This window comes from Micromys minutus (assembly GCF_963924665.1).
Source record: "Micromys minutus genome assembly, chromosome: 8".
Classification (NCBI taxonomy): Eukaryota; Metazoa; Chordata; class Mammalia; order Rodentia; family Muridae; genus Micromys; species Micromys minutus.
The window spans coordinates 50,973,633-51,045,721 of record NC_137977.1 but is presented as its reverse complement, the minus strand read 5'-3'; the positions used below and the strand labels follow the sequence as shown (position 1 = coordinate 51,045,721).

General features: G+C 44.8%; 1 protein-coding gene across 1 annotated transcript; it reads right to left on the bottom strand.

Moving 5' to 3' along the window:
• Positions 1-53,986: 53,986 nt before the first annotated feature.
• Positions 53,987-66,445, bottom strand: GRP (gastrin releasing peptide; the record flags this gene model as incomplete). The annotated part of the gene is made up of 3 exons (XM_080920254.1): positions 53,987-54,040; positions 60,381-60,625; positions 66,301-66,445. The coding sequence occupies 3 exons, from the start codon at positions 66,443-66,445 to the stop codon at positions 53,987-53,989; spliced, it is 444 nt and encodes a 147-aa protein (XP_080776380.1).
• Between the last annotated feature and the right edge of the window lie 5,644 nt (positions 66,446-72,089).

Below are 72,089 nucleotides of genomic sequence, written 5' to 3'. Positions count from 1 at the left end.
TCGTGCCCTTAAAGAAAGAATTTGCAAGGGTTGGAGATATGGCTCAGAGGTTAAAAGTACTTCTTTCAGGGGACCTGGGTTTAACTCCAACACACACATGGCAGCTCATGAACATCTGTAACTCCAGTTCCAGGGGATCCTGTGCTCTCTCCTGGCATGAGATATGCATATCCCACGGTCACACACAAAGGCAAAGACATTCATTCACACAAAATAAATAATTAAGAATTGCTGTCTTGGCTGCTGTTAACTGTCTGTAAATCTGCCCATTTAGCAATCATTAGCTGTATGAATCCTTGGGGAGGGGCCAGCCTGGTGAGCCCTGCCCCTCCAGGGCAGACAGATACTTTGTGCAGGTGCCCTGCAGGTAATCACAGCTGCTTCAAGAGGGCAACTGCCATCTCTGCCACGCCCAGAGGACAGCTTCCATACAACAAACAGTGTAAACTGGGACAATGTCTTTGTGTCTGTCCCACTTATGGAATGGGGCCAACTGTGTCTTCCTGACAGGGTTATTGTGACACTTGTTGAGAGACAAATCCCTTGGAGGAATTCGTGTGCATAAGAGGCCATCAGTACATGTGTGTGAGGACTTGTGTGTGCGTGTGTATGCGTATGTGCATATTCATGTGTGTGTAAGTGTGTGCTTATGCATGTGTGTGCCTATTCACGTGTGTGCATGTGTATGTATGCCTATGCATGTATACATATGGATGTGTGTGCATGTATGAACATGTGTGCGCATGAGTGCATGTGTATGCATGAGAGTGTATGTGTGTGCATGTGTGTGTGTGTATTGTGTGAATTAAACCTGCAGACAGGTGCTTTACTATTGAGCAATATTAGAGAAGCCCATCTGATGATATGGCTATTTTTCAAAGACTTCTCTCTGAAATACGGGTGTGTTTGACTCTGTTAGTCCCAGAGAGATAACCTAAGAGAGCATCCACTCTCCTGGGAACTAGTAGTTTAGGAAGGGGTGTTTGTGAAGGAACATATGGGAAGATGAATAGAACAAACAACCTGAGACCCTGGGTTTCCCTATTTCAGTTTCTAAGAAGAGCTCTTTGGCCACATTAGAAACATATATCCTATTGGGTAGATGCTAGCTGAGTAAACGCTTTACGGTTCCTCCTGGGAGATTTAGAGGCACCCTCCTGTGGTCCTTGACTCTAAACATGGCCGATTCATTGGTGTGTAGAAGAGAGGAATCTGGTACCCATCACAAGCTTAAGGTGACAGCAGCTTGGTACAGGAAGTACTGAAACTCCAGGGAGCCTTAAACAGTTGGATCAGTGCTCAAGTTCATGGCTACAGAACTCAGTAGCTCACAGAGACCCGGGCTACAGCGGAAGATGTCTTTCTAAGTTTGAGTGTTGATTCTAGTTTGTGATGGAGAAAGGTTTTCAGTGTCCTGAATGAAAGGCTTCCCTTACTGTCCTTCATTACTGTCCCAAGAGATGCTGTCACCTAGTGCAGCTTTGGCTCAAACAAAGCAGTTAGTATAAAAAGGAAAGCAAGACCCAGTGTGGAATGTTTACAGAATTCATGAGAAAAGCTGTTCTCAGCACTGAGGTGAGACCCAGGTGGAGGCAGGGGTTTGCTGGCTAGGGGCTGTCAATCTAAAAAGAAGACCTTGGAAAGCCCCCAACCCTGGAGATGAAGGTCAGGTCTGCTCTGGCCAGAGGTTGCAAAGAAGTGGGTCTGTAAATTCTTGGTTTTGTTTCTGTTTTCTGCTTTGGGGAATGTGGTTGGCTGCTGCGTAGACCCCAGGACAGTAGAGAAGCATTCATTAGAATGCAGAGCATAGAGAAGGGCAGAGTCAAGATGGTCATGGATCTTCCTGTCCACCCTGTGACCACGCAGGGTGTTAGTCTCTCACCATGCCACACCTGTAGGCTTTTGATGTGGTGCCTACTGCTCAATTTCTCTCCCAAGGAAAGCCTCGTCTGGTCAAAGGTCTTCAGATCCTGAGGTCCAGAGTCAGTGGTAAGACAGAGTTCCCCTAACTTAGCATCCTGGATTCAGAGCTGTGTCCCCATCCAGAACCAAACATATCTTCTTTAGTTTCTGACCTTGGTATCAAGTCCTATCCAGATAGATCAGATCCTGGGACAGTGAGTGGCCGGGTCTCAAATAAGTGTGATAGTGTTGGAGGGACTAGGCTTCAGCCAGAGGCAACAAACCGAGAGCACCCTCCATTTAAAACATATATTTAATAGATGCAGAAATAGAAAACATCAAACAACAAGACCCTCCCTCCATCCCAATTCATCTAGAATCTTTCTAGGGAAGAGAGGGAATGCTAATCTCCCCTCCTAGATGTGTCATGGAAAGTCTCCAGAAACTTCCAGAGCCCCACTGCCCACACCTCTCCTGTGAGCCGAGCACAAGGACCACCTCTAGGCTGCAGACCCTAGAGCTCCCGGGCTCCTGCCCTGAGTGGCAATGCCCCCATTTTCCCTCCCTCAGAGCCTAACTTCACTTCTTGCCCCCCATAGCCCACTTCTCTGGTTCTGTTCTGAGTATCACACCCCCAAGCAGACTCCTAGACTACGAATGGAACCCTATCTCCCCGGAGGTGGGAGAGAAAGATGACCAGTGGAGATGGTATTAATTAAAAGCTCTCAGTGCCTGTCTGTTTAGCTGGTGATGAACCAGCCTGGGAAAGGTGAGCTGTGGTGTGCTTTGTAGCTAATGTCACCCCCTTCACTGGAGCCCATTCTTAAAAATCGGGACTCGGCTTGTTAACTGTACAATAGTGGGTACAATTAATGGCTCATTAGTGATTAATTCCCTAATCAAGCCTTAATTGCTCACTGCAAAACCCCTTTCCTAAAACTGGATTAAATCTTGTGGATACTTGGCTACATATCAGGAAGCCCTGGTTCCATTACCTTAAGCAGAACAGCTTCTATCTTTCTATCTATCTATCTATCTATCTATCTATCTATCTATCTATCTATCTTTCTTTCTTTCTTTCTTTTTCTTTCTTTCTTCCTTCCTTCCTTCCTTCCTTCCTTTCTGCCTCTTTCAGCATAGATCCCCGAGTTTTGGCTTGACTTGGGGGGATGTCTTTTTTTATTCTTCTCTCATACAATATATCCCAACCACAGTTCCCCTCCCCACTCCAATTTCTCCTGTTCCCTTAGACACACTGCTCCTCCATTTCCTGTCAGAAAAGAGCAGACTTTCCAGTGATATCAATCAAACAAGGTTTTAAAAGGTGGGATAACATAAGGCACAAATCCTCACATCAGGGCTGGATGAGGGACCCCAGTATGAGGAAAAGGGTCAGAGACAGCGCCACTCACACTGTTAGGAGTCCCATAAAAACCCCAAGCTAAACAACCACAGTGTGTATGCAGAGGACCTATTGAAGATCCATGGTTGCTGCTTTAGCCTCTGGGAGCCTCTATGAGCCCTGCTTAGTTGATTCTGTGGGCTGTGCTGTTCTGGACTCTTCTGGCTCTTACTATGATTCCTCCCTTTCTTCTGCAGGGTGTCCCAAGCCCCACCTAGTGCTTGGCTGTGGATCTCTGTATCTGCTTCCATCAGCAGCCGAAGGAAACTACTCTGGTGATAACCGGGCTAGGCATTTATGAATATAACAGAATATCATTTGGAATCACGCTGTTGTTGTTTTAGTTGTTTGGTTTTGTTTGGTCAAACATGTTTGGTTCTGCCTTCCATGTGCAGCCCAGGCTGCCTTCAAACTCTCGATCCTCTATCACCATTTCTTCTAGCAAATTCCATGATCATCCACCACTACAAGCAGCTGCAAGACAGTTTCTTAATGACAGGTACATTGGTGGCCCTCAAGCCCAAGGGACAAAAATGATCTGTGATAGGGTCCTGGTTGCCACATCCTGGTTTGTGTGACCTTAAAAAGAAAATTTCAGTACCACTTAAATGCACAGTGTATAAGCGTCTCTCTTGGTCATGCATCTACGATACAGTTGTAAAATATATACCATTTAAAACCAGCTCCCTTCTGTTTCGCACATGTTAGAAGATGTGCTCGAGTTAGCGGGCACTGAATGAACTGCACAGCATGCTCCCTACACAAAGGAGTCTGAGAGAGATTTTTCTCAATTTTAACCATTAACAAGGTTCTAAGGTCTCAATTTTAAGTTAATTATTTTTATTGGCAGGGTTTGCTGTTTTATTTTTATGACCCCGAAGTTTTATACTTGGAGATTTTGCAAGGCACGATAGGCATGTATTGATAAGAGTCTCAATGCTCCATGATGAGGAACATGGGCCTCGGGATGTGAACTAGAATCCAGATGCTCTGATTTAATAAAGCACCCTCACTTGTCCATCTGATCATTCAACAGAGCACCCAGAACAAATGTGTTCAAACCAACACTATTCCCTACAGGTTCCACCCTCCTCTCCGTTCTGTAGGCTTGGGTGGACATGAGAGCCGGTCTGGACACTTTGAGTAAAGTGTGCTCCTCACTTTTGAACACTCATTAGAACCTCTGCCCTCGCAGCTTCTCCCCGCCCTTCTCCTCCCCTCCCTCCTTTTAGCCTCTAGCTCCCCCATCTGGCTAAGCTATGCACAGACATCATGTAGTACTACTTGTTTCTTCAAGATATTCCTGTTCCTTGAAAATAAAATTTCTTTCAATGCAGTCACACACACACACACACACACACACACACACACACACACATCCCAGCAAGGGTAGGGTAGTGAAAGAAGAGTTGTGTGACTAAAATTTATTAATTATATATGTGAAAATGTCAGATAATAAAAGAGAAATTAAAACAAATTATTCTGACCCACAGGCCTAAGCAGAGCCTGGAGCCTATGAGGTTGCTGTGACTTCCTTCATGCCCATCCCTCTGGGTTTCTCCCCACCCAGCCCTCCCTTACTCCAGCAATGACAGGGTACTCTGGAGTTCCCCAAATGACCATGTGCTTTTCTCACCTTGAACTTGAGAGTGACGCTGATTCAACAAGGATGCACGATACAAGTCAGCGTGCAGAAGTCAGCTAGATTTCTCTGGATTTCCAGCAGACAAACCCAATACAGAAATATGGGTACAGTTCCGTCAATAACAGCATTTCCCCCCCAAAAACGACAAGAGATTTAGCAAGTAATTAATAAAGAGTAGTTCACTGTGAAATCATAAATATCAAATACAAATGTATCCTCTCAAAACCTAAAATATCAGTGACAGAAGAATTAAATAAATGGGAATTGGGAAATTTGTGTGTAGGGATCATGGGGAAGGCAGTAGTCACATCTCCACATGGAGATCCAGCCTGGACTTGGACAGAGTCCCAGCTTGTCCCAGTCAACAAGACAGCCCTGAACTGTGCACGTGGGATTCTAAGAACAGCCAGAATAACCCTGGAAAGGAATGCAGGACTTACACTTCCTGATTTAGACACTTACTATGAAACAGTAATGGTGTTGAATGAGTCCAGGGATAGGAATCCAGATCGAGGGCTGGCAACAGGGCTCAGCAGGCTAAGGCCCTTGCCTCCAAACCTGATGATCTGAGTTTGATCCCCAGACACACATGGTAGAAGGAGAGAACATACTACCACAAGTTGTCCTCTGACCTCCACATGCATGTACCCACATAATAACATACAAGAAATGATGACGGAATATAATATGATGAAAGAAATGTAAATCAAGCAAACAGAGTCCAGGGACAAAGCACTCATCAAGAGATGATTTGTGACCAGAACCCAAGCTTATTCAATGAGGAATGATAATATTTTCACCAAATCATCCTGAGGCATATTGCAAGCAGGAGAATGGAGTTGGATTCCTGCCTCACATTGTGTTTTCCATTTCCTGTCACTGAACACATGATATCAACAACTCGGAAAGGAGACGGGATTATTTGGGACCATACTGTTGGAGGTTTCTACCCACCCTCAGTCATCCCGATCAGAACTGAAGCATAGATCCAGGTTGAGGAATGAAGGACACCCAGGAGTACACCATCTTCTCACAGAGCTTGTCTCCAAGACTACAGGCCTTCCTCTGTCTGGATTTAGAAAGGGCCCATCACCTCCCAGTTGCATCACTGGGAACAATCCCGAGCACATAGACCTTCAGGGCATGGTGGGTAACCTTCATTGCTAACTTGGCTGGGTTTGGAGTCTCCTGGAAATGCACTTCTGGCTCTGCCCAAGAGTGTTTGCAAACAGGCTTAGCTGACGTGGGAAGCAGGTGGCTCACACCCATGTCTCTTGATTCTGGACTTCATGAAAAGGGACTGAGCTGAGCACCAGCGTCCACCCTGCTTCCAGACTGCCAGCACAGTGTTCCGACTGCCCCCTGCTCCTGCCTCCACCATAAGTGACTATATTCCCGGACTGTGGGGCTATGTCACCTCCCTCCCTCAGACTGACTGCTGGTGGTGTTTTGTCAGACCCAAGAGAAAGGGGGCTCTTGAGGTTTCACCAACACACAGAACTTTGCTTTGAAATCGAAAGTATCCATAAATGTAACAAAAAACTTTACAAGCTTAGAAGGTTTACAGGGGTAAACCTTCATGACCATGGATTTGGTAGAGTCTTAAGTATTACACCAAATGAGAGAACTACAAAACCAGATGATGAGCTCACCTTCCCCAAAATGTCACATGATAATTAAAAGATGGCATCTACATGTGACTAAACAGTCCCCAGAATGGGAAGAAATCATGAAATATCATACCTGACAAGGGATTTGTTTCAACATTATATATGTAACACCTGATATTCAGTATCAAAATGCCATTTTATAGTGGGTAAAAGATTTACATCAGCCAATAAGCTCATGCAAAAACATATTGTGATGATTCAGAATAGACATCAAAACTCCCCCTGAAGAGAACTTCCCACATATCAGGACAGTCGGAAGCAAAAGACAGGGTATTGATACCGTGGAGGAGTTGGAAAGCATGCATGAGTGTGGGAGAGAAAAATGATTTAGTGCTGACATAAAAAGCAAGCTCCCATTTAAAGAGAATAAAAGATTGCTTATTCTGGAGCCATTATGAGTGACCATGGCTCAGATACACAAGGTTTACAGAACAAAGAAAATCATAAATCACGGCAAGTTCAAAATACATTCTTGGGTATATCAGAAAGGGACATATATTGAAATGGGGGGGGGGATTTCTATAGTCTCAAGATGCTCTTTGACAGCATTTTTAGCCCCAGGGTTGGCAGAAGCTAGTGTTCTAAGTTCATAGCTTCTAAGAGTTTTTAAAACTTACCATCATGAGATATTAGTTCAAAGTTAATTGCTTCTACAGAGTTTAAATCTATTGTCACAAGATGTTAGTTCAGATACCGAGCGGGGCAAGAAAAAGCTGTTCCAGAAGTTAAAACTAGCCCAAGGTAAAGGAATTGGCCTCTTGATCTACAAAAGTCCATCTCCTCTCACAGTACTAAAATTCCCATTGCCCCATCATTCTCTATAGACACAGGAACTCCTCCCACAAGATGGTCTTACACTATCCCCTCCCCGAGTTTGTCTCAAAGACTCAAGGTCTCTGGTCTCAATCTCATAAAGGGTCCTCCCCAGTTCAGAAATTTTAGGTCATACCAGCCACTTTAGAAAATATCCTAGCAGCTCATCAAATGGAGTTATTGTATGACCCAGTTGTTAGTCTCAGAGAGCCAAGGAAGATGAGAAGTGTGCATGTTCACCCTGACATCTGTCTGTTTGGGATAGTTAGCTCAAAGAGAGGAACCCTCTGAACTACCATCATTGGATGAGTCTGTCAGCAAATTGTGGTATGTCCATGTAGTGGAATATTATTTTCCCAGAAAAAAAGCAAAGTTCTGAGCTTTACTGTGAGTGGATCTTGAAACCATTATTCTTAGCAAAAGAGGCAATCACAAAAGACCATTCTGATGTGATGATTATTATGAAGTCCAGAATAGACAAATGTATAGGTAAAGGAAGTAAATACATGGTTACTAGATGTAGGGAACACAGGAACTTGGAGACTTGGGAAGGGTAAGAGATTAAAGAATTTATTCGTGAAGTCGTGAAGAGGTCCAAGGTTTGACTGTGGGCATGGAAGCCTATTTCTGTGGCTCTAAATATACTTTAGAGCATTGGGTAGCAGGGTTTAAACTGGTGACATGCACGGTCTGTGGAAGCCATCACAGTGAAGCTTTTACACTTGGCCTCTGTCTCGATGCCTCCACACCCTCCATGTGCTCACACTGGAAAACTGCCTTGAAATGCATTTCCTGATGATCCCACTGCCCTCCGGGTCTGTGAGAGTCAAGAAGGAAGTACAGTTGCAGCTGACATCCAGGAGTCTTTGTCTGTCCCTTCTAGCAGTGGCCATCTCTCTGTCTACCAGGTTCATCAGCATGGCTAACCCATCACAGTGCCATCGCCTTCTTAGCCTCAGACACTGTGCTCTAAACAGCCTGACCTTCGCCACCGCACCACCCCCACCTCCCCTGCCAAGGCCAGTGTGCACAGGGCATTCACAGCCAATATTCTAGACCAGCCTTTATACAAGACCAGGTACCTGGGAAAGAAAACAACCACCTCAAATGGCTACAGATAACCATTACCCTTTCCAGCCAGGGCCAGCTGTGGGGTGGTATGAGGGTCCTGTGGGGTCACAGGGCCTGAGTGAGACCCCACTCATTCCTCACCAGTGTAGAGCCAGGTCTCCACGAGTGATAACCTTGGACTTTTATTATACTGGCAAAAGATGCCTCTTCAGTATCTATTCACAGTGCTCCTGGCTCTCTGGGTTTACGGAGGCACGCTGGCCTCAGCCCATCACGTGATTCTTGTCCCCTTAAACAGTTAGCAGGTGTGATTACCCACAGGAGACCTGCACAAGGTTAGACCCATTGACTAGCTACCATGGAGTGAGGACAGGCTCACAAATCCCCATCCGAGTTAAGGTTTGCTGGAGTGGGGTCTTCACAAGCAGGGTGGGAGTGAGAGAGGGGACATTTATAGGCAGTTGAAGGTTGCTAGGAGGAAGGGCTCACAAGGCCCCACCCCTCCCAGAATTCACAGACAGTGCTTGCTGGGAGGAAGAGTTTCATGGATTTTGTCTTTAATGCAGCTGTACCAATGTTTCTGTACAGCAGTTTCTGTAAATAATACTGTTGAACTCATTGCCCGTCTTGGAATGGTTTGTTTCTGTCAAATCTTGAGGCAGGGAGTAGACCTTTGTTCACATCCAGGAGAAAAATGTACATAATAGGGCTTCCCTTCCCTGCCCTGTCCCCTCTCTTCCTTGTGCTTTGGGTAATAAGACTTTCAGAACGTTGGAAGAATTCTGTCTACTCCAAGCTTAAGTTTCAACTTGACAACATTCTGGCTGGAGTTTGCATTGTGTGGTACTCATATGGTGGGCCCTCTCCTGCTCTTTACACCGACCTTAGCTGCTCTTTGGTGCTGGTCTATGCTCTCAGCTTCTGATCAGAGATGAGCAGGAACAGTAGAGAGTATTTCATGCTTCTTGGCTGCCCACCCCCACAGAGGCTTTAGGCAGGATGGTCTCTTGGAAGAGACTCTCTTTTCTAGGACTGTAAGAGTAATGTTCCAGAATTTCAACTTAGAAGCAGTAACTTGGCCTAGGCTACCCTCTGATGGTCAGCTTTGGGAACTTCGAGTGAATTTGCACTAACTGATAAGTGAATATTAGCCCCCAAACTTGGAATATCCAAGATATAATTCACAGATCACATGAAGCTTAAGAAGGAAGACCAAAGCATGGGTGTTCTAGTCCTACTTAGAAGGGAGAACAAAATACTCCCAGGAGGAAATATGGAGACAAAGTATGAAGCAGAGACTGAAGGAAAGGCTATCCAGAGATTGTTACACCCCGGGATCCATCCCACATACAGTCACCAAACCCAGTCACTATTGCTGATCCCACAAAGTGCTTGCTGACAGGAGCCTGATACAGCTGTCTCCTGAGAGGCTCTGCCAGAGCCTGACAAAAACAGAGGCGGATGCTCTTAACCAACAATTGGAATAAGAACAGGGTCCCCAATGGAGGAGTTAGAGAAAGTACTGAAGGAGCTGAAGGGGTTTGCAACCCCATAGGAAGAACAATATCAACCAACCAGACACCCTAGAGCTCCCAGGAACTAAACCACCAACCAAAGAATACACATGGAGAAACCCAGGGCTCCAGCAGTATATGTAGCAGAGGATGGCCTTGTCAGGCATCAGTGAGAGGAGAGGCCCTTGGTTCTGTGAAGGCTTGATGTCCCAGTGTAGGGGAATGCCAGGGTGGGGAGGTGGGAAGAAGTTGGGGTGGGTGGGTGGAGGAGCATCCTCACAGAAGCAGAGGGAGGGGGATGGGATAGGAGGTTTCCAGAGGGGATGGGGATAACATTTGAAATGCAAATAAAGAAAACATCCAAAAGAAATTAAAAAATTAAAAAAAAAAAGAAAGACAGAGGGGCTTTAGAAAAAGAGAAAAGTCAGATCCTCATTAGGGCTGCTGACTTCCTCTGGTGCATTGATCTTTCCTTTAGAGAGCTTTATGCTCAGATGCAACCTGGTTGTAAATAATCCTGATTTTAAGGTTGGTGTAAGGGTTCTGGTTTGCCTCCTTTGGATTCGTGGTCAGGATGGTTACCTGGTAATATTTAAAGCGATTTGAATTTTAGTTCCGGGTCATCTGTCATAGGGTCCAGTTGCTAAAGCAAATCCAACAAAAGAGGGCTTACCTGTTGCTTATGCAGACACGTTCATGGTTTTGACACGGCGCTGCAGCTCATACTGAAGCTGCTAAGAATCTGCAGTTGCTGCTTACAGAGAGATACAGAACAGACTTGACAAGGAGTGGCTTGTACTACTCGTGTGTCACACACAGATGCACTGTGACAGAAGTGACATAGATTTACCAGAGGACAGTGCACATGAAAATATTATCAGAGCCTCGGACCAGGACACCGAGGTGCCGATGGGGAATTAGAGCCGTGTGCATTAGTGTCCTGTATTGCTGCTTATGTGTTTTACTAGCACGTCAGAGCACATGAGACAGTGAACACCAGTTCACGTGAGTGTACTAGCACGGTGGCACACATGAAAATGCAAGTTAGGGAGAACAGATGGACTAAACATTAGAGGTGAGATCGTGAAGGCAAAGCCCCACACGTGGATGCTGAAACCACACACAGCTGTGCTAGTCCAGAAATTTACCCGAGCGTAATGCTACAGCGGAACTTACAGATGTATGACTTCAGCTCTCACGGAGGAACTGGACAAGAACACATGACACATTCGCATGTCACTGCACATGAGCGGACTAGTAGAGCAGCACACACAATGTGTTACTAAAGCATCTATTACTGCTGTGCAAACTTCCGTCCATTCACGACAAAGCAGACGCATGCACCCGCACGGCTCTGCATATGTCTTAAGTATAAGAGCAGCGCACACCTCTTAAAGAGTAGAGCAGTGTGCCAGGGGTGGACAGTACACAGGGCAGCTGGAAGTAACGGTCCGGCAGCAGGAGTGGTTGTATTACTAACGCACCTCACACAGAGATGCTGCAGTAGAAGCGATCGTAGATTTACTAGAAAGCAGCACACACGGAAATATTGGCACAGAGGCGCACCCGGACATTGAGTGCAGAAGGAGAGTAATACATTTCGATGCCCTAATATTCGTGTTTTCACATATTCACTAGCACAGCAGAACACAGGAATATCTCAGAACAACAGTCCACCCCAGGGTACCAGTACAGGGACACACACCATAACACAAGTCAAGGAGTGCATATGCCCTCAGTATTGCAGGAGTGATCATTCATGTTCACGGAAAACCACGCATGTAAGTACAACTACATCTCTGCACAGGGGCACAGTTATGAAAAACCACATGAATGTAATCCTACAGCAGGACTCCTGAAAGTACAGCCCCAGCACACACAGGTACACTGGTACACCACTCCCCGCGAATATTGCTATTACTAAAGCATCGCTCATTGCGTCCTTGCAAAACCCAGAGAACCGCTACAGCAGCATAAGCTCCTACTAAGCCGACGCTGCACTTGGAGAGCTCTGCACGTGCCTGCACCAGAACACCGACTCGCAGATTTGTAGGACTGGAGCGGTGACAAGTATAAAGACGGGCACAGGGCAAATGGAAATAACCGTCCAGGAAGAAAGGACTTTGCTCCAGTGCACCACATTACATCTGCAACAGGAGTTACATATATTTACTAGAAGGTGGCACACGTGAGGTTATTATTAGCATTGAATTCCTAGTGCAGAAGGGAAACATCACTCCACATGGATGCACTATTAGTGTGCCCACACACGGCTATTTCTAAAGCACAGCACCATGGCTTCCTTGCAAAAGAATTACTGCATCGTAAACTAATGTGCAATCACAACAGACTAGATAAACATCGCTGCATAGCTCTGACGGACTGGCACCGAAGGGTGCAGCTTCGTAGGACAGCAGTGCACCCGGATGGAAAAGTTCAGAATACGGATGTTAGTCATTGTACAGCAGCAAGAACGTTGTGCTTCAGCTGTGAGATGGCTCAGTGGTTAAGAGCACTGACTGCTCTTCCAGAGGTCCTGAGTTCAAATCCCAGCAACCACATGGTGGCTCACAACCATCTGTAATGGGATCTGATGCCCTCTTCTGGTGTGTCTGAAGACAGCTACAGTGTACTAAATGTATAAATCTGAAAAAACATTGTGCTTCTAGTCCATTCCCCACAGACGTGCTAAAGCAGAAATAACCATAGGATGCAGTGCGCATGAGCATATCATTCTAACAGTCTGCCTGGACACTGAAGCAGTAATGCAGAAATGGTGCAGTGCACACTGTTGGCAGAATATTGGTGTATCCACAAAATTACTCACACATGAACACATGGATGCTACTGACTACATATGTGCTAACTAGTACAGAGGCGCATGTGGAACACAAGTAGGGAAGTACACACAGATTCATGACCACTCCTGTGATGTTGAATCTATGTGCATCAAGCAGCTCACATGGATGTACCAACTTACCTGGATGTGGCACCACACCCACACACAATGCGCTATTACAGAAGCACATATAGATGCTGTGTTACAGCAGGACTCATGAAATTACTATATCATCATTTATTTAAGATAGTGGTTCTCACCTTCCTAATGATGTGAGCCTTTAATACAGATCTTCATGTTGTGGTGACCTCTAACTATAAACTTATCTTGTTGCTACTTCATAACTGTAATTTTGCTACTGTTATGAGTCATAATATAAATATCTAATTTGCAGTATATCTGATATGTAAGCCCCACAGGTTAAGAACCCCCTATTTAAGTGATAGCCAGGACACAAAAGAATAAATTTGTCAATGCACACACATCTGCTACTAAAGTGCTACACAGTAGCATTATTGCAAAAACAGATTTACTATTACTGCAGGGAAACTGATACATGTTAACAACAAGTCCCATGTATGTGTAATGTTCTGCCCATGAATGAACTAGAAGTGCAGCACACTTTTCTTTTTAAAAGAATTCAGTAGAACAATGGGATGGACAGGCACACTGTACAAATGACAGTCATGGTACAGCAGCAAAGACAGGTTTACCTCACATACCACACATGCATGTACTGTGTCAGAAGCGATCAAGTACTTACTAGAAAGCAATGTACGTGAGACTATTGATTAGAGCAGTGTACCTGGATATCGAGGTGCTTGTACAGAAATAGAGCAACTCCAGGAGTGACTGGGCATGATATTGTAACTGGACACACTGATGTATAACTACAGCCACACAGTGACACGCTATTGCAGAATTTCACATACATGTAACACGACAGTAGTACTCGGAAATACAACATCAGAATTCACTTACATGCTAGCTAAGAGCACAGAAGGATGCATGAGTGTGCCAATGCACATGAATAAACCAGCAGAGCATTGCACATGAATCTATTGCTAATGGACTATAGGATGGCTTTACAGAAACAGACAACTACAGCCGCAGTATAAACGGATGTGCATTCACAACGAAGCCGTCAGATGCATTAGCACAGCTCTGGATACGTATTAACAAGAACAGCAGTGCACACATTTTTACCAGTAGACAGCACCACAGGGACAAACAAGCACACAACAAGAAAACTAGTGCTGGTGCCAGAGCAAAACCATTGTACTAGCGTACACACAGACGTGTGTGACAGATGTGTGTGGCCGGTGGTTTCCTTGGAAGCAGCACACTTGAGAATATCATCACAACACTGAATCTACACATGAAAGCACTTGTTCAGGAGTAACACAAACATACGCCAATGTCCCAGTGTGCATTTTGCTGTGTATTCTCTAGCACATCAAAACGTGTAGATGTTTGAGAACATGCATGATCATTCCTGCAATGGCACATCCACGTGCTCTCCTTCACTTGTATTTCCATGTGTGCTGAGGTGTTAGTGCATCTGTGTGGACTGCTGTTTGTGGGTCTTCATGTGTTCTGATGTGCAATACATATGTGGACGGACTGATGCTAGGCTGTCAGTGAGAACTCCTCTACTTGTGCACTAGAACATCAGTGTCAAAGTACACTGTTCGAATAATAGTCACATGTGCACTTTTATCTATTATGTCCATGATCTCTTCTGTTACAACACCCCTCTGTGCCATGCAACAATAGCTCAATCAACCATTCATGCTGTTGTACCATAATGGCCTTTTTCACTTGTACTTACCCTTTCCAATGCATGGAAAGCATGTGTGCTAATATTCTAGTCCAGGCATGTGCAGGGTTTTACAGGCACTTCCATTTGCTTTGTTGCAAGTGTACATCAGTTATTGCAAAGATGCCACTGTAGTGTGCATTAAGAATAGACACATGTGCAATGATCTGCTAATACGTTAGTGTGTAGCTGTGTACTGGGATATCCTTGTGTGCACTCATGTAGTTCACTGCTGAGTGCTAGTGTTTAAATCTCTGAGTCCTGCTCTGGTATGACAGTTGTGTGTGTCTCTGTAATAGCACATTATGCAAAGCTCTAGCCATATATCATTGTGCACTGCTTATAGAGATCATATGTGATCATGCTATAACATTGAACCCATGCACACTCCATTTCTTGTAATTCATTGTGCGCTGCTTGCTGCATTAGGACTCCTCTCTTGACTGCTGTTCATGGACATCCATGTGTTCTGATGTGCAAGTAAACTCATGGACTCACCAAGAATGAGATATCAGTGTGGGTTGTTATATATGCTTCTGCACTAACATCAGTGTCCGTGGGGCAACTGGCAGGCAGTGAAGAGTGCCCTGGTTCTCGGTTGGGATAAGTGAAGCCCCGGGAGTGTTAAGTGAGAAGGTAGGAAACTTCCTATTCTCCAGAGGAAATCAGGCCCCTTCATGCTGCCATAATCACCACACTGCCCCTCCCCCCATAAAGTGACATCGGCCATGCCCCAAGTCCCTCTTCTGCAGGCGAAGACGTGACCAAAGGTCACATAAGCTCCAGGCAGAAGCAGGACCACCCCCAAATATGTAGACAAAGTCTTCCCCAGCCCTCAGGCCAAGTCAATAGGAAGCACCTGTTGTCAGACTCTGAACCCTTCCAAAAACTGTATATATATGGGGGCTGCTCAAGAGTAGAGATGTGCAAGAATCATTTCCACCATCTGAGAGCTTCTGTTATAAGAGCTGCTAACACCGCAGTTTGGGAAGAGATTTCCTCTCCTGAAGCTTCTTGCACCCTGTGCCGGAGCCTCCTGCTGGCTCAGTTCAGCCTGGCCCGGTGCCTCATGGCAGGGCTGGAAAGGGGATCAAGCCAGACCCAGCAGCAGAGGCAGCAGAAGCCACTCCCATCTCTGACTAGAGATCTGTGTGGGGCTTCTGGTACCCAGCCTGGCCCAGTGTCCCACAAATGTCCATGTGTGGTCTACTATTATTCTATTATAACTGTTATAATAATAGACTTTTGTCTACTGCTCTTCAGTAACTCTAAGGTCACTTCAGTTGCAGTACAACTAGGGGCAGTGCATCTATCATATAACTGTTCTTGCCGCTGTACCCCTCCTTTCTGGTATGCTGCCCTACTCTTAAAACATAAGCACTGCCGTTTTAGAACAGTCATACCCAGAGCTGTACAAGAACATTTATCTTCTTTGTCGTATATGGACACCCACATATGCTGAAATATGGCACAGGTGTTTGCAAAGTCACCGTGGTGTGCCGCTTTAGTGATAGAGGCACATGAAGTGCCCTCGTAGTGAGTTGATGTGCAGTGTTGATGACCGACATCCATGAGTCCTGCTGTAGTCCAACAGTCATGTGTCTTTCTGTAATCGTCTCTCTATATGTGGTTGTACTCAGATATCCATTTGTGCACACTCTAATGAGCACTGAATTCATACTACTTCTGTTTCCATGCGTGCCACTAAACATGTACTTCTGTGTGGACTGCTGGCCACAGAATCCATGTGCTTTGATCTGGTTGTAAATACATAAACACATGGATGTCAGGGTGTCAGTGCGTGTTACTCTACTTCTGTGCAAGTATTTGCATGTCCTTATGTACTGCTATAATAACATTCTCACATGTGCTGCTCTCCAGTAAACCTAGGATCGCTTCAGTTATGGTACCCATGTGCCGGGAACATCAGAAGCACACTGTTCCTGGTGCTATGCCAGCTCTATGTTTCACTGTGTACCTCTTTATCCTGGGCACTTCTCTACTCCTAAAAACACGTGCACAGCTGTTCTAGCCCAGGCATGCTAAGAGCTGTGCAGATGTATACATCTGCTTGGTCGTAAAATGCGCATCAACTTACACTTCAGGAGTGAGTTGTACATTGGTTTTGCAGAGACTCCATTATGTGGTGCCTTTGCATTAGATGATGTGCATGTGTTCTACTGATTCATCCATTTGCAGTGATAGACTAGTATATCCTGTGTGCTCCTGTCTAGTACTTCCATGAGTGCTGATATCACACACCCATGAGTCTTCTGAACATGTGTGAGTTTCTGTCATAGAACATCTGTGCATGGCTGTAATTGTACATACATGTGTGCATCTTTATGTGAACATGCGTGATCAATCCTGTATCATTGGAATCATGTAGCTTCTACTAGGGTGGGTGCTGGGGTCCTCTCTCTTCTCCCCTCTTTTGAGTCTTCTGCGGAGGGTTGGGCTGGCCTTTCTATCTGTCTTGCTTCTGTTCTGCTAAGCCAAGTGGGCCTACAAAACAAAAGATGCCACTTCAACCGACCTCCACCTCAATGAGGAGACCCGTGGGGCTTTAAGAGCCCAGCCATATCTGCTAGACAAGCAGGGCCAACCGGCTTGCTGTGGATCTATCTGCTAAAGGAGTCACGGCCTCTATAAGGAAAGGGAGTCCCAGGAATCCCTCTGTTGCTGAGGTGATTAACCATTTCCTAGTGGAGCAGCAGGCCCTAGTGAGAGTATAGGAGTTCTTGAATTTGGTTTCTCTTAAACGTTGACTTGGCTTGGATGAGTATCTGAGTAGGAAGCAAGACTTGTTTCTCCAAAGGTGAGTTCAAAGCTCTAAAGTGTTGGGAGACTCAGAAGGAAGACACCAACCCTGCTGGGGACCCCATTTCTCTTGCACTAGGTGATCCCTGGGGAGGCAGGTAGGTTTTTCTAGTAATTGGATCTGAGTGCTTGCGGCAAATGAATTCTCAGGTCGACCACCAGGGGGCAGCCTCAGACAGATTACTGAGCTTCAGCCCCTTGGACAGAATCTTCAAGTCTTGTGCAGCCCGGGGAGGGGCGGTGGGAGTAGCAGCTAAGAAGCTCTCTCTGCTGCCCCCTCTCGTCACTGATAGGAATCCGAGAGTGCTCACTGGCACCAAAGAGCAATACATTTAGGTGCATGGTCAACTTGACTCCTCAGCAGCTTGAGCTCCTGTTGGAATGTTGCAAGTTAAAACAGGAGCCTTGAATAGACAGAATTCATCCGACTTTCTGGAAGTCTTATTACCCAAGGCACAAGGAACAGAGGGGACAGACGGGGCGGGAAAGAAAGCCCTCTTATGCATATTTTCCTGCTAGATGTGAACAAAGGTCTACACTCCGCCCCCAGATTCCACAGAACAAACCATTCCACCCAACTGTGGCCAGATGAATGCTGCTGTTCAGAGAAGCATGGACAGATGCTCTCCTGAAGAAACTCTTCATCCCAGCAAGCACTCTCTATGAATTCTGGGAGGGGCGGAACCTTGTGAGCTCTTCCTCCTAGCAACCTTCAACTGCCTATAAATGTCCCCTCTCTCACTCCCACCCTGCTTGTGAAGACCCCACTCCAGCAAACCTTAACTCGGATGGGGATTTGTGAGCCTGTCCTTACTCCATAGTAGCTAGTCAATGGGTCTAACCTTGTGCAGGTCTCCTGTGGGTAATCACACCTGCTAACTGTTTAAGGGGACAAGCATCACGTGATGGGCTGAGGCCAGCGTGCCTCCGTAAACCCAGAGAGCCAGGAGCACCGTGAATAGATACTGAAGAGGCATCTTTTGCCAGTATAATAAAAGTCCAAGGTTATCACTCGTGGAGACCTGGCTCTACACTGGTGAGGAATGAGTGGGGTCTCACTTAGGCCCTGTGACCCCACAGGACCCTCATACCACCTCACAGCTGGCCCTGGCTGGAAAGGGTAATGGTTATCTGTAGCCATCTGAGGTGGTTGTTTTCTTTCCCAGGTACCTGGTCTTGTATAAAGGCTGGTCTAGAATATTGGCTGTGAATGCCCTGTGCACACTGGCCTTGGCAGGGGAGGTGGGGGTGGTGCGGTGGCAAAGGTCAGGCTGTTTAGAGCACAGTGTCTGAGGCTAAGAAGGCGATGGCACTGTGATGGGTTAGCCATGCTGATGAACCTGGTAGACAGAGAGATGGCCACTGCTAGAAGGGGCAGACAAAGACTCCTGGATGTCAGCTGCAACTGTACTTCCTTCTTGACTCTCACAGACCCGGAGGGCAGTGGGATCATCAGGAAATGCATTTCAAGGCAGTTTTCCAGTGTGAGCACACGGAGGGTGTGGAGGCATCGAGGCCAAGTGTTAAAACTTCACTGAGATGGCTTTCACAGACTGTGCATGTCACCAGTTTAAACCCTGCTACCCAATGCTCTAAAATATATTTAAAGCCACAGACATAGGCTCCCATGCCCACAGTCAAACCTTGGACCTCTTCACGACTTCAAGAATAAGTTCTTTAATCTCTCACCCTCCCTGTGTCTCCACGTGTCTGTATTCCCCACACCTAGTAACCATGCATTTATTTTCTTCCCCTATACATTTATCCACGCTGGACTTCATCTTAACCATCACTTATATTACAATGGCCTTTTGTGACTGACTCTTTAGCTAAGCTTCTGGCTTTAAGATCCACTCACAGTAAAGCATACTGTTCTTTACTGTAACTGAAGAATATCCCACTACATGTACAAACCACAATTAGCTCACAGATTCATTCAGTGGTGACCATTTGGATTGTTCCTCTCTTTGAACTATCACAAATACACTACAAACACACAGATGTCTGGGTGAACATTTACTACTTTTATTTTCCTTAACCAAAACTAATGGAGAATAACTGGGTCCCATGGTAGCTCCATGTGTAGCCATTAGAGGAATCGTGAGGAAGTTTTCCCAAGTCGTTTCTGGGAACAAAAACTCGTGGAAGGGCTTCCTGTGTCTTCAGAGACTGATGGGCTGATGAGGATTTCAGTACTGTGGGGAGTTTGAAATTTCAAAGCGCTACTTTTAGCTTCTGGAACAGCTCTTTGCTTGCCTTTCCTCTGTTTCAGAACTAACATCTTGTGACAACAGACAGAGACCTCGTAGAAGCTATCAACTTAGAAGTAACATTTTGTGACAGTAAATAAAAACCTCTTAGAAGCGACCGACTTAGCAGAACACTAGCTTCTGTCAATCCAAGAGCCATGAACGCCATCAGAGATCATCTTTGGCCTATAAGAAAAGCATCTCTCGTGTTGATGTATCTGTCTTCTGATGCAGCCACCAATGTATTTAGAACTTGACTTGTGTCTTAGTGTTCCATTTCTGTGAGGAGACAGCATGACCAGCATGGTTTAAGGCAAACATTCACTGGGGCTGGATTACAGTTTCAGAGTAGATTATCATCATCACAGGAAGTATGGCAGTGTGCAGTCAGACATGCTGCAGGAGGAGCCATGATCAGCAGGTACCTTGTCTTCCATAGGCAGCCATGGGGAGGCTCTGACTCCACTGGCCAGACTTGAGAATATATATTTGAGACCTCAAAGCCCCAAGTCCACACCTCCTCTAACAAGGCCCCACCTCCTCTAACAAGGCCCCACCTCCTCTAACAAGGCCACACCTCCTCTAACAAGGCCACACCTCCTCTAACAAGGCCCCACCTCCCCTAACAAGGCCACACCTCCTCTGATAAAGACATACCCCAAATAGTGCCACTTCCCATGGGCCAAGCATATTCAAGTCACCACACCTTGATTTATGACTTTCTTTGTTCTGTAAACCTACAAAAAGCCTGTGAAACTGCTTCCAATGTCAGAATGTGGAATTTGGGGCAACCTAAATCTGTGTTCCTGTATGGCTCCAGAATAAACTTTCTCTTATTCTCTTTAAAATGAGAGCTGTGCAGGTGGGAACACATAAAGAGACCCAAACATTAGACAGAGCTCAGGGAGTTCTGTGAAAGAGTTGGAGGGAGGTCTGAGGGACCCAAAGGGGACAGTGACTCCATGGAACGACCAACATAGTCATCTAACCGGGACCCTTGGGGCTCCCAGAGTCTGAACCACCAACCAAACAGCAACCTAGGTCTCCTGAAACAACATAGCAGATGTGCAGCTTGGTCTTCACAGTGTCCCCCAAGAACTGGAACAGGGGCTGTCCCTGACTCTGTTGCCTGCTTGTGGATCCCACAGTCCTAATTTCGGTGCCTTGTCGGGATTCAGTGGGAGATTTCTCTAGTCCAGCAGGGACTTGGTGTGCTTTGGTGAGGGGACACCCAGGAGGAGCCACCCCCTTCTCAGAGGAGAAAAGGGAGGTTTGAGAAGCTATGTGATAGAGGGAGGGAAGGAAAGGAAGGACTGCTATGCAGATGTAAAATGAATATGAATAACTAATGGAAAAAGAAAGAGGAGAGCTGTGGTTTTTACACTGGGCCATTTCCCTCTCCTATGTTCATGTATGCTTTCCAAATTCTCCATCCCACCTTTAGCTTCTAACTGTTCTGATGTGTGTGAAGCCCTGCTCACTAAAGGTTTGGTTTTCTGAACCATCATGACAAGCTTTGTTTTGTTTTGTTTTGGAGTTTGCATGAGCTTATTGGCTAATATGGTTCCTTCACCCACTACAAAATTATTTTCTACCACCGAGTTGCAGGTGACAGCTGTATGCTCTTGACACAAATCCTTTGTCAAGTATGATAATTCACGATTTCCTCCCATTCTGGGGACTGTTTGGTCACCATGTAGATGCCATCTTTTAATTATCATGTGACATTTTGGGGACGGTGAGCTCATCATCTGGTTTTGTAGTTCTCTCATTTGGTGTAATACTTAAGACTCAACCAAATCCATGGTCATGAAGGTTTACCCCTGTAAACCTTCTTAGGGTTGTAAAGTTTTTGTTACATTTAGGGATACTTTCGATTTCAAGCAAAGTTTTGTGTGTTGGTGAAACCTCAAGAGTCCCCTTTCTCTTGGCTCTGACAAAACACCACCAGCAGTCAGTCTGAGGGAGGGAGGTGACATAGCCCCACAGTCCGGGAATATGGTCACTTATGGTGGAGGCAGGAGCAGGGGGCAGTCGGAACACTGTGCTGGCAGTCTGGAAGCAGGGTGGATGCTGGTGCTCAGCTCAGTCCCTTTTCATGAAGTCCAGAATCAAGAGACATGGGTGTGAGCCACCTGCTTCCCACGTCAGCTAAGCCTGTTTGCAAACACTCTTGGGCAGAGCCAGAAGTGCATTTCCAGGAGACTCCAAACCCAGCCAAGTTAGCAATGAAGGTTACCCACCATGCCCTGAAGGTCTATGTGCTCGGGATTGTTCCCAGTGATGCAACTGGGAGGTGATGGGCCCTTTCTAGATCCAGACAGAGGAAGGCCTGGAGTCTTGGAGACAAGCTCTGTGAGAAGATGGTGTACTCCTGGGTGTCCTTCATTCCTCAACCTGGATCTATGCTTCAGTTCTGACCAGGACGACTGAGGGTGGGTAGAAACCTCCAACAGTATGGTCCCAAATAATCCCGTCTCCTTTCCGAGTTGTTGATATCATGTGTTCAGTGACAGGAAATGGAAAACACAATGTGAGGCAGGAATCCAACTCCATTCTCCTGCTTGCAATATGCCTCAGGATGATTTGGTGAAAATATTATCATTCCTCATTGAATAAGCTTGGGTTCTGGTAAAAAAAAAAAAATTCAGCTCTAGATGAGCTTTGTCCCTGGACTCTGTTTGCTGGATCTACATTTCTTTCATCATATTATATTCCGTCATCATTTCTTGTATGTTATTATGTGGGTACATGCATGTGGAGGTCAGAGGACAACTTGTGGTAGTATGTTCTCTCCTTCCACCACGTGTGTCTGGGGATCAAACTCAGATCATCAGGTTTGGAGGCAAGGGCCTTAGCCTGCTGAGCCCTGTTGCCAGCCCTCGATCTGGATTCCTATCCCTGGACTCATTCAACACCATTACTGTTTCATAGTAAGTGTCTAAGTCAGGAAGTGTAAGTCCTGCATTCCTTTCCAGGGTTATTCTGGCTGTTCTTAGAATCCCACGTGCACAGTTCAGGGCTGACTTGTTGACCGGGACAAGCTGGGACTCTCTCCAAGTCAATGCTGGATCTCCATGTGGAGATGTGACTACTGCCTTCCCCATGATCCCTACACACAAATTTCCCAATTCCCATTTATTTAATTCTTCTGTCACTGATATTTCAGGTTTTGAGAGGATACATTTTTATTTGATATTCATGATTTCACATGAACTACTTTTTATTAATTTCTTGCTAAATCTCTTGTGATTTTTTTGGGGGGGGATGCTGTTATTGACAGAACTGTCTCCTTATTTCTGTATTGGGTTTGTCCTCTGGAAATCCACAGAAATTTAGCTGACTTCTGCACGCTGACTTGTATCATGCATCCTTGTTGAATCAGCGTCACTTTCAAGTTCAAGGTGAGAAAAGCACATGGTCATTTGGGGAACTCCAGAGTACCCTGTCATTGCTGGAGTAAGGGAGGGCTGGATAGGGAGAAACCCAGAGGGATGGGCATGAAGGAAGTCACAGCAACCTCATAGGCTCCAGGCTCTGCTTAGGCCTGTGGGTCAGAATAATTTGTTTTAATTTCTCTTTTATTATCTGACATCTTCACATACACTATTAATAAATTTTAGTCACACAACTCTTCTTTCACCATCCTACCCTTGCTGGTGTGTGTGTGTGTGTGTGTGTGTGTGTGTGTGTGTGTGTGTGTGTGTATGAGAGAGAGAGAGAGAGAGAGAGAGAGAGAGAGAGAGAGAGAGAGAGAGACTGCATTGAAAGAAATTTTATTTGCAGAGAAATTGGGAATATCTCATTCTGACTACAATAAGGAACAAGTAGATCTACATAATGTCTGTGCATAGTTCAGCCAGATGGTGGCGCTAGAAGCTAAAAGGAGGAGAGGAGAAGACAGTAGGGGAGGGAAAATGAAAGGAGAGAAAAAGGGGAGGGGAGGGGAGTGTTTAAATAGTGTTCATAAGTAATTCAGTGAAGAAATGCCTAGTGTGTTAAAAGAACAGAAACACTGTGGGCCACAGGAGGCCAAGCAGCATGCCAATAGGTGGCGGAGCCCTGAGCTATGACACCAACAGAAATTGGAAAAGCAGGTGGGTGTGGGTCAATTAAAGATGTTCTCAGTGTACAGCAAATTCCATTTTTTCCCAAGTCACTTAGGCTAAGTAGCTAATCTCGGGTAGAGTTGAAGGAACAAATGAGTGGGTATCATTTTGTCTAATGGTAACCAAAAAATATTCAGAGTAAACTAAAGAGTCCAGGCTGGAATTTAGCTCTTCTGGTATTGCAGTGTCAGGGATCTGATGTCTCTCCATATTGTTACTGAGTACCCACAATGCATGGCTTCATGACCGCAACCAAGATGGCTGCTCCTGCACCTGCCTCACACCTCCATCATAGCAACAGAGTGCAGATTGAAGAGAGAAGAGCACATTCCTAGATTGTCAGATTCCTAAAGTGCCTTCTCTACCACAAGCTTTGGCCACATATAATGGAAAAGAGGCAGGAGATGACCCTGTGTCATGTACCCAGCTAGAGTGTAGGTGTGTGGCTGAGAAGCCAGGTGGGGATGAGGAGAAAACTTAACTCAAAGTGTCCAGACAGCCTCTCATGTCCATCCAGGCCTATGAACAGGGCAGTGGGTAGGGAGCAGTGTTTATCTGAGCACGTGTATATTACGTGTTCTGTGTGATGCTCAGATGGCCAAGTGAGGATGTGTTATTAAATCTGCACTGCTGGGTACTAGTTCACATCCCGAGTCTCATGTTGCTCAAGTGTTGAGACTCTAATCAATTCATGCCCATTATGCCTTGCAGAATCTCCAGATTATATAAAACGATCAGGTAGTAAAAATAAAACCCAAACAATGGCCTATGCAAATAATTAAATTAGAAAATGAATTATTAGAATTCAGAAATAGTTAAAATTGGGGAAAATCTCTTTCAGACTCCTTTGTGCAGGGAGCATCCTGTGCAGTTCATTCGTGCACGCTAACACGAGCACATCTTCTAAGATGTGCAAAACAGAAGGGAGCTGATTTTAAATGACCTGCTGTATTTTACAAGTCTATTGTGGCTGTTTGGATAAAACCAGCCCTGATAGGCTCATAGGGTGTGGCACTATTGGAGATGTGGCCTTGTTACTGGTATTGTGTCACAGGGGATGGGCTCTGAGGTTTCAGAAGCTAGATCCAGACCCATTGTCACATCCAGCTGCCTGTTGATGGAGACGTAGAACTATCAGATGCTTGTGCCATGCTTTCTGCCGACTAAACCCCTGAATTCAAAGCAGAACCCAATCAAATGTTTTCCTCTGTGAAGAGTTGCCCTGGTCATGATGTCTACTCGCAGCAATAAAATCCTAACCGAGGTCTCTGTAGTGGAGTTATGACAAAGAGAGGTTACTTAGACACTGAGCATGTAGGTGATACTGAAATTTTCTGTTTAAGATCACACGAGCAGATGACATGACAGCGAGGATGGTCTTTGAGACCTCTGGCTTGAGGGTCACCGATGCACCTGTCATTAAGAAGCTGTCCTGTTCAAGGTAGCGGGAAGTCATAGTTCTCAGACAAGTATCTACAAGATTTAATCCAGTTTTAGGAAAGGGGTTTTGCAGTGAGCAATTAAGGCTTGATTAGGTAATTAATCACTAATGAGCCGTTAATTCTAATCACTATTGAACAGTTAACAAGCCGAGTCCCGATTTTTAAGAACGGGCTCCAGTGAAGGGGGTGACATTAGCTACAAAGCACACCACAGCTCACCTTTCCCAGGCTGGTTCATCACCAGCTAAGCAGACAGGCACTGAGAGCTTTTAATTAATACCATCTCCACTGGTCATCTTTCTCTCCCACCTCCGGGCAGATAGGGTTCCATTCGTAGTCTAGGAGTCTGCTTGGGGGTGTGATACTCAGAACAGAACCAGAGAAGTGGGCTATGGGGGGCAAGAAGTGAAGTTATGCTCTGAGGGAGGGAAAATGGGGGCATTGCCACTCAGGGCAGGAACCCGGGAGCTCTAGGGTCTGCAGCCCAGAGGTGGTCCTTGTGCTCGGCTCAGAGGAGAGGTGTAGGTAGCGGGGCTCTACAAGTTTCTGGAGACTTTCCATGACACATCTAGGAGGGGAGATTGGCATTCCCTCCCTCCCTTTGCCAGAGAAGTGGTTCTTAAACTTCTTAATGCTGTGACCCTTTAATGCAGTTCCTTGTGTTGTAGATCCTTAATCATAAACTCATTTTTGTTGCTTCTTCCTAACTGTACTTTTGTTACTGCTATAAATAATGTCTGACGTGCAAAATTTATGATATGTGACCCTGTGAAAGGTTCATTTGACAGGCTGATAACTGTGGTTCTGGATGACCTGAAATGAAGGGCAGGACTTGCAGTTTGATGTTTTCCGTACCTTCAACTATTAAATATATTCCTAAAATAAATACAGGATGGTCCCAATTTGGTTGCCATCCTCTGGCTGAAAGCCAGTTCCACTAACCCCTGAGGAGTGACCCTTCTGGAGGTCGAATGACTCTTTCATAGGGGTCACTGAAGACCATCAGAAAACACAGGTCATTTACATTACAATTCATAACAGTACAAAATTACAGTTATGGCATAACAACAAAAATATTTCTATGGTTGTGGGTTGCTACAGCATGAGGTTTTGAGCAGTGGACACCACACCAAAAGCCTACAGCTTTGGCAGGGTGAGAAACTAGCACCCTGCATGCTGACATTGGACCTCACACATGGTCATGAGGGTGGACAGGAAGAACCATGGTCATCTCGATTTTACCCTCCTTTCTCTTTTCCTGTTCTTTCTGATACTTCCTTCTCTACTAACTTGGGGTCTATTAAGCAGGCAGAAAAGAAACGACAGAACCACTTCCTTTCAACTTCTGACCAGAGCAAACCTGGTATTCATTTTCAGGACGTGGGGTTCCCAAATGCCTTTCTCTTTGATTGACAGCCCCAGCCCCAGGAAAATCCTGGCTCTACCTGGGTCTCATCTCAGTGCGGAGAACAGTTTTTTCCCATAAACATTCCACACTGGCTCTTGCTTTCCTCTTTAATACCAACTGCTTTGTTTGAGCCAAAGCTGCACTAGGTGGCAGCATCGCTTAGGATAGTGACAGAGGATGGCCAGGAAGCCTGGTAGGACCTCTCTTGCTTGCTATGCCATGACTTCCGTCAGCACCGTGAAGTTGTGCAGTTCGGTACACAGCTTTCCTCCTAAAAGCATGCATTTTTGCTCTTGCTCATACGCATTCAGAGTGTGCAAGTGCATCCACATGCTGCGTGGTGCATGCCCTTCACTTCATGCTACACAATACACAACTGTTTGCCAGGATGGCGTTGTGTGGTTCTTTGGTGTTAGATGCATGCGAGGTGCAATGCTAGTGCATTTGTGTGCTCTGGTGTCCTGGGTATGTCCTTGTGTGCTTCCGTCTAGTATTCCCATGAGTCCTGCTGCAGTAATGTACTTGGGGGTGTTTCTGTAATAGTACACCGTGTACGGCTGTACATAGACGCCCATGAAGACTGCTTTAGGAGACATGCATAATTGCTCCTGTGCTAGAGAGTCAGTGTGCACTCCTGTATTTGTATCTCTGTGTGCTGCTAGTCAAGTCTACCTTTGTGGACTGTTGTTTACAAACATCAGTGTGTTATGGCGTGCTAGTAAATACATGGACACACTGATGTTGAGACATCGGTGTGCACTTTTCTACTTCTGCACTGGTTGCTTCAGCACCCAGTCGCACCTGCTGTAATATTCTTATGTGTGCCACTTTCTGCTAAACCTCCGATCACTGCTCGTCCAGTAAACCTTCATGAGATGCAATACTAAAACCTTCCATCTTGCTGTGCCGTTACCTGTTTGCGCTGTGTGTTTTTCCATCCCCATTCACTCCTCTCCTCCCTAAGAAATGCTTGGCTGTTTTATCACTTGCATATTCAGAGCTGTACAAAGTGCTCTCCCGTGCTGTAAATGCCCTTCAGTTTATGCTGTGGTAATTGCATATCTGTTTTCGCAGATAAGCTACCAAATAATACCTTGGTAAGAGATGTTTGTTCAGGTTCTTCTGCTACATTTATGTTCCGTGATGTATTAACGTATTCTTGTGTGCTTCTGCATAGTACATCTGTGAGTGCCGATGTCACATATTCATGTGTGAGTGTGTGTGAGTGAGTGTGTGTGTGTGTGTGTGTGTGTGTGTGTGCATGTGTGTGGTGTGTGTGTGTGTGTGTGTGTAATAGTACCTCTGCATACAGCTGTACTCTACATTTATGTGTGCTGCTTTGCAAGAACTTGCATGATCACTACTTTAACATGGAGTCTGTGTCTTTTTCCCTGTATTTCCTGTGGGCTGCTGTCCTATAACACCCACAAGGACTTCTGTACTTGGGTTCTGCCTATTAGTAAATGCATGGACGCACAGACGCACGGTCGCCAGCATGCATTGTTCTACTACGGAAACATCAGTGGGTCAGATATACTGCAACCGAAACTGATCCGTATTCATGACACAAAGATGAATGTACGTGTAGAGCTCCACCCACACCTGAACCAGAGCAGAGTGGCATGTGTTTTTAGGACTAGAGCAGAGCACAGAGACAGACAAGGACACAGTGGCATCACGGTGCAGCGGCCCAAGAGGTTGTACCACTAGTGCAAGACACACAGATGCACCGAAACACCAGGGATCGTAGATTTACTAACATCTAGTGCACATGAGAATTTTACTAGCACAGCACACTTGGACGTTGAACTGCTACCACAGAAATAGAACAGTGCATGCTGATGTCCTAATGTAGAGGTCGATGTGCTTCTAAGTCGTCAGAACACGTGGCTGCTCATGAAGAGTCAAGCATCCAGGTGCGCCAGTATATCAGCTCACATGGAAATGCACGTAAACTTGAACATGTGGATTCAATATGGCAGGAGTGATCACGCATGTTCTCCGCAAACACTCGGGTGAATGACTACAGCTGCACACGGATGAAATATTTCAGACGTGCACATAAATGTAATGCCAAGGCATGACTCATGGACATCTGACATCAGCACACATAGAAGAACTATGCAGGAACACACAAGGTCATACTAGTCCTGCACATGAGGGTTTCCATATAGCAGTGCAGTCACATGTATTACTAAAGCAGTATACAGTGGCGTCTTTGCAAAGCACCGACGTAGTACCTCGGCGTGAACTGCTGTGCATTTGCAACAGAGCACGTAGGTGAACTCATACCGCTCTACCCATGCCTGCACCAGAAGATGAGTGTTCGTGGTTTTGGAGCTTAGCAGTGTAATTCCACATAAAGGCACATGGGAAAAATGGCAGTACTGGCACAGCAGCAAAATGGCTTCCCAACTAAAGCACAGCACACAGACGTGCTGTGATAGAGAGATCTCAAGTTTCTAGAAAGCAGTGCACGTGAGAATGTTAGAAGAGCAGTGTATTTGGAAGTAATAACTCAGAAGTTCATGTACTGTCACGGAAGTGATCACAGAGGCACGTGAGAATATCATTACACCAGTGCACCTGGACATTGAGATACTGGTATAGAAAGAGTGAACATGGCGTATCCATCTATTAATGAACACTCAGGACACATGGGTGTCTGAGAACAGCAGCCCACATGGTCAGAAATGCAAGTAGAGAAACGCACTGGATTCAGTGTTTATCAGAGTAATCACACAAGCTCTTGTAAAGACGCATACCTGGCTATATGGCTGCAGCCATTGACAGATGTACTAGTCTAGAAACGCTCTTGTAACACAACAGCAAGACTCATGGTTGTATGCCATTGTCACGCATGGAAGTATTAGATACGTACGCGCAGGATCTACCAGCCCATCACTGCTCATAAACGTACTTTTGTATAGTACCTCACATGGATCTGTTACTGAAGCACTACACGTTTTTACAAAGAGCAATGCACCATTGCTGCATCAAATACAGCAGTGCATTTGCAACAAAGCAGAAGGACATACCGTAAGACTCGAAATGACTCTTAACTACCGGGAGACCCCCCCCCCCAGGTGAGACACGAGAACAGAGTTCGATGCAAACACAAGAAGTTTATTTTTCTGGTGAGTCGGGGTCAACCCTTAATCAGCCCCTCCTGTCCAGTGACTAGAAGGTGGCCCCGAATGGCTATAACAAACAGTTTTTATACTTTTTAGAAGTTACATAAGCAAAATTACACATTAAACTTATTGACTAAGTATATTGACCTTTGAATCTATTGGATAGCAAGCATATGACACACATTTGCACTCTGTCTGGGACCAGAGGGTCAGGTGACTATCAGTCAGTACATCCTGTGTTTTTTAAAATAATGCCCCTACTCCTCCCGAGAACTCTAGGTGGAGAATGGAATTTGGCCTAGTCTTGACCTGAGGCAGTAGGTGTAAGGCCAGTGGAAGCTGTTCAATACTTGTACAGCTCTGTACATGGCTGACTAGCACAACAACACACATGTTTTAGGACGAGAGCAGTGCAGCTGGGTGGTCAGTTACACAGAGCAATGGCAATGAAGGAATTGTGGCAAGAACGGTTGTTCTACAAACTCAGCTCACACAGATGTACTCAACAGAGATGAACACAGATGTACTAGAAAGCAGCCTGCGTGTGAACACTATCAGAGCAGCTCACCCGGACATGGGTGCACTAGACCAGGTGCGGAGCAATGCGTGCTGATGTCCTAGTATTAGTGATCAGAGCACCATGCACAGAGCTGAGCTAGCACAGCAGCATATATGAAAAGGCATGTAAAGGAGTACACAGGGGTTTGACAATACAGGAGTGGTCAGGAATATCCCTGTAAAGCAACACACAGAGACGTCCAAGTACGATTGTCAATGGATGTACCTTTGTAGAAACATGTGGAAATGTAATACTAAAGCAGTGAATTTGCAGCATCGGTGCTCGAGGAAGTACAGGGCAGGAGTACACAAGGATACATTTGTACATCACTGCATGAATGGTACACATGAATGTACCAGCAGAACAGGACACACACACACACACACACACACACACACACGTCTATTTCTGAAGTGTTACAAAATGGCAAGAGCGGATGCACTACGACTGCAGTGTGAACTGATGAGCATTTACAGCAAAGTGCACGGATGCACTTGTGAAGCTCTGGGCCGACTGGAAAGAACAGAAGCACACACGTATCAAGGAGTGGGGCAGTGAGCCGCGATGGACAGCTGGATGTAAAGGGATGGTAGGAAGACCCGTCATCACACCAGTGTTGCCCACACGGATGTACCGGAATGGCGGTGATCACAGACTTCCTAGAAACCAGAGCATGTGAGGACAGTTTTACAGCAGTGCACCTTGACATTGGCACACCAGTGCACACTGATGCTCCAGTGAGGGTGCAACATGACCAGAGGGGACAGCATGACATGGTCATCGGGGCATGGGTCTCCTTGAATGTGGATGGCTACTGTAGGCATGAAGCTTGTTTGTACAATAATGTATATATTTTACTTCATGTTCCTAATTAGGGGAATGATCTCTCAGCCAAGGTTAATGACTCCGTAATTATCAGAAATGGCACCGTTTTGGAAGGTAAGGGTGTGTCTAATGTTCCTCAGCAAAATGTTAATGCTGTGACCTTCAGCACAGCCCTTAAGGCTATGGGAAAGAACTCTGAAAACATAGTTTAAGAATATATATGCAGGATTTATCAACTATGCAAAATATAAGGGCACAATATGAACTGTGTAAGGGGCTTTAAGGACCTGAAAGAACAGAGGTATCTGAACTCATGAGTCAGTAAAGGAAAGAAATAGTTAAAAAATAAATAAGATTCATAGTCTAAGTAATAAATGAGCACCAGAAGTGAGAGAGTGATGATCTCAGGGCAGGATCCCACCCAGTTAATCTTGTTGTTTGTGTTTACAAAGACAGGAAGATCTCTGAGCTCAAGGTCTCCAAGACAGCCAAGTTTAGGCAGTGAAGGAGTTGGAAAACAGCAAGTTAACTTTCTCACATTAAAAATAGCCTCTATGTTTAGATTTGACAACCACAAGCACTGTGCCCAGTGAACTACATAGGCCTTGCTTTGTTAAAAAAATGTATTTGCTGTCTTTTTTTAAGAATCAAGGGGCTAAGGTCATACAATGTTGATTTGCAGGTTAATTGAAAGGGAACCTGGAGTAGATGACAAAATTTATATGCAAATAAAAGACTGGGTTTTCATCTGCAAGAGCTGATAGAGATCTAACACAACTCTTGGAATTTTGTCTAGCAGGTTTTATGATGGTCAGAAAACCCATGAGCTGTCCAGAGAGCAGTCTAGAGGGCTGTCTCAGGAAGACCACAGAGCTGTCAGCTTGCACTCATCACCGACTTTGAGTCATTTCTTCCACTGCCCCCAAACATCTTATCCTCAGGACCCCTGACCAAGCTGAGGCTGGTCCTCAGCACCGTAGAATCAGCTGGTCCATGTCTTTACTGGCACATCAGAACCCATGGATATCCGTAAATTGCAGTCCACACAGGGGAACAAGTTCAGCAACACACACGGAGATATAAATATAGGACTCAACATGGATTCAATATTGCAGGTGTTCTTGCAGAGCAGCACACGCGATGTCCTCGTACAGGCCTAAAATACATACTATTACTGAAACACACAAGGATGTGACACAACAGCAGGACTCACAGCCAGGCATCAGCACTCAGGGATGCACTAGACAAGAGCAACACTAGTACATCACTGCACACAAAGGTGCTGGTTGAGAACCACACACCCATCTTTTGCTAAAGCACAGTACGAAGTGTTTCCTGCAAAAGCTGATATTCTCTGCTCCCACATTGTTCACTGCTGTGCATTTGCAACAAAGCAGATGGATGTACTTGTATGGCTCTGCCCATGCCTGAGCTAGAACTAGGTCTGAAGGGTACAGCAGAGAAGCAGGATGAAGCACGGTGCAATGAAGTAACAGCTCAGCAGCAAGAGAGCTTGCACTCCTAATGGGCTTCGCAGATGTGATGTAATAGGAGTGATCATAGGCTTGCTAGAAAGCGTCACACATGATAAGACTGTTACGCCAGTGCACATTAAAGTACGTGTGCCAAAATAAAGCAATGCACAATGGCCACAGCCACAATCAGTGTGTCCATGTTTTACCAGCACATTGCCACACGCGGTTGTCTATGGACAGCAGTTTACATGGGAAGACATAAAGAAACACACATGGATCCATATATCAGGGGTGATCATGAACTTTTCATGAAGCAGCACATATATTGTCCTAGGACAAGGCTAAAAGATCTACTATTACAGAGACACACCCAGACGTAGTGCTACAGCAGGAGTTATGGATTTACAACTTTAGCACTCACGGGAGAACTAGACAGGAGCATACACGGATATACGAATACATTGCTGCAAAGGAACGAAGTAGTGGAAAAGTACTAAAACACTACACAGAGTTGTCTTTCCAAAAACCAAGACGCTACTAATGCAGCAAGGACTGGTGCATGTTTATAATCAAGCACACAATCATGCTTGTATAACTCAAACGAGGGCATCACAGGTTTAGGAGTAGAGCAGTGAACTGGAATGGATAACTACTCGCTCCAAATAGAAGTAACTACACCACAGCAAAAAAGGTTGTACTACTGTGCAACACACAGAGATGTACCGTAACAGAAGTCACTGTGGCTGTACCAGACAGCAGCACACATGAGAATATCATTACATAAGGGCAACTGGGCTCCGGTGCAGAATTAGAGAAATATACAGCGATGTCCTGCTATCAGATGGCCACATGTTCACCAGCACATCAGAGCACAGCTGTGTCTATTGTCAGCAGCCCTCACAGAAATACCTCGGCAGCAACATTCATGGAAACTGAAGTAAAGGGGCACACATGGATTCAATATTGCAGGAATGATTACACATGTTCTCCTAGCACACACAGACACATGATCAACACTCATAGACATGCTAGACATAGGAGCAAACAAGAATGGACTAGTGCCGGAATTTGCACTAGTATGCATGGATTTGTCAGTAGAGCAGTGCACAGGCATCTAACCCTAGAACACTACACAATGAATGGTGCCTTCAAACAAAACAAAAATACCAACAAAACCCAATGTGCATAGATGGGTGTGGATTTGCAAGGAGGCGCATGGGTGTTCTCGACTGCTTTGAACATGTCCTAGTTAGAACAGCAGCACACATGTTTTTAGGAGTATGGTACTTCACCAGGATGGGCAAGAACAGTGGAAGTGGAAGAAAAGGCATTACAGAAGCAAGAATGATTGTATTCCCAAAGCACCAAGGGCAAATATACTATAGCAGAAGTGATCATAGGTCTGCTAGAAAGAAGCCTGTATGAGAATGGTCTTATAGCCGTGCCTGCAGACGGTGAGGCTCGGGCTCAGAAGCAGAGCAATGCACATTGAAATCTAGCAACAGGTTTTCATGTCCTCACTAGCACGTCACAACTCATGAACCGCAGTCCACACTAGTGAGCTAGTACAGCTGCACACTTGGAGATACAAGCAAAGGAGTGAACACTGGTTGGACATTACTGGAGTGATTGTGCAACTTCTCCTAAGGCAGCACACACGGATGTCCAAGCACAGCCATGAAGAGATGTGCCATTACAAAACAGCATGAGAATATAATGCGACAGCAGGACGCATGGATGTAGGACATCAGTACACGGAAGCGTCAGACAGGAACACACAGGCATACAACAGGACATTACTGCGCACGGATATGCTAATAGAGCACCAAATACACACCTATTGCTAAAACACTGCACAATAACATATTTGGGGGGGGGAATCTTAAGTTCCACTAGTACGGTGGAAATGAATGGGCGTTTACAACAAAGCAGAGTCACTTGTCAGCTCAGTACACGCCTGGAGTAGCTGTGCACGCATTTCTGGGAGTAAAGCAGGGGCGGAAAATACGGAGTGAACGTGGAAGTTGGCACCCAAAACAGTTCTTTTATTAGCATGCAGTCCTAGCACAGATGTGGAGCGGTGTACACCGACGACCTGGTACCAGGATGTCCATGTACTTACTAGCACATCAGAACACATGGAAGTTGGTGACTAGTCCATGTGGATATGGGAGTAGAGAAGCAAACATGGAGATACTAGTGAAGGGGCACGTGTGGATTAAGCATTACAGGAGTGATTTTGTAAGGTAACATACGTGGATGTCCAAGTATAGCTATATACTATATAAAGAACTAGGGCTGAAGAGATGGCTCAGCGGTTAATAGCACTAGGACTGTTCTTCCAGAGGTCCTGAGTTCAATTCTCAGCAACCACATGGTAGCTCACAACCATCTGTAATGGGATCTGATGCCCTCTTCTGGTGTGTCTGAAGACAGCTACAGTGTACTCACATATATGTCTTTTTATACAAGGAACTTGCTTATATAAGAATAAGCTATACACTATTAAAGGAAACACACACAAGTGTGATACTGTGCCAAGACTCATGGATGTACCACATTGGCTTTCGTGGAACTACTAGGCAGGAGCACACAAGGAAATAGCAGTATGCCATTGTCCATGAATGTCCTGGTAAGAACACAACACACAACACACACACACACACACACACACACACACACAATTACTCAGGCACTACACATTCCACCTTTGCAAAAGAACAAAGCCTACTACTGCACGATAAACCGATGTGCATTCATGACAAGGCAGATAGATGAACTTACACAACTCTAAACATATGTGAATTAGAAGAACAGCACACTAGGTTTAACTAGTGCAAGAACAGTTGCACTAGTGCACACACTATTGGAACAGTGGTGATCATAGATACAGTAGGGAAGAGGGCATGCAAGCATGGTATTATTATAGCAGCACCCCTGGGCGTTGAAGCTCTGGTACAGAAGTAGAGTCATGCTCACCACTGTCCTAACATCTAGCATCGGTGCATCCATGTACTTAGTAGCCCATCACAACACATGCATGTCCCCAAACAGCAGTCCCTACAGGCACTTGTGCACTGGCACACACAGGTATAAGAGTAAATGATCTCACATGGATTCGATATTACAAGAGTAAACTCACACATTCTCATGAAGCAGCATACACGGATGTACATCTACAGCCATACACACACGTACTATCACAGAACTGCACATAAAAGTAGCTTTACACCAGGAGTCATGGATGAGGGCATCAGCACACAAGGAGACCCTAGTGCACCAGTGCAAGTGGATGTTCTAGTTGAGCCCCGCCCACAAATCTATTACCGAAGCACCACCCAATGGCATCTTTGCAAGCGCTGCTGTGCTGCAACTGCAATATAAGTTGATCTGCATGTGTAGCAAAGCAGAATGGATCAATTCAAACAGCTCTGACCATCCCTGAACTTGAAGTGCAGGAATCAAGACTCCAGGAGGACAGAATGCATGAGGATGCTAAATGCACAGTCCATATGGACGTTCTCCTTGATGGTTCTGCAGCAAAAACGGCTGTATTACACAGCTGGATTTCCTCACGCACCACACACAGGTGGAAGGTAATAGACCTCATCATAGATGTCCCAGAAAGTAGCAACCTGAGAATGTTATTATAGCAGTGCACCAGGACATCGAAGAACTGGTACCAAAGTAGAACAGTGCACATGGCTGCCCTCACTTCAATGTTCCCATCTATTTCTAGCACAATCAACCACATGCATGCCTAAGATCAGTAGTCCACACGAGTATACGAATGGAAATACAAGTTAAGGAGTGCACATGAGTTTAACATGAGAGCAGCGATCATGTATGTTCTAAGAAAACAGCACACAAGAGTGTATGAGCACAGCCATACGTAGATGCACCGTTACACAAAGGGCACAGAAATATAATAGTAAAGCAGGACTCGTAGATGTGTAGCATTAACACTCTTGGAAGCACACATTCTTTTCCATCACTGCACATGAATGTACCAGCAGAACAGTGCACACACACACACACACACACACACACACACACACACACACTTGTTACTAAGGCACTGAAGAGTACCATCCTTGTAGAAACTCATCTGCTACGACTGCAGTGTAGACTTGTGTGGCAGATGGATGGACGGGTGCATCTCTTCGGGGGCCGACATAGACCAGCAGTGCACACATTTTGAGGAATAGAGCATTGCCCCACAGTGGACAGGTACACGGTGCACACGGAAGTGCAGAAGCAAGAACAGCTGTGCCACTAGTGCAGATGGGCTGGAACAGCTGTGCCACTAGTGCAGATGGGCTGGAACAGCTGTGCCACTAATGCAGATGGGCTGGAACAGCAGCAGTCACTAGAGAACTGCTCTCGAGAATGTTATTAAAGCAAGGCGCATACGGACACGAAGTACTAGGGCAGAAACTGTGCAATGCAAACTGATGTCCTCATATGGATGTGTCCTTATATTCACTAGCGCACTGAGTACACGGATGTCCATGAGCAGCTGTCCACTTGGAAATACTAATACAGCAGCATATATTGAAATACAACTAAAGAAGAACACAGGGATTCAATCTTACAGGAGCGATCTCTCTCTCTCTCTCTCTCTCTCACACACACACACACACACACACACTTTTCTCATAAAGCAGCACACATGTGTATTCCTCCTACAGCCATACACTGATGCACTATTACCAAACAGCATAGGAGTGTAATGCTACAATTTGGCTCATGGATATAGGACATCAGCATGCATGGGAATCATAGGCAGGAACACATGGGACATACTAGTACATCTCTGCAAATGAATATGCCAGGTGGACCAGTGTTGGACCTATGCACTCACAGGTACCAAAATCTGAGGGCTAGGAATGCCACTTTGTGATGAGTGCTTGCCTAGCTGGTCCAGGCTCTTGGTCTTATCCCTGGTGCTACAAGAACGGAATAGCGAGAAGTTGAAGCCCAGAACAACAATTGCTGTTCTTTGAAAGATCATATCTTAGTCACCTCACTGACGCATGAACGTAGACCTGCAGAGCAGGCAGAGGTCCACACAGACCCTAGCAAACTCAGCAAGATCCAGCTTTTAGCTTAATTAGCACAACCTGTGAATGCTCCTAACGTAGCAGCAGTCTCCATTTTGGGAACCAGATTGTTGGTTCCCAAGATTCCTCAGACCTCTTCCCTGGCTCTGTCTGCTTGCTGGGACCTGCTCAGTAGCTGCAGTACAGGGTGACTTGGTCCATCTGGCAAGCTGTCTGCTTTTCTACCCAGCACCTTTTCTTATCCACTGAGAAGCAAGAATCTACAAAAGCATCTAAGAAGCAAATCTGACGCATCTCACTGAAACACCACAGGCCAACTAAAGAACCACAGGGGGGGAATTTATGCAGCACTGTTGAGCAAACCACACTAAGGAGATGGGTGGAATAATTAGTCCTTTAACGAGATTTTTTTTCTTCCCAGAATTCTTTCCCCTATGGAAGTAGCTTACAGAGCCGCGGCAAAGATTCAGGAAGCACCTGCTTTTCAGAAAATCTAATTTCTCCTTCATCTCCTTCTATCTGTGCTCCAAACACACTTGCCCCAACACCTGGCTTCAGTCTTTCTCTAAAATATTCCACTCCCACCTCAAGGCCTCTCATCTGCCACCATCTGATCTCTGTGTAGCTTAGAAGACATGGCTCTATGCCCCCTTTTCTTTCCCTTTTCTCTTCTCCAAGAAGATGCTATTTAAAGCTTGCCAGCCCTGAGCATTTTTTTTGAACTCTAGTATAACATCTTTAAGCTTTGGTTTGAGTCCATTTTTAAGTTATTTTATTAATGAAAACAATGTGGATGTACCTTAGTGGCTCAGCATTTGTTTGCTACGGGCAAGAACCCAAGTTCTATCTTATCACCACAAAACTGAGGAAAGGAAAGGGCACCTTGATTTCCCTGGTATTATCATGTATGGTTCTAATTGTTAAGACACCAGATCGGCCATGAGCAAAGGCAGGTGTTCCTGAATACCTCGCTAATGACTAAAAGCCATTTTCCCTCCTCTGTCCCCTGGAGGTAAGAAAGACCAAGGGGGTTCCCTCTGCAATCCAGACTCATGTTTGTTTGTTTGTTTTTAACTCACACTTACCCCACTGCCATCACCCCCACTTCACACTCCAGCACCCTTATCTGTTCTTTTAGGCCCTTCTGTAGCAGAAGCATCTTGAGAACATGGCAGGCCTACGGGAGCACCATCTGAAGCTTTCCATTTTTGCTCTGTTCTGTTGATTTCCACCCTGAAGTCAGAACAACTATTATACCGTTATAGTGATGGCCACTTATCCTGCAAGGTGAAGAAGACAGGTGGGAGGGATGTAAGAAACCCAGACAAAGGGGAAACCAGCTGCTTCTTGGTCTTAAAGTCACAAGACCTTAAAGGTCCCAAAGGTCTTTATATAGAATCTGAGTGTGAAACATAGCTCATCAATTGCACTAGAGAGCAACAGCAACCATTTGAGATTACTGCTCAGATAGAATTGTGGAGGATTGTGGGAGGGCCTCAGAGTTGAAGCTTACACTATTGGGTACACATCTAAGATGGGGGCTAACTATTGCCATGTGGGCAGCTTCCTTAGCGATGGTTTTGAAGCAACATGGAACTGAGCTGACTCAGCAGGAAGGTTTGATATGTCTTTGGGAAGGGGTTAACTATGATTAAAAAGGTGAATGGATGTAGGCCAGCGTCTCAGCACTTGTTTGGCATGGGCAAGAACCCAAGTTCTATATTATCACCACAAAACTGAGGAAAAGAAAGGGGGAAAACCACTTGCCTGGAGACAGACAGTTCCCTTGTTTTTCTATGGTTGTTTCCCCTAGACATCACACCTAGAGCTCCTACGGTATCTTGTAACTGTGAGAAAAGTCAGCTTAATGACAAAATGGGGAAGGGTTATGGGGATAGATTATGTATGGAGACAGCATCAACCAAACTTTAGGGCATTGTAAAATCCATATAGAAACCTCCTAATTTATGAGGAAACTAAAAGATTTTATAAACTGTAAAGATCTGAATCAAGTTACCTCACATGAATGGACAATGATGCTCCCAGGAGCCATAGGTCTTTAAGCTCCAGTGCCAGGAGTAAGACAAATTAGATGGGGGCTTTAGGGAAGAAGGGGGAGTCTGCAGAAGTGATGCGGAATGCAAAGGCAACAGGTACCTTCACTCGTAGGCTGTGTTCATGTCCGAAGTTTTCAATCATTGTAAAGACGGTGTGGAGAGATGACTCCAAACACTACTCTTGCAAAGGGCCTGAGTTCAGTTCCCAGCATCCATATCAGGTAGTTCATAACTCAGTGTAATTATAGCTCCAGGGGAATCCAGCACTTCGTCTTGACTCTTTAAGACACTGGACTCCCATGTACACAAACCTATAAGAAGATACTGTGATAACTTGAATGACAATGACTCCCATTAACTACCATTTTTGAATGCTTGGTATCTAGTTGGTGAAACTATTTGAGAAGGATTGGGAGGTGTGGCCTTGTTGGAGGAGATATGTCACTAAGAGTAGGTTTTCAGGTTCCGAAAGATATGAGCTGTTCCTAATCTCTCTCTCTCTCTCTCTCTCTCTCTCTCTCTCTCTCTCTCTCTCTCTCTCTCTCTCTCTCTCTCTCTCTCTCTCTCTCTCTCTCTCTCTCTCTCTCTCCTCCATCTCTCTCTCTCTCCCCCCCTCTGTCTCTCTCTCTCTCTCTCTCTCTCTCTCTCTGTGTGTGTGTCTGTCTGTCTGTCTGTCTGTCTCTCTCTCTCTCTCTCTCTCTCTCTCTCTCTCTCTCTCTCTCTCTTGCTTGTGGCTGTGTCTCAAGATTGACATTTGAAGTACAGCTCCAGTGCCATGCCTGCTGCCATGATTTCTACCAGGATGGTGATGAACAGAATAATAAGAATAAGCCCCAAAGAGACATTTTATTTTACAGGTTCCCATGGTCACAGCAGCTTATTGTAGCAATGGGAAAAATAGCTAAAAAATGATATACATATGATTAAAGATACAAACAAAAATTAAAAAAGAATTCTAAAATGTTTTAGAATTGAATGAAAATGCAACATATCTAAACCTGTGGACACAACAAAGGTGGTTCTAAAAGGCAAGTGTATAGCACTAAGTGCCTACACAAAAAAATTTAGAGAGATCTTATATTAGTAATATAACATCTCACATGAAAGCTCTGGGAGGGGAATGAATCACACCCAAAGGAGTAAATGGCAATAAATAATAAAACTTGGAGCTGTAATCAATAAAATAGAAATGAACAAATACAATAAAAAGAATCAATGAAACAAAGAATTGATTCATTGACAAAAAAATCAATAAGATTAAGAAACTTGCAGCTAAATAAACTAAGAACAGAAAGAAGATCCAAATTTAAAAAATTAGAAACAAAAAGGGGACATAACAACAGACACTGGATTCATCCAGAGAGTCACGAGAAAATGCTTTAAGAGCAAGTCCTCCACCAGAGTAGATAATCTAGATGAAATGAATTATTTTTATAATATGTACCACTTACTAAAGTTTAATCAAAGTCAAATAAACAATGTAAACAGATCTATAACTCACAGTAAAATAGAAGCAGTAGTTAAAAGTCTATCACCCCACCACACAAAGAGCCAAGGTCCAGATGATTTTAGTGCAGAATTATACCAGACTTTCGAAGAAGAGTTAATGCCACTACTCCTTAGATTGTTCCACAAATAGAAACAAAAGAAACATTACTCAGTTCGTGTTATGAGGCCACAGTTACTCTGACACATAAAGTGTATCACTACATAAAGACCTAACAGAAAAAGAAAGTTACAGATCAATTTTCTTCATGATGCAAAAATTCTCAGTGAAATACTTTGCAAACCCAGTCCAAGAACACATCAAAGAGATTATCTATCATGATCAAGTAGGCTTCATCCCAAAGATGCAGGGATGATTCAACATGTAAACAACATGTTGAATAAATGTTGAATAAACAAATGTATTCAACCATATAAAAGGACTAAAAGACAAAAAAAAAAAAAAAAAAAAAACATGATTATCTCAGTAGATACAGAAAAGGCCTTTGACCAAATCCAACACAACACCCCTTCATGATTAAAAAGTCCTCAACATAATAAAGGGAGCTAATAGCAAGCCCATAGCCAACATCAATTTAAGTGGAGAGAAGTTTATAGCAACTCCATTAATATCAGGAATAAGACAAGTTTTCTAGTCTATCCATTCCTATTCAATATAGTACTTGAAATCTTAGCTAGAGCCATAAGACAACTGAAGGCCAATTAATGAATACAAATGTAGAAGAAAGAAGTGAAAATATATTGGTTTGCATATGATATGATAGTGCACATAAGTGACTCTTTGCATGATAGTACACATAAGTGACTCTTCGCTTACATATGAAATCATAGTATACATAAGTGACTCTTGTTGCACCAGGAACTCTTACAGCTGATGAATACTTTAAGCCAAGTAGCTGGATACAATGTTAATGCCCCAAAACCAATAGCCATCCTATATACAAATGACAGACTAAGAAAGAAGTCAGAGAAACAACACCTTTTAAAACAGCCTCAAATAGTATAAGATACCTTGGGACAATTCTAACCAAGCAAGTGAAAGACTTGGATGATTAAAAACCTTAAGATATTGAATAAAGAAATCAAAGATATCAGAAAATGAAAAGATCTCCCATGCTTATGGGTTGACAAGATTCCTGTAGCTAAAACATCCATCCTACCAAAAGCAATTACAAATTCAAAGCAGTCTGTATCAAAATTCCCACACGATTTTTTGCAGAACTTGAAAAGACAGGTTTCAGCTTCATATAGAAACACACGGGGGGGGGGAAGGAGGAAGGGAGGGAGGGAGGGATGGAGGGAGGGAGGGAGGGAGGGAGGGAGAGAGAGAGAGAGAGAGAGAGAGAGAGAGAGAGAGAGAGAGAGAGAGAGAGAGAGAGGAGAGTTAAAAAGCACTCTTGAATGATAAAAGAATTGCTGGAGGTATCACCACCCCCAATTTTAAATTGTACTATTGAGTTATAGTAATTTTTTAAGACATGGTATTGGCTCAAAAACAGATAAGTTGATGGATAAAATAAAATTGAAAACTACACACCTACAGACACTGATTTTTTTTTCTTTTGAACAAACAAGCCAGAAATACATACCTGAAAAAAAAGATACCATCTTCAACAAATGGAGCTGGTCAAACTTTAAAATGGATGCCTGGCTGCAGAAGAATACAAATAGATAGAATTTATTACCTCCAAAAAAACAAAACAAACAAACAAAAACCCCAAACAAACTTCAACTTCAAATGGATGAAATACCTTAATATAAGACCAGATAATTGGGCAATGGTCATGAACCTGTTGGTATAGGAAATGACTTTCTGAACAGAACACTGTTAGAACAGATACAAAAATCAACAATTAAGAAATTGGATTCTCCCAACAATTAAGAAATGCAGACCCTCCAGAACTCCCAAACACTAACCCACCAACTAAAGAGTACACATGGAGAGACCCAGGGCTCCAGCTGCAGATGAAGCAGAGGATGGCCTTGTCTGGCATCGATGGGAGGGGTGGCCCTTGGTCCTGTGAAGGATCGCTGCCCTGGCATAGGGGAATGCTAGGACAGTGAGGCAGGAGAGGGAGACAGGAGAGGGGTTTGTGGAGGGGAAATGAGAAAGGGAAATAACATTTGAAAAGTAAATAAATAAAATAATCAAATTTTATAAAAAAGAAAGAAATGGGCAAAGGAACTGCCATTCAGACAAAGCAGTAGGGTGAAGAGTAGGTAAAGAAGTTTACCAATAACACAACACATGGGCATGTGTGTGTTTGTGTGTGTGTGTTCTAGATATCAAGACAACAAAGAATTTAAAAAACTGAGATACAGATCTACAGAGAATTTTTAAAAGAGGAGACCAGAATAGTTGAGAAGCACTTAAAGGAATGTTCAACATCTTTGGTTATAAAGGATATGCAAATCAAAACTACTCTGAGATTTTTTATCTTACACACATCTCAATGACTAAGATTAATAATGACAGCTCATGCTGACAAGGATGTAGATTAAGGGGAACCCTCATCCATTGCAAGTGCAAACTTGTACAGTCGCTATGGAAATCAGTGTGGCAGTTCCTCAGGAAGCTGGGATCTACCTCAGAATCCAGCCACACCACTCTGGAGTATATGTACCCAAAGGACATATCATCTTACCACAGAGACACCTGTAAAACCATGTTTGTTGGTGCTAGAAACTAGAAGCAACCTAGATGCCCATCAATGAATGAATAGATAAAATGTGGTTTATTTACACAGTGGAATATCATTCCATCATTAAAAAAATAAAATTGCAAAATTCGCAGGTAAAGGGATGGAACTAGAAAAACTTATCCTGGGTAAGATGATCCAGACCCAGAAAGACAAAGTATGATATACAGTCACTTATACGTAGATGTTAGCCATAAAGTATAAGATAAGCAGGCTACAGTCATTATAACTACAGAGGTTAGGTATAGCATAAAGGACAAAAAGATGGAGGGAGAGAGAATGTGGGGAGGGATAGCGTGATGGTTTTGTGTGTGTGTGTGTGTGTGTGTGTGTGTGTGTGTAAGTGTAAGTTGTCCCAGGGAGTGGCACTATTTGAAGGTATGGCTTTGTTGGAGTAAGAGTGGCCTTGGAGTAGTAGGTGTGTCACTATGGGTGTAGGCTTTAAGTCCCTCATACTAGCTGCCTGGAAATCAGTATTCTGCTAGCAGTCTTCAGATGAAGATATAGAACTCTCAGCTCCTCCTACACCATGCCTGCCTGGATGCTGCCATGTTCCTGCCTTGATGATAATAAACAGAACCCCTGAACCTGCAAGCCAGCCTCAATTAAATGCTGTCCTTATTAGAGTTGTCTTGGTCATGGTGTCCGTTCACAGCAGTGAAACCCTAAGACAGATCGCTAAAATTAAGGGCCAATACAGTAGAAACTTCTAAATTAAATCATCAAAAATTCTGTGGGAGACAGAGAGACCCAAGTGGACACCTCTCATCACTAAACAAAGTTTCAGTGCTGGGAGTGGGTTCCTTCTAGTTGAGTACTTGGTCAAAGGGGTTCCGTGGTAACCCCTCAACAACCCAGGCTGCTGCAACACTGTAGATTTCTCACCACAATTTGACAGCAAAGCCCCATTGCAGGAAATAACTCCCACACACCTCACTGAACATGGAGAAGTTGGGCTGACAAGGGCCTGCCTATGTGTGGCTTCTTGTACTTTTTCTCTGGCTCTTTTCAGTGTGTTCGTTCAGTCTTGTTCCGATTTGTCTGGTTTTTTTGTTTTGCTTTGTTTTTATCTTATTTTACTACTATTCTTTAGTTACCTGCTTGTTTTCCAATGGGAAACAGAACGGATGGGAATCCTGGGACGGGCTTGAGGAGAAACGGGGAGAAGTTAGAAGAATGCAAAGCATAACTGTATGATTTTAAGATAGCCTGCTCTCAATTAAATAAATAAAAATCCAGGTCATCAGACTTGACAGAGAGTGCCTTTTACCCTCTGAGCAAACCCTCTTGTATGCAACTGCCGAATATTTTAAGTTAAACTGAACAAAACAGCCCTGAGTACCGCTGTCCTACCTTCTTCTTGAATTCTTTATGAGTCAATTTCTCTTTTTAATGCCAATTGAGTTAAGATCTTTTTGTTACTAGGAGCACTGGTTCTCTTTCTAATTTACTGGGACCCTTTAGTACAGTTCCTCATGTTGTGGTGACCCCCAACCATACATTATTTTCATTGCTGCTTCCTAACTGTAATTTTGCTACTGTTATAAATTCTAACGTAAACACCCGACATGCAGGACATCTGATATGCGACTCTCTGGGGGTCGTGACCACCGTGTTGAGAGCCACTAACTGACAGCGTTCTAAATGATGTCATGGTTATTTCTGCAGGTTCATAGTAATCTGTTTTCCACGTAGAATTTATGGAATCGCTCGTTAATTCCCCATTAATTAAACAATCCGATTACAGGGCAAACAAAACCAGTGTTGCAAGTGCATCCTGCAGAGTACAGACTTCTCTCTGGAGCGCTTTGCTCGCCCCTAGGGAACACGGAGGAGGCGTGCAGATGTACCTTCCGCATACGTGTTCATAAGCTCATGCATCCGTGTGGACAGGTAGTGACAGAGCAGAGCGTGGTTTTCCCAGGAGAGTAAATACTCTGACACCCCATTTCCTACTCTACTCAGCTGTGGGTGCAAGGTGCTTCAATTTCTAACTGCCGTGCGTCCCCGCTGTGATGGACTACAGCCAGACTAAAGTGAAGCGGAACCGATCTTTCAAAGCCACAAAGACGAGTTGAATAAAGTAAGAATATATAAGACAAAAAAAAGAGAAAACGTGAGCTGGAGGGGGTTTCTCTGTGTAGCCCTGGCTGTCCTGGAACTCACTATGTAGACCAGGCTGGCCTTGGACTTAGAGTTCCACCGGCCTCTGTCTCCTAAGTGCTGGGATTAAAGACATGCAGCACCACCGGCTGGCTTTTAAATTTCTGAGAGTACTTTGCTCCCTGAGCAATACCTGCTGAAGCCAGGGGAGGGCACCAGATCCTCTGGAACTGAAGTTACAAATGCTTGTGAGGTACACTATGTGGGTACTAGGAACCGAACCGAAGTCCTCTGGAAGAGGAGCCATGCATGGCTCAACTGCTGAGCCGTCTTCATCCAGTTTTCTTTCTTTTCTTTTCTTTTTTCCTTTTTTCTTTTCTTTCTTTTTTTTTGCGAGGGGGTGGGGGAAGCCTTTTGTTTTTGGTTTGTTTGTTTTATGTAGAGCCAGGAAAAGGTAGCATTGGGATAAGAATGGATTTCTAACCTAGAAGCAAGATACTTCCTGAAGATGAGGGTAGACAATCCTTTTTGATGCCTGGATATGTTTGGCCCAGGGAGAGGTGTTATTAGGAGGTGTGGCCTTGTTAGAGTAGGCGTGGCCTTGGAGGACGTGTGTCACTAAGCTTTGAGACCCTCCTCCTAGCTGCCTGGAAAACATTCTCCTTTGGATAAAGACATAGAACTCTCAGGTCCTTCTCCATGTCTGCCTGCAGGCTCCCATGCTTCCTGCTATGAAAATAGTGGACTAAACCCCTGAAACTGTAAACGCTTGCCTTTATAAAAGTGGCCTTGGTCATGGTGTCTTTTCAGAGCAGTGGAAACTCTTAACTAAGATAATGCGTAAATTTTATGTGATGAAGACCCTTGAAGGGGAACTCTTCGCCCACTCCCTTGGAGAACCCCAGCACGTACCTTACCATAAGCTTTGCACAGTGCCCTTGTTTGATTTGTTGCCCGTGCCCGTGTTGAGAATTAAGCAAATCTCAAGCCTCAGCCTTATCTTGATGTTATTCTGGCAGGAGGGTTGGGTTTAAGCTTCTAGGGAAATACGTTCTGTGAATTGTTTTTCCAAACCGTAAACATAATCTTGTGTGAAAACTACAAACAGAAAAGAGTTAGTGGCTCCTTCTTGGGATAATCTTACTAAAAGGATCTGAGGAAACACAATTTATAATGTATTAACAGCCGAGACCTCTAAACTTCCCTCCTCTGGTTGGTGGTACTGTTGCTGTTACCTCAGAACTGGTTAGAATTTTCCCTCCTGACTCTAAAGCCTGGTTCCATGGCATTATAACAGAGAAGTCTGTGAGAGTTACAAAAAATAATGTTTTTTTAGTTGCTTAAATAAAGCTCTCAAGATCTTTAAAAAAAAAAAAAAAAGAAAGAAAGAAAAGAAAGGACTTGAATTCAGAAGTTAAGATGAGGCTTGGGGAGGTGGATCAACAGGTGACCTGGGGAACTTCTTTGTCCAATATCTGGAGGCCCCACCACTTACCACACCATTAGCTCGATAGCATAAGAATCACCACCCGATACCTCCTCTTGTGCCCTGTAAAATACGCACAGGCAAATTAAAAAAAAAAAAAAAAAAAAAAACTGCAGTAAATTTTTTTTTGAAGACGGCATATGTTGGAGAGATGGCTCAGTGGTTAGGAACAGCTCTCAGGTGGCAGCTCACAACTGTCTGTATCTCCAGTCCCAGGGGATCCAAAGTCCTCCTCCTCTCATACTGTATGCACAGGGGACATAGACTTACATTCAGGCAAAAAACACATACATGTAATGTAAAATAAAAAAGAAAAATTAAAAGATGCCCATGTAGGGATGGAAAGGCCAGGCCATGAAGACAGCACACGGTGAGCCGTGAGTCCCTGGCACAGCCCATGTAGTATAAAACATGTAGCCAAAGTAGACACAGAACTGTGTTGTCTCAGAGCCTAAACTTAGCACTCTTTGCTTCCAGATCGGCTCATTCCCAGGATCCAGTGTCCTAGAAGGCGATGTGGGAAACTTGCTGCCTAGCCAGGTTTGTGTTTGTTCACTTGCTTTGTTTTGTTCTTGTTTAGGGTTTCTTTTCTTCTTCTTCTTTAGGTGTTATGATACAGTAACAATGCCTCATTCTAGAAAATGACATTTCTGCTTCTTTGGCTACCAGGAGTATCAAGTCTCAGAAGTCTGATAAAACCACAATCACTAGGCTTCTGAGAAAACTTTGCTTTCATAGTACAGACCTATTCTTTCTGATTCCTGTCTTGAAAGTGGGTTGTGCTGACCAGGCCCACAGCAGCAGCGCTGAGACTAAAGTCATGAAGCATCCCGAATCTCAGGATCACTGTACTGGTCCCCACTACTTGCCTCTAGATGTGTGTGTGTGTGTGTGTGTGTGTGTGTGTGTGTGTGTGTGTGTGTGCCATCCTCTGCTACACATGTATCTGGAGCCATGGGTCCCTCCAGGTGCACTCCTTGGCTGGTGGTCTAGACTCTGGGAGAACCGAGCGGTCAGGCCAGCCTGTGTTGTTCTTCCAATGGGCTTGCAATCCTCCTGTCCTTCCGCCAGCTCCTGCACCAGGCTCCCTGAACTCAGACAAATGGTCACATCCATATCTGTATTAGTCAGTTGCTGGCTGGACTTCCCAAGGAACTGCCACACCAGGTTCCTGTCAGCAAGCACCTCTTGACCACAGCAGCAGTATGGGTTTGGTGTCTGCAGACATGATGGCTCCCCAGTTGGGGCAGTCCCCGGATGGCCCTTCCTTCAGTCTCTGTTCCAATTTTTCTATCCCTGCTCTTCCTTTGTACTGGAAGGTTTCTGGGTTTAAAAACTTTGAGATGGGTGGGTGTCTCCATCTCTTGTCCGGGGGCTGGACCTATCTACTGAAGGTGGTCTCTACAGGATCTATCTCCCACTTTCTATGTGCATTTCAATTAAAGTCTCCCCGTTGGGTCCTGTGTTTCTCTGGCGTCTGGGACTCTCCAGTGGCTAACCCCAGTTCCTCATCCACCTGCTACACACTTGTTTTTAATTTCCTAACCCTCTGTACCTCTGTCACACCCCCTCCAGTTCCTAATACTGCTCCCCCTTACTCATTCTAGTCCCCCTTCTTTCTCTCTCCCCCACCCCCTCTCCCTCCACCTCCCATGATCATCCTCCCCCACCCACCCACCTCAATGCAGGACTGAAGCATCCACACCCTGGTCTTCCTTTCTTCTAAGCTCCAGATGGTTTGTGGGCTGTATTATGGGCATTGTGAGTTTTTGGGCTAACATCCACTTATCACTGAGTACATACCATGTGTGTTCTTTTGTGTTTGGGTTATATTTTCTAGTTCTATCCATTTGCATGTGAATTTCATAAAGTCATTATTTTTAATTGCTAAATAGTACTCCATTATGTAAATGTACCACATTTTCTGTATCCATTCTACTGTTGAGGAACATCTGGGTTGCTTCCAACTTCTGGCTATTATAAATAAGGCTGCTATAAACATAGTGGAACTTATGTCCTTATTATATCTTGGAGCATTTTTGGGTATATGCCCAGGAGTGGTATGGCTGGGACCTCTGAAAGAATTATTTCCAATTTTTCTCAGGAACTGCCGGATTGATTTCCAAAGTGGTTTTACAAGCTTTCAGTCCCACTAGCAGTGGGGGAGTGTTCTTCTTTCTCCACATCCTCACCAGCATCCGCTGACACCTGAGTTTTTTATCTTAGCCACTCTGACTGGTGTGAGGTGAGATCTCAGGGTTGTTTTGATTTGCATTTTCCTGATGACTAAGGATGTTAAACAATTGTTTAGGTGCTTCTCAACCAATCGATATTCTTCAGTTGAGAATATTTTGTTTAGCTCTATACCCCATTTTAAATAGGATTATTTGGTTCTCTGGAGTCTACCTTCTTGAGTTCTTTGTGTATTTTGGATATAAGCCCTCTATTGGATGTAGGGTTGGTAAAGATTTTTCCCCAAACTGCTGGTTGCCATTTTGTCCTATTGACAGTGTCTTTTGCAATATTATGAAATCCCATTTGTCAACTTTTGATCTTAAAGCATAAGCCACTGGTCTTCTGTTCAGGAAATTTTCCCCTGTGCCCAAGTATTTGAGGCTCTTTTCCACTTTCTCTCCCATTAGATTCAGTGTATCTGGTTTTATGTGGAGGTCCTTGATCCACTTGGACTTGAGCTTTGTACAAGGAGATAAGAATGGATTGATTTATTGTTTTAAATTTTAAGCTTCATTACTTTCGTGTGTATAGGTGTTCTGTTTGCATGTATGTCTGCACATCTCATGCATGAAGTGCCCGTGGAGGCCCGAAGAGGCTGCTGGATCCCCGTAACTGGAGTTACAGATGAAATGTGGGTGTTAGGACTCAGACTCTGGTCTTCTGGAAGGGGAGCCACTGCTGGTAACTAATGACCCACCTCTCCAGCCCCCAGCACTCCTCTTTAAGCCCAGATATTGCTCGGTTTAGTTTTGTTATAGCATCTAATAACAGTCTCTATCATACAGACATGACTGACAAGCAAGTTAGCACCAATTTCCAGAGAAGACCTTTAGCTGTTCGTCAGAAGCACAAGGCGTTAAACAAGATCCCTTTTGTGAAATAGAAACGTAAAACCCTAAGATGATAGTGAGGATGAGGACGATGATGGTGGTGATGATGATGTGTGGGGTGTGTGTACATGTTAATGCCTATTGTGCACGTATGTCTACAAGCATGTGCTAGCCAGGGGCGACTGACATCAGGACTCTTCCTCAGTTGCAATGTACCTTATTTCTTGATACGTGGTTTTCCACGTGAGTCTGAAGCTCACTGACTTGGCTATGCTGGCTGGCCAGTAAGCTCCAGGCATCCAGCAGTCTCTGCCTTTCTCTACAAGAGTGCTCGGGACCCCATGCTAGTATGACAAGCTGACTGAGATGTTTTCGCCAGCTTCGTCTGGAAAGATCTTTATATGAATATGTTTTTAACTATGCAATCACACAGCACTCAGGGAAAGTAAGGGATGCTGACAGCATCAGAAAGAATTACTGTCTCTCTGTTTTAGAAAGCTGTGAGAGGTCCCTTCAGAATATGACACTTTCTTGGACACCGATCAGTGGCCTCTCAGGTCCTTCATGGCTAATGGTGATAATTTGTCTCTTTCCACCAGGCCACTGTCATACCATATTCGTGGACAAGTTCAGGAAAATGGGGTAAAGTGGAGAGATATTTAACTGATCCTCATTTAATTGGATTCGCCGAAGGATATAAGTTGAAGCCTCCACACTGTGTGTATTGGGGAAGGGGGTTTTGCCCATTTTCCGTGGCTGTTGACCTCCTGTGAGCCTAGTTGGAAGGAATAAAAGAATTCCCACTCCCTGCTTAGATTACTCCCTGTTTCTCCAAGCTGGCTCAGAATGCTCTGTGGTGTTGGAGCAGCCCCATGCGAACCAAAAGGGAAAGTTTTGACCTTACAAATTGTACTGTGCTGCCTGAGGGTCCTATTTAGAGTTATGAACTCCTAATTCAAGTGAAGATTGGCTGATTACCCAGAGCAATTCACTCCACAGTGCGCACACACAGGAAAACAAATCTGAACACTGTTGTGGCTTTTTTCACTTTCAGACGAATCATCCTGATCATCCTGTTAGACACAATCGTCTTGTTGTGTATACAGCTGCCCAGGACGCTGTAGACACCTGTGCAAGACTCCCACCCCACTTCTACCCCACACCATACTTTCCTAGAATTCCAGGCTGGAGTCTAATAGGTCTCATGTCTAAGAAAGTGTAGAAGCTAGGTGGAGAAATTCATTTTTTGGAAAGGAGGGAGAAAGACATCTGTTGTGTGTAGCTGACCACATCTTTGGTTCAGCCTTTCCCTGTTTGGTAGGATCCTATGATTTTAACAGCATCTTTTCAAAGTAGAAGACTAAAAACTACACTTCCCAGCTGCACTTGCAGCTAGAAACTGTCACGTGCCTAGGGTCTCACCAATCAGACACATTCAGTTATGAATGGTTTGTGGGTCAGCTCCAGTGGAAGAAGTGTTCAGGGTTGCTGGTGCGAACCTACGAAGAAAAGTGACTTCTGCCAGTGCAGGATGTACAGCTGCTGTCAGGAGACTAGCAAACGAGTAGCAATCTCACTGGGGTTACTCAACCATCGGCTCCTTGCCGGTCTGCAATGCCGCTGTTAGGGAAAGCCTGGTCAGGGTCTGCAAGAGTATTTTCTTCTTCCTATTGGAGGCCTTCCAAGTTTACTCCTCCTTTACTAGTAATATGAGGTTTTAGCTGACATAACTCATCATCAAGTTCATTTGTTTAAAGGTAGGCGAGGAGGGGTTTGGGGGAGGAGCGAGAGGGCAGGGCGAGTGCGCTCTCAGAGGCCAGAAGAAGATACTCAGTTCCATGACGTGCCCTGCTTTGCTGGTTTCTCACTGATCCTGGAGTTAAGCTGGGAGCCAGCAAGCCCCAGCAATCCTCCGGTCTCCTCCACCCACAGTTATGAGGTTACAGGAGTGGGTACCACCACGCCTGGCTTTTTATGTAGTACTGTGCCACAAGCATCCTTACTGCAGAGCCCTCTCCCCAGCCCTGTGATTGAATTCTTGAGGAGCAGAGCCCCCAAAGAGTCCAAAGGCAGCGAGTAGACACAGATGTTTCTTACCAGCTCTCGCTTTGGATAAGTTTTTGAATCAACAAGGTTTTATAAGATACTAGAACACGTCACCTCTTTAATGTTTCTCTGATGAAACGGGAGCGAGAGGATTTTTTTGTTTTTTTTTTAAGATTTAGATGCGATTTTTCCCCCTAAACGAAGAAAGTCTGAACCATATGGCAACAAGTTTCAAAATCTGTTCATGTGCAAATGTCACGATAAAAATGGGGCTGGGGAGGGTGCATGGACAGCCAGGCCACGTTCTTCGAAAACAGGAAATCTCCTGAATTCTTTGTTGTTGTTGTTGTTTTCCTGTTTTAAAGGAGAGCTGAGTGCATGTGTACTGGTGAAGTATTCCTCCTCTCAAAAACAAACAAACAAACAAAACAAAACAAAAAAAAAGCAGGATTGCTGACTATATATGCTGAAAGGGGGATTAAGTTGGAGAGACCCAGAAAAAACTTGTCTTTGGATTTCAGTTCCATCAACCACGTGACCTTGGGAAGGTCATCTGACCTATGTGATCCTTTGACTCCTTATATGTTAAAGCAGGGTATCTTTTTTTCTGTTTTGTTTTGTTGTTGTTTTGTTTTTTTGGTTTTTGTGGGGTTTTTTTCCCAGCTCATGGGACCATCCTGAGGAATATATCAAGACATCAGCAACACACGTGGTTGAACAGGGTAAGGACCGAAGATGAGAGAATCACTAAGTGACAGGAATCCAGCCTCCATCTCCAACCCAGCCCATCTGACGGCATTACTCACCACAAGCTCTCACTAAGTAGCCCTCAAAGGTGCCAGCCGGCGATTCCTCCTGCCTTCATCAGTGACCACAAAAGTCAAGGTGTTTTGTGACATGCTATCTTTTCATTTGGAGTTGAAATAAGGAGGACAAGTTGCCCTTTGGACGGTGTGATTACGGAAGCTTTTTATTGTGTGTGAATGGTAGCAGATTGGAGCCCTGAATCCAATCATCGAAAAGCCTAGCTGGAAAAGCACTCATTGGAAAGCTCTTTCTAAGTAGTTGTTCACAGAAACAGGTTCAAACCAGAAGACACTGCTCGGGAATCACAAGTTTAGTTGCGCGGTTGAAAGATACAAGAACAGTTAAGTCAATTGCACAAAGGAAATCTTGCTGATGGTCCCATAGAATCGATGTTTGCAGAAGGCAGTCTCTGAAGGGTTTTGTTTTGTTCCTTGGAAGCCGCCCTTGTCATTGTCCCTTCAGCTGGCCGTTCCTTCCTTGCCCTTGAGAACCTGGAGCAGAGAGTCTATCAACTTAAAGAAATATATTAGAAATAGTTACACACACACGTGATGGGGAAATCCAGTGGTAACAGTAAACCCATTCCCTGGAGCCCAGCGGCATCCCATGCCAGAAAGGCAAATTTCCCCCATCAGCTCCCAAATCTTCTGACTTGGAAACTCTGGTGAGGAGACCTGTGGTCTGCCTTCACATGTCTTCTAGAAGATTCTAGGTGCAGTGCTAGAGAAGCATTCATATGAGAAACAAAGTCACTTCTCCCATCATCTCTAACCTGGGGGCCCTCGTGCTATATGTCTGCCAAACTTGTCTTTTGATCTAACTCCTTGGGTGCGTTTTAACCATGTTCAAAGCTGAAGGTTTTAGTTATTAATAGACTAGAACTGGGGAAGGAGACAAGGGAACTACACAATGCTACCCCCCATCCCCGATGCGCTACAACAGTCAAAGCTCATTTTTGAATCATACACTGCATCTGAGCCAGGGTGGGCAACTCGAGTACATCTGGGTCTCCTCCCAGATTCTAAATTTATTGTCATTTGCTTCCTGTGGCTTCTGCTCAGTTTCACTGAGAATGAAGGGAAAAAGTCATACTTACAGGTTTTTAAAACTTTATTCTCTTTCAGCAACTTTCAGCCAAAGAGGTAATAAACTAGACCTGATTATTTTTAACCCAGACAAGAGTTTATTACTCTTCCCAAGTTTCTCTGGCAATTTGGTTCCCCTGCTTCCGGACTGGTCACTGTTTCTAATAAGGGAAGAAGCGCTATTCTTAGGCAAATGGTACCTACACTGCAGCTCCGCTGTGTGCAGCGGATGCTAATGAGCCCTGGGCAGCGAATGGATTCCCACACAAGCCAATTAGCTTTGCCTTCCTTCCCTCAGAACCAAGGCAGCAACCGGAGACTGCCAGTCTTTAGATCTCCCCATCTCTCCTGCCAAGTGACCCAACAGCCATAAAAGAAGCCTGAGGATGAGGAGGAGCCTCACTCCATCCTCAAAATGTTGAGTGTAAGTTTAGCTCAATTCAAGAAAGAGAAGGCCAAGGAGAAAGGGATAGGGGAGAAGAAAGCTGAGGATGGGGTCTAGCAGACAGAGATGCTGTAGTGGTCTCAAGTCTTCTTGCACAGAAGTTACTGGGGTCACTGGAGGGTTAACAGTTGCTTTCTATATGAAACTCCCTTGGGAACTGCTCTGGTTTCTTTTTTTGTTCCCATGATCAACTATCCCGAGTGTTATGACTAATCTGAGGAGAGGAACCCTCCATTGAGGGCTTGCCTCTATCAGAATGACCCGGGGGCACACCAGGGAGGGTATTTTCTTGACTGCTAATTTTTGTAGTGAGGCAACCCTGGGCAAGTGGGCCCCGGCTGCTGATGACCATGAGCCTGGAAGCAAGTCAGTTAAGCTGTGTCCCTCCCCCAAAGTCTTTTCATCAATTCCTAACTCCAGCTTCCTGCCTTGGTTTCCCCCAAAGATGGACTGTGGCCTGTAAGTCAGATAAGCCCTTTCTGTCCATTTTCCGAATTGCTTTTGGTCATGATATTTCTCAAAGTAACAGAAACCAAACTAATATACTGGTGGGAGGAAAATTGGGGAGAAAAGGTTGATTTTAGCTCACATTCCCAGGTTATGGTTCATCTTGGAAAAGAAGTCAAGGTAGAAACTCAACCAGTCACATCACACCCACAGTCAGAGCAGAGAAACATGTTTGCTTGCTTGTGTTCGGCCTAATTCCTCTACTCTTACAGGAACCCCTTCCTAGGAGATGGTGACACCCACAGTGGGTTTGGTCTTCCCACATCCGTCAGCCTAATCAATAGAATCACCCCTAGACATGCCCACAGGCCAACCCAATATAGACAATCCCTAACTCTTTTGCAGGTAATTCTAGGTTGTATCAAGTTGACAGTTAAAGCTTACTATCACAGAAAAGGCTTAAACATTAAGAAAAACTCTTTCTGCTTAAGTGATTTAATAAGACAATGAGAAGGGCCCCTTTAAAACTAAGACAAAAGCTGGGCATGGCAGGGCATGTCTGCCATCTCAGCTCCATGGAAGGCTGTTGGGAGAAGATCACCAGTGTAGATCACAACCGCCTGAACTGCATAGCAAGACTCAAAAACAAAACAACAAAAACAACAACAAAAAAAAAGGGAAAAGGAAGAAAAAGAGAGAGAAAAAAGGGAGGTGTAAACCTACATATCCATTTCCAGAACAGGCTCTGGAAGTTCATCCCTTTGTCCATGACCACAAATAAAGAAAAAGACAGTGATGGTAGAGCTATGACCAGGATCTACATTACAACAAACTTCTTCAACGACTCTCAGAACATTCCACGACCATGTCCAATATGGTGAGTTAGGTCCAGGACCTGACCTGAACCCTAATCCATGCTATAGAAACCATGGGATAGAAGTTCCACTATTTGCAGGATCTCATTAAAAGAGTGGAGAAAAAAGAGTGGGTAAAAGAAAGAGAAACATTAACTTGAACAGGCCTGGCCATTCTTGCTAGCAAAGCTCTGGGGCCTGTCTGCTATGATCCAGTAGTTACAGCCAGTATGCGTTCCCAGGCACCACTCTGAATTAAGTAAATATCTTTGCCATCAAAACATAGGAAATGCTCAGCTTCTAACTACAGCTCTGGGCAAGTTGGCAAGGGAACTTGGTGTTTTATGGCTGCAGTGAGCAAGAAGAACATGTGTGGAGAGTTTTTAATTTTAGGCAGAGTCCTTCAGCCTCTGAAAGCTCCTGCAGCTAATTCTAGTGGTTCTCAGCAAGATTATTAAACTCCTCTCTGACACCGAGAGATATATGGATTTCTAGTAGGCCAGTTCTCTCGGCACTCTTTCTCTTTTGAATAAGATCATTAGAAGACGGTTCCAGTCTTCACAATGACATATTTTCACTGGGGTGAAATGTCCAAAGCAAGATAAGCAGTAAACTGTTCTGCCCTCTGTGAAGACTAAACTCACTTTTACATTTGTTTTTCACAGTTCTGGAAAATGTATCCAAGAGAATAAGACCAGTATGTGGAATAGCTGATTGTTCAACTTGAGATGGAATAAAATGGGATGATGGGCTTTTAAACTTGGGGAAAGAAAAACAGCACATAAAAGGAGAGATCAGAAAGCAAGGCCTGGCTAGATTGCATATACATACATATACGTGTGTGTGTGTGTGTGTGTGTGTGTGTGTGTGTGTGTGTGTGTGTGTGTGTGTAGGCATAGGTATAGGTATATATGCCTTTTGTAGTGTTAGAAATATTGTCCATTTTAAAACAGCCACTTTCCAAGAGTGCCCCCTCAATCTATCCCATTGTATTACCACACAGAGACCTTTGTGAAGCTACCCTTTCATAGTCCCTCAAAGCTTTGAATATTCTGCTAAATATGGGACATTCGAGGCCCTTGAGAAAGGACTTGAGCTTTTAAGGAGTTCAGTGATTGGCAGAGCCAAGCTCAGGGATAAAGCGACTGCAGCTGGGCACTGGTGTTTGCTCGGGAAAGAGAAAGGCACTGTGGGAGCCTGCTAGGTGGCCCAGCCATGAAGAGCACTGATTTCTCTTTCAGAAGACTCATGTGGAGGCTCACAACCATCTGTAACTCCAGTTCCAGGGGATCCAACACCCTCTTCTGACCTACAAGAGCACCAGGCACACCAATAGTGTACAAGCATACTGGCAGGCAAAACACCTAAAAATTAAATGCATCTCTCTTTAATGTTTAAAGTAAGTTGAGCACTGGAGATGAATATTTAGTTGTGTGTGTCCTTTTGTGAATGAGCAACAAGAGTAAATGCATTTTAATGCTTGCAGAAGTTTATCTTTGAGGTCACTAGGGTAGTGATTTCATTATTATTATTATTATTATTATTATTATTATTATTATTATTATTATTATTATTCAAATAGATGGAAACTACAAAGTTATTAACTCCAGGAAAGCACTTAATCAAAAAAAAGATGGCCAATTGGGGCTGAGAAGTCACTTACAAGTTCACAGTACCCTCAGAGCAAGCAGTCCTTTGACAAAGAAGGAATCTGACCACCTAACACCCACAACCCAGTTACAACAAGAGATTCACCCAGAGCTTTGAGTACCATTGGTACTGATTTCTTCATTGGCTGTTTTGATCTAGATTTTTTTTGTATGGATAGAAGCTACTGAAGGCTTTCTCTCTAGGAGTTTTGTGCAACAAAAAGAGCTTTTACTTTGCATTTAACATCAAAAATCCTCAAGGATGGGAGGGTGTGTCAAACAGAAACCATCCTCCAAAAGAGCTAGTCCCAGCCCTCTGTAAGGGCCATCAAAGCACCAACCACCATGAGAGAGTGAAGCAGGGAATTTCTCTGAGTTTGGTGAGTGACAAGCAGTATTATCCCTTTCCAGGAATAGAGCAAACCAAGGCCACCGTCTCCATCCTGCATTCCTGTGTTAAGATGACTAGGTACCACTCCCTGGAAGAGGACCTGAAGGGAAATACAGCCCCAGCTAGGTTGTATTGCCCTTCAGGTCAAAAAACTCAGGATATTGCTCTGATACCATCAGTGAAAAGTGGTGTGATCAGTTTCCTCACCCCCAAAATACAGGGGCTGGGCTCTACCGAGTATTAGTATTAGAACATACTCTTAGCATGTCTGGGGCACTGGACTCATTTCTAGCATCAGATAAACCGTGTCCAGAGTTAATAGAGGCTCTCTCCTGATGAGGGGGCTCAAATGGGGTAACTTACTTATCCTACTAGGTGGATTACAGTGTATGGGCTTGGACACATGAGTGAAGAACTCAGAGGGTGTCCCCTGAGCTGAGTTATAGGCTAGTGTAAGCTGTCTGATGTGGATGCTAAGAACTGCACTTGGGTCCTTTGCAAGAGCAGTGTGTGCTCTTAATCACTGCGCCATCTCTCCATTAAGGAAGGTAAAAATGACTTTGCCTCATGGTTTCAAAGGCTTCTGTGCATCATGAGAGGGCATGGCCGAACAAAGTGGTTCGTCTGGGGGAGCCCAGAAAGTAGGAAGAAAAGATGCCTCCACCCTACCATCTTTATTTACTCCTTCCTTTTATTAGACAGGTGTTAAAAATTAGCAATGGTCAGCTCACTTTCAGCTGCCTTGTTTCCTATAAAATCCAGTCTCGTTTCTTTGCTATCTTTGTATCTGACCATTTCCACTATGGTATTATTATATACCGATAAGTCAGTCGTCTTCAGAAATACTCACTAATTTTTGAATATTGGAATGCAACTTGAGTTATTCAATCTTGGAATAAATAAAAAACGCAACTTTGTATGTTTAAAAAAAAAGACAACTCTGAAAAGAAGACATCTGTAAATAGGTCCTTTCTTCCTCTAGTGCACATCGAAAATTAATACATCTGTAAGCCCACAAGAATTTATTCAAATACTGTCTGTGGACTCACTATCAAACTATCCCGGTAAGAGCACTGACTACTCTTCCAGAGGCCCTGAGTTCAATCCCTACCAACTATATGGTGGCTCAAAACCATCTGTAATAGGATCTGATTACAGATGGTTGTGATACCTCTTCTGGTGTGCCTGAGACAGCTACAGTGTACTCATATACATAAAATAAATAAATCTTAAATAAAAAAAAAAAGAAGTCAGGCGTGATGACATACACTTACAAGGTAAGCACTGGAGAGGCTTAGGCAGGACAATCTCCAGTTAGAGGCCAGAAGGGGCTACAAAAATCCTCAGGAAGACAATAATCGCTGCTTGGAATGAGCATGATTATTAATAACATTCCTAAACTGAACTTTGGAACATAGGTTTTTATACTGAGAGAAAAACTATTATATCAAAAGGAAAAATAGCATGGAACAACAGTTTGCTTAGTTTTCATGGGTGTTGGCCTAGTGTAACAACTGAACATCTTCATGCCATGGTTAATCCACATTGTCAACTTGACTGGAAGTAGAATCTCTTAGGGGACACACCTCTGGGCATGTTAGTAAGGCTGTTTTCCAAAGAGTTTTAACCAGTGGCATGACCCACCCTGAACGTGGGTGACACACCCCTTGAGCTGAGGTCCTGGATGAACTGAAACAGGAAGAGAAAGCAAGCAGGGCACCAACATTTATCTCTCTGTGACACACATGGGCACCATCTCATGGTCTTGCTATAACACCTTCCTCACTGAGGTGGACTGTGCCTTCAGACTGTGAGCCACAATAAATCTACCTTCTCTTAAATTGCTTTTGGTCAGGTGTTTTATACAGTGATGGTAAAGGTAAGCAATGATACGTAATAAGCAGTTAATGTTCCCCTGATCAATACCTCCGCCCCTTGAACTCTCCCTAAATACCTCCCACTCCTCATCTGTTTGTTTTACCTTAGCATTTTGAACATCATTCAAGTAGCTGCCATCCTCGGGATCCCAAGTAGGCTGGAGACTGCCCAGAGGCTGTTGCTGAGGTGGCTGGTGGCTTCTGTTCCCCATGGCTTCTAGGAGGGCCATCAAATTCCTTGCAGCTTCTTCCCAGCGGATGTATCCCCTCAGCTGCTCCTTCAGACCATCTCTGTCAGCCGCAGACAGGGAAGAGAACTCATCCGTGCTCTTCTTCCCCATTAAGTGTCCTATGAACACAGAACAAACCCAGGATGCTACAAATCCAACTGAGGGGAACAGAAGGAGGAGCAACCGAAACAAATACCTATGAAGTGAGCCCAGCTTCCCAGTAAATCATAAAATAAACAGCATTATTTTACCATTAAAAGTTAATCAATACACAACACATGGACTTTACTATCAGTTCAAAAGGTGTAGTAAACTGAATCAAATTCAGAAGTGTGTGTGACTCAGGGGCCCTGGGTTTTGCTACTAACCTCTACTAACTATTAAGGTGACCTCAGAAAAGTGTGGTAGCACCCCAGGCTTTGGCGTTATCAACTACAAAAGGAACAGGGCAGGGCAAATTGCATCTAAGAAAGCTTCCAAGCATAAAGACCTATCAATTCTGTGTGTCCAACTGAAAGGCAGAATCCCGCCATCTCCCACCACCAATTTCAAGTTTCTGTTGAAAATAAAAGTCTTGATGTGTTTCTTTGTATGATTTTTTTTTTAATGTTGCCTTTCTCTCATCTGTAATACAATTGTACCAAAGGAATCTTTCATTTAAACTTTCTCTGAATTTTAGCTGAAATTGAATCTAGAAAACCTCACCTACAAGTGATGATAGGTTAAGAGTGTGATGAAAAACCAGTTGGAAAACAAGTTTTGACTGATATTCAGCAGCCACATCAATTCGGGGGTTTCTTTCAGTTCTCCAAGAATCTCTCAGTAGCTCTAAGCACATGTGCCTGCCTTATAAATAAATAAATTAATTAGTTATTCTTATGAAGGAGGCCAAAGTTCTAACAGGGATATTCATATATCTAAGAAGTAGGTAACCAACCATAGTTCTGCATTTTTTTAACTGTGTGTGAGCACACATGTGTGTTCATGTGTGTGCATGTGTATGCACATGTGTGCATGTATGTGTGAGTATGCATGTGTGTGCATGTGTGTAGCATCACAGTGCATGTCAGTGCAGGTCATAAGGTAATTTGTGGGAGTTGGTTTTCTTTTTCTACCATGTGGGTTCCAAGATTTGAACCTTGTTCATCCAGCTTGGTGGCAAGCACAGACCCCAAGTCTACATATATTTGGTTTGTTTCTTTTTGAGACTGCGTCTGACCATGTGGTCCCCGCTAGGCTCAAATTCACAGACATCTGCCTTCTTCTGCCTTCTGGGGTCCCAGCCAGGTCCCAGTTCTGGACACTTTCATCCTTCACATGGACACACGTTATTTCTTGGCTCCCAGTTTTACTGACTCAGAGTTGTCTTCTACTAATAAGCCTTTGGTGCTTTTGAGAAGTGTACAGACAAAGAAAACTCTCCGTAGTCAAGGGAAACGTCGAAGGAGTAAAACGTGAATGATTGCCTCTGGCTTGAGATGGAAAGAGACTCTCTGCAGCAGCAGCACCCACCCTCTTTATGCCTGGCATGTGAGCTGCAATTGGCAGTTTGCAGAACGCTCGAGTGTGAATTCTTCCATTTGATTGACACCAAAGTCAGGTGCTGAAATGAGACTTGTTGAAACCTCCTAGACATAAGCCAAGGTTCTAGAACTATAACAAGGCTAGAGTCTAGTTTCTACTACATTAAACTGTTTGGAGTATCTTGTACGTTCTCTAAAGTGGCAGAGTATCACCCTGGGATCTGGAAATAAAAACATGATTTAAAAATAGCTAACATTTCTTAAGAAGAGCAAAGGACCTTATATCAGGGTATCAGATATCATGTGACTTGAAAAAAATTAATTCTGTTAATATGAGGCAGTTTTCAAATGAGATTTTGAGTGAGGAAGGATCCACATCAGTGGGCCATGATATCACGTGACCTGAAAAATTATTTGTTAATATCAGGCAGTCTTGGAGTGAGGTTTTGCGTGAGCTTGCCACTCAAGTCCCATTTAGAAGGGACTTCCCAGTGCTTGAAGACCTCTTAAAGGCACCGACCCAAATGAAGGATTAGACTCGTACATTGTTTCTGTCACCTGCTGGTCGACCTGGTGTCCAGCAGTCCACTAGTGCATTCAGCCCTCATGCTGAGTGTGTTCACAACTTCCCAGGAAAGCCGATACGCCATCAGCTTCAGTTACATGGAGGAAATGGAATCGTGGTGGCTGTAAGACAGCACTGGACCCCTGATGCCTACAGTAATTACTGCAGCCACTCTTGGAATCTCTGATTCCCTGTCATCTAGTTAAGATGCTGCAAATGAGAAAGGAGTCATCGAGTCACCGCCAATAAGACAGGGGGGCGGGGGACAGTGATGTTTTTTGTGAAGATCTTCATCTCGCTATGCTGGACTACATTCATGCACTTTGCTCTAACGGCAAAATGGATCCACTGCCCACCTCACTATGGATCTAATGTAGATCCTGGGGTCACGAGACTGGAGGCCGGGACTTGCCTGCTGGCAGTGTGCTGTTCAACTGCCCACTTCTGGGCTCACAGTCTCCTTATTACAGGAAGTGCGCCATCTAGAACATCCCGGGGAAACACACATTCCCTGGGTCCTATTTCTTTTTTTTTGAGCTCACTACTGTCAACCAAATGATCATCTCCATGGCAACATGGATAAGATACCCACTTCCACTTCATCTCCCATCATCATCTGTCACACGTTCGTATTAAAATAATGGACATCTCAATATAGAGAAAGGACAAGCATTTTAAAAAATAGTAATAAAGCTTTGCTCTTATTGGGGGAAAAAAGGGAGCTTTTGTGCGTTTAAATTGTGTGACATTAAATTGTGTGTAAAGGGCAGGTTTGAAATGTAAATTAATTTCTTCAGAGTAGAAACTAGAAAATTATCCTAATTTGAGAAAATACCCATGAAGATATACAGTATTGTGTGCTTCCAAGAAAGAGGAGATGGCCCAGTGGTTAAGCCACTCATCAATGCAAGTGTGAGTACCAGAGTCCAGGTCCTCAGAACCCATGGAACTGATGAGTGGGCCTGGTGGCCTGCCAGGAACTCCAGCTTCAGGAGGGTGAGCAAGCCGGCTAGCTAGACCAGCCACACCTGCGAGTTCCGGATGTCATTGAGAGACCCTGCCTCCGTGAATAAAATGAAGAAATAATTAAAGATGGTTCTAGGTTCCCCACTCCCTTACACACACGCAAGCATGAACAATGCCCTCACGCATCACATGCACGCACGCACACGGAAATGGAAGGTGAAAAAAGTCTTTATAGCCACATGCTGAAATTTCAGTCTTTGATGTGGCCCTGCAGCAAACACCGATCTGCTCTGCGTCCTGAGGTACCACCCAGTCCAGCTTTCTGAGCCCTGCTCCGCATCAAAGTGAGAGCCGGGACTGGGAGCCTTTGCGAGAGGCACGGAGGACAGTCCCTAGTTTTTGTCCTGACATCTATTTTCCCGACACACACAAAACATTCCCACAAACACGAATCCCCACGGGAGAAGTGTGGGCAGTTTTCAGGCTATGGAGTCATTTTCCACTGCTTGTCTGTGCTGGAAAAAGAGGCTCTCTGAGAGATCTGTGCTGCCGGCCTCCTTGTGGACCACAGCAGGCGTTTAGTCTTGGGGTGTAACTAAGCCGAGAGTGATAGCACATAGGGCTCACTCCTTGCATCACGGAAATTCAAACAAAACAGAACAAAAACAGTCGTGAGCTGTGTGCCTTTGCAAACTGGGGAGAATGGGGATTGTTTTAGGATATTTTAAATTAAACACACTAAACCTCACATCATTCGACTTGAGTGATACACTTCTTTCAATACCACCTCTCCAAAATACACACGTTGTTGTTGGATTTAGTTTAGTTTTTGTTTTTGTTTTCAAACTCAAGCCCATGGCCTGAGTAGCCCTGCATAGCAAATTGGAAGGCAGGCTAGGCACCTTAGGCAGTAGAAGCTGGGGTTGCAGCTCAGTACAGAGAGGACTTTCATGCACAAGCCCTGAATTCCACCACCACCACCACCCACACACAGTTAATAGTACTAAACTCAGAAGAGTGCATTGGAGACTGAATTTGACATGATGTTTGTGGGACCACTATGGAGGGGAATTAAGGGAAGTACCCTAACTATCCCAGGACACGCGTGCCCCCTAACTACAGTGTATCAGCTTCAGCTTGGCTTGGACCACAGGCATGACACTAGATTCCTATCCACTTCTCTTGTGCCTTTCTCTTCAACAGTTGGCTGGCAGGTCGTGAGCTCTTCTTGTGTGAGGAGAGGAGAAGAATGGTAGGGTTCGGAGTCTCAGTTCGTCCTCCCTGCCCACTGACGGCTCACTGATTCAGACTGCAGCCTTCGATCTAGACCCAGAATACCTTTTAAAAACTTACCAGCTCTAACTCTGGATTCCTCAACACCTTTGTCAACCTACCCTTACCTCTCTGTCCTGTCTCCTAGTGTCCCTCAGAGGCCACAAGTTCTTTCATTCCTGGGACTTTTTAGCAAGACCTCCCAAAACTATTGAGTGGCAAGCCAGTGTTCTTGGCCCCTCTGGCAAAACAAGACACGGAAGTCTGAAGGCAGAGTTTTCAGCCTCATTCCTTCCCCTAGAATCTGAGACTTGGCAGAGTAATTTCCTTTCCAATACCCTGTTCCCTGCTTCTAAATACCTGACTAAGGAAACACACATACACATACACACACTCGTTTCCCAGGAAATATGAGATAGTCACAACTGACTGTTTTTGCAAAAGGTCAGGAGACCTTGGACTCTGTGTTTCTTTGAGGCTGTGCTTACTGAGGGAGGCAGAATGCCTGGAGATGATGCTGGGAGCTCCAGGGGATGCTGGGGAGGGAGGGTGTGGGGGAGGGCGGAGATAGATGAGTGCAAGCTACCAGCCTCTCTGTTTTAAGGAAACTCTAAGCCTGTGCTCCTCAAAGCCCAGACTCAGCCTCACTCCTCACTTCCTACCTACCGTGAGTCCTCTCCATCTAGGCTGGAACCAAGAAGCCCAGAAACCTAGAAAACAGGACTTGTTGGCAGAAGTCAGAGAGAAGAGGGGATTGGGGGTGATGTTGTGGACCTCAGAGATGGACAAAAGCCCGGGGGTTGGGCAGCGGAAGGACAGGTAAGCTTGGAGAGCAGGTGTGATCCCGAAATCCGCCAAGGCCAGGAGTGAGGGTCACTGGAGGTGGCATGAAGGCCAAAAAAAAAGCACTGCTGAGTATTTGAACACAAGGGTCGAGGATGGGGAGCACTGTGCCCAGGTCCCTACACCCTGTGGTCCTGCTACGTGCACCACTATAATCTGGATTCCAGCCCACAAGGGTCCAGTCCATCAGGTTAGACTAGGATCCAAGAGGTACTAGGGACCTCTTTCCCCAAAGTTGTTTGGGAGCAGACCCAAGCCAGATAGGGGAGCGGCTAGGGGAGCGGCTAGGTGAACAAGAGGAGGAACTAGACAAGTGCAGAGTAAAGCTGAGCTCACCAGCGGTTTGAGATGCCCCAGATGCCCTCTGAAGAGGGATGCTCCCGGGTACTAAGCCAGAGGGAAGGGATCTAGAGATCAGTCTGCCCCCAGCAAGGAGTCTATCAGGTTTCCCAAAACAAGACAAGGTGGGATGGAGTTTGGGAGAGATCTGGGTAAGTGTTTCAGTAGAAAGAAAGGAGCCAAGCCAAACTCCCAAGCAAAATGCTGAGAGGCAGAGAGATAGGGCTCCCTCTAGCTAGTTAGACCCTCTGAAGAGAAGAGCTCGGGGATCTCACGGGACACTTACCCACAGCCCAGTGGCTGCCGCGCGGATACATCTTGGCCAGGACGGTGCCTCCACCTGTGCCTGCCGACACCGGGGCAGCTGGCCCCCGGGGCGCCTGGCAAAGGACCAGAGCCAACAGCAAGAGCAAGAGCTCGGAGCCGCGCATGGTCCTGAAGGGAATCCCTCAGAGCTCTCCACTAGGATGAGAGTGCGTTGTCCCGTTGTCCCTGACGGAGCAGCAGCAGCGACAGGAGGACAGTTCCAAGGAGCTCTGCCACTGCCTCTTTGAGCGCCACCGCTGCAGACTCCACGCGGCCCGGACTTTATATAAAGGAAGCCTGCGCGGGAGGGGCCGGGGGCTCTTCCACCCGGGACCTGAGCGCACTGACGTCTCCCTATAGCGAGCCGTGCTCCCAGATGCCTGGCCGGAAAACCATCCATCTACAGCGAGTGATGAAAGGCTGAGTGTACCTTGACCCAGCTCCCTTTCTCTCCTAGTCCCATCGGACTAATTTCTACCATCCTAGAGGTCTTCTCCAACGAGGTTTCATGAACCCCTGCTTTGCCCCTGGCAATTCCCAAGCAGCAACAGCTGCTTCACTTGTTCTGCCAGATTCAGGACAACGGCAAGAGGATGCGCTCTGCTTGTGCAGAGCTAAAGCTAGTTGGATTAAACACTGGCCCCTCTGTCAGACTTACTGCTTCCAAGAAACAGGAGGAAAAAACACTCTCCTGCGAATTTCTCTCGCCAGCAATTAACTCAGTGCCCCTTAGCTATTTCACACATGCTAGGCTCCTGTAGAACTGTTCACTTTCCCTCTGCCCCTTCTGTCCCCACTTCTGAACACTGGTCACCCTACCTGCGCAATTCCATCAGTGTTGAGGGGACACGCACCATACCAATGTGACAATAAATTGAAGCTTGTAGGATGTTGTTGCCTACTGTTTGGTTTGGCTGCCAGGACGATCCTGTGGTGGTGCCTATAATAGGTGAGGCCTGTTTCTCACCAAGAGCTGGTGAACTGCCTCACTGTTTGGGGCTTGAGTGTTCCCCGTGAACATGCTGTTGATGGAAGTCTCCGGTCTGAGTTCCTGGCAGGATACTACATTTGGGCCTTTCTTGAGTGATCACACAACACATTGCATGGCAGTTTTCTTGGACTTGAAATGTATTTTTGTGCATGTGTCTGGCTCTAGGGAGAAAAATGCTGATTTTAAGATTGTTTTTAGTAGCCAAAGAAATACAGTAATACTATCCTGAAGGAGTGATCCAAGGGAGAACTGAAAGGAAGAAGGGATGGGCTCTCTCTCTCTCTCTCTCTCTCTCTCTCTCTCTCTCTCTCTCACACACACACACACACACACACACGGGAGCAGGGGAGAGGAGTGAAGAAAGCAATCCAAAGTGGGACTCCACCTCTCCAAGGCTCCCAGCTCTCTTCTCTCCAATGTGGGGCCTGAAGGTTGTGTGCACAAAGAGCTTAAGAGCTTACAGCAGCATAAATTGATTCGGGGGACCCAATATGGAGAATGTCTCCTGTCTCGGTTAGTTCTGCAGCTCTTAGACAAAATCCACGACAGCAACAACCTGAAGGAGAAAAGATTTGATGGGCTCAGGGTTTCACAGATTTCTGTTCATTGTGGCAGGAAAAGCAAGCATCCTAGTGGGCCAGAGGGAAGTGGGATACTGGCATCTAATTGACTTTTTCTCCCCTCCACGCCCCTTTATTCTCTCTAGGCCTCCAGACCATGGGAATGCTGTCCATAGTTACAGTTCTCCTCTCCATTGTTGACCCTCTCTGGCACTGTCCTCTGGGCACACTCACAAGTGTCGACAGTGAACATTAACTATCCTATCACAAGGAAGAAAACTGAATCAAACACAAGTCCCTGCTATCAACGACTTGCCATGCAGACACTAGCTGTTGCATTGTAGATAGGTAGCAAGTATTGATCACGGAACCATACCTGAGGAGTGCGGTCCCTGTCTACATGTCCTGAGTTGCAGCTGCCAACTGGGGAGGTGGGGGTGGGGGAGGGGAAGCAAATGTGATCACTATCCTTCTCCATCGGCTGAGGTGTAACTGGGCTCTTTTGCTCATGTCCCTTTGGTCAGTCAGCTACATGGTCACCATAAACAGCAAGGGAGGCTGGGGCTTGAAGTCTTGATAGTTATGCACCAGCTCTGATTGCATCACTGCAGAGAGGCAGATGAAGTTTGATAGGCAGTGAAGGACTTTGGTGTTGGGGATGGCTAAGGTACTTGGAGTGCGTTACAGACTTTATTCTATAAATTACAAGTGAATCCTACAGAACTGGTCAGCAGGAGACTGTCCTGGAGACAGGGTGGAGTTCTACCCAATGGCCTCTCTGCTCCACAGCTCCTGTCCCTCGGGGTTCTCCTGTTACCACTGTGGGCAGCACCCTCTATGTCTAGGACTGTTGTTGGCCACAGGAGGGCATTTTGTATTGATCCTCCAGCAACATTTTATATGATGTTGGTTTATTTGTTTGTTTGGGTGGTGCTGAAATGATTCATGGGAGAAAATTACAGATCACCATACTTATCAAACCAATGAAGAGTAAGGTATCCTTTATTTTAGACAGTGGCTGAGCGTGAGCAAGTTCCTCTGAAAGACTCTTGGTACTAAACTCCAAGGGATACAGCATTTTAAAAGGCAAAACCCGCAAGTACATCAGTGTTAGTTGAGGGCTTGAACAACCTTTGGCTTTTGTTTTGACGGAACATAGTAATTATTTTAGTCACAATGTAACAACTTATTTCATTTATGTCTTCATCAGATAGTTTAGTTTATATAAACATTCAGTTAATACATCTGGACCATGATCTGGGTCATAAAAAGTCCCAAGTGTGCAGCCAAGGCAGACATGACTGTAGAGGGCTGAGACATGTCTAAGCATGTTCCTGAGGCATGTTGCTTTGGGCCTGGTATTTTACGACCTTGGGTGTGGTATGTCTCAGACATTTCTTCTTCATGGGTATTGTTTTCTCTTATAAAGTTCAAGTTTGGATGAGCATTTTACCATGACAACATAGGGTCAGGACAAAATAGCATCGCCTTAATTACTTCAATACTAAAGAATAAAACTAGAGACTCACCTGTGATAGTCAAATACTCTTATCACTGAACCATAGCTCTTCTTCCTTTTAAATTTTTTTTCAAAGACAGGCTGACCTCAAACTCATGTTCTTCCTTCCTCCACCTACCTCATGCACAGCTGAGATGGAAAACACGAGCCACCAGGTCTGGTAAATAATCTCTTAAACTTCAGCTATTTCCACTAATGTACTATACAAGAAACAACACAGCCTTTAACACCTTTGCTTCAGCAAAGCTGGGGTAACTCTGCCCATTTCGTGTGAGCCCCGTGGACTTGGATCTTGACTATGACCGTGAGTATCACTTGGTTGTAATCTTGAGTCTGGAGAGAGTCATGTCTCATGACAGGGCATTGGTAGAAGCAGCAGGGGCTACTACAGGCCACCACACTGATATTTCTACCCTGTGTCACTGGGAGCCACATGTAAGTTATTTTGTGAGCCTCAGTCGAGGTATGGGGGAGTACAGGCCGATCATCACGCAGAGAGGTCAACGATAGGGACTGATGCTTCATTGTATGGCAGTGCAGAGAAAGAAACAGAGACACACAGCACAGCTGGCTAATGGACAGGTGTGTGTTTACTCACCTGGGAGTTTCCATTACTTTAAAGGACATCTAGCATTATCGTTGGGGACATTTAGCATCTCTGTAGGAGATGGTTAGTGCCACAACCCTGTATTACCAGGTGACATTTTCCAGAGAATTTAGCAGCTGATTCCCACGTTAGACTGCTACTCTCTAAAACATGCAATATATGGGTTTTTTTTAGCTACATGAGACTTCAGGCCAGCTCACGCCTTATAAAGTTCTGCTTCAAGAAAGCATGGCTGGATAGCATGATTTGAAGGGAGAAGACCCCCCCCCCCCAATGTTTAGATGGTATCAGCTAAGCAGGCCCATTTGTGCTGGGAATAAATACCCACTTATGCTAGCTCAACAGAGTAGAATGTGATGATTTGTAAGACCACAGGGGGGCACATGATGAAACCCCCCCAAACAGAGACAATATCATTCATCTGCTTATCAGGATGTGACTATGGTAGCTTGTGGGCTCGCATATGTGCCACATGAAGGGTTTCCTCCTCTCTTTGACTCTTCCGTTCTCCTCTGCCTGTTCTTCAGTTCCTGAACCCCCAGGCTCCAAGAGACACACAGTCCCTCTGTGTTGCTCTCAGAGCATTGGCCGTAGGTTTCTCAAGACCTTATGTGTTGATCTTCATTCCACACCACAGCTCCTCTACCTGCTCAGGGTCTAGAAATGCATGCCTACGGGGCAGTGTCCACCTTGCAGGCTCTGGGCGGGGGCTGTACCCACGAATCTCATAGTCTCCTCCTAGACTCCAAGTGTGGTGAGTCTCAGACATTTCTTCTCCATTGATATTGTTTTCTCTTATGAAATTCCAGTTCGCATGAGCTTTTTTACTCTGAAGCAGGCCCTATTTGTTATAACTGCCTACTTTCACCCAGGAAGTAAGAAACTGTTAAGAATGTCTAATCGATTGAACAATTTGCATCCTCACAGAGTCAGTGTGTCTCCGACCAATTCAGCAAAACAGTGTATTTTAGTTAGCCTTCCCACTGGTGTTTCAGTGGGCTTCTGCAAACAGAAAATGACTTCTACGTTTGTACCACTGCCTGTAGAAGATTCCAGAATGGGAGTCTCCATGTGTCTGCACCAACACCTATAGAAGATGTCAGGCTGGGAGTCTGCATAAGTTTACGTGGCTAGTTGGGTTTTGGGATTTTTTTGGGGGGGATTGTTTGTTTTCACCTTTTTATTTAAAATAGATTTTTTTCATACAATATATCCTGAATTATAACTCCTCCTCTGCCAGTTCCCCCCAGATCTTCCTCACCCCCCATACAAATCCATACCCGTTCTCTCATTCGAAAACAGAAATTTAAAAATAACTTAATAGTAAAATAAGATAAAAAATTAAAAAACAGAATAGCACAAAAACAAATAAGCAAACAGAAAAAAGAAGTCAAAGAAGGAGCACAAAAAAACACATGTAGAGACACATCTATAGATTCCATAAAAACACAAGACCATAATATATAAGACAAAAAAAAAAAAGCCCTTCCAAAAATACCATTGAGTTGAAGGTCATCTACTGCTGGGCATGAGGCCTACCCTAAGTGCGTTGTGACCAGTTATCAACTGAAGATGACTTCTGGGTTAGGGTAGGAGTATGTAACTACTTCCCTCTCAATGTTGAGACCTTAAGGAACTAGTTCTGCTAAATCAAAGCAGTCTGGGAATGACCTTAAGCTGATACCATGCACACACTAATTGCTAATGAGGAATTTGCAGGTCAGTCTTGCTACAGGAAGATGCTCCAAGATACCCAGGTTCAAGCCACAGTGAAATCCGAAGCTGAGATAGAGACAGAGGATCAAAGACAGTAGGTTGAGGGCTTAGGGCTCAACCTCACCCAGAATCCTGTTCACCTTTGCCATTTAGGAGCTATGGTGTTACCTCAGACCAGTCACTGAGATATTTATCTGTAAATGAGCTGTAACACCTCCGTCTCTGTGGTGTCAGGAGACTCAGCTGAGAGCTGGTGTATCTACTGACAGCTGCTTAGTCTTTGTAATGAACAGTGCAGTATTATCTCTAGGGCAAGCCGATTTCTGGGTTAGCTTGTATTTCAAGGTGGAGTAATTTTCTTCTTCAGTATCTATCC